This window comes from Gadus chalcogrammus, chromosome 8 (genome assembly GCF_026213295.1).
Source record: "Gadus chalcogrammus isolate NIFS_2021 chromosome 8, NIFS_Gcha_1.0, whole genome shotgun sequence".
In the NCBI taxonomy this organism is placed as follows: domain Eukaryota; kingdom Metazoa; phylum Chordata; class Actinopteri; order Gadiformes; family Gadidae; genus Gadus; species Gadus chalcogrammus.
Genome location: NC_079419.1, coordinates 22,401,225 through 22,452,644, shown reverse-complemented (window position 1 = coordinate 22,452,644; position 51,420 = coordinate 22,401,225). Strand labels below are relative to the sequence as shown.

The following is a 51,420-nucleotide window of genomic DNA, read 5'->3' as shown; positions in this document are numbered from 1 at the left end:
CTGTCTTTGGCTAGGCAGAACCTCCGTCTTCATCACAACAAAGTTTTGAACATTGTAATCATGCCATAGTATGTCTTGGACATGACCACACAGAACTAAATTGTAAGCATCCAGAGACTTGTACGCTTTTATCTTCTCCCGGGTATATACACTTGGAGTTTCGATTAGGTAATTCTAAATCTCTGGCCACTGGATGCTAGGCCATTTCGTTTCATCATTTAACCATTGACAAGGTGCTATGGCAAACGGATCTGGAAGACGTATCCCACTGCCCACTAACGTCAATTTGGCTAAATAACAGTGTTTATCACTGGGTGACAGGCTATTGAAATATGTCGAAAACATTTTACTAATCAGATCTAATCAATATTAACTATAATCTTTTAAAAATCTACCTAGGCTACTTGTATTATTATCCGAGTGGTCCTTTTGCCGTTATAAATAAATACCCTTTCGCTGTTTTCTGCCACCACCCTGCACGCGCTTCCGAATGTTTACAAATAAAAAATTGGTCTATATGGTATCAAACTTGAGTTGTACATGTTTTGTCCACCAGAGGGCAGTGTATCAGTCAACGTCTAGGCACGGCAGGCAACGATGTTTTCAGAACCTTTATTTATTTAAGGTCAAACACAAACCTTAAATATGCATCAAAATAAAGATAAATAAGCAATCAAAGTCAAATAAGCCAGTTAGGCTAAACTGAAAAGACAAAATAAAGGTAGGCCAAAAAAAACAACAACATCCTACCAGCCATTAACGAACGGCCCATTGCCAAATTGTATCGCTCACATAAACTGCAGCCAGCCTGATCTTTATTTGGCTGCAGACTTTTTTAAGTTATTCGCCAAAAAAACCAGGTGATTCACATGTTCTGGCTCTAGGGAAGAGCGTTGCTTTGAGACGATGTTCCCCGCGGTGGAAAACACTCGTTCCGACCTCACGGATGTCCTGCATATTGCCAGGTAGCCGGGCGAGATGGGGGTACTTGGGGCTTCTCTCCTTCCACCAGTACAGGGGGTTGCTGTCAGACGGGGGTGGGGGCTCATTGTTGTAGGCAAAAAATTCTCTTTGGATCACATCTTCACTCGGTCTAACTGTTAAAAATAAATTAATTTGCTACGTTTTATACTGCACTTTATTTTTTTCAATGCAGGGCTATACATGGCGAGTTTGAGTTGTTATGAAAGGCACTCGATAATTGAAACGTTTTGTATTATTTCTTATTGAATATCATAATTATTACCTGCTCCGGCCGAATTTTGGCAGTAAACAACGCCAGAGAGGTCCCCCATCGCACTGAGCATTCTTTTCCTTGCGCTGCTGGGCGCCGTAGTGGTGGCATTCTCCTCTTGGCCTTCCACGCCTGTCTCCTCGCTGAGGTCTGCAAGCTCCCTCTGAACCTTATCTCGCACTGCCTGCCGCGATTCTTGTTCCAAACGAACCAGCCGGTGGAAACGGGGGTCGAGGTAGCTGGCTGTGTTCAGTAGCAAGAATGCATCTTTGTTGGGGCCATATCGCGCCTTCAGATCAGTTGACAACATGGTTTTCATCTGTCTTAGTCCTGCCGGGACCTCGGTGGAGGGCTTTAGTTGTGTCAGAAGCACATACTGCAGGGGAAGGACCGCTGATGCTGTTGGGTAGTCTTCTGTTGACAGCGCCTGGGTGGCTACTTTGAACGGCTGCAGCACGTCTTTCACCTGCCGGACAAACACATATTTAATTACAAACTCATTCTAGCGCCACTAACATTAGATAGCTAGCTGCTAGCTATTAAGCGCAGCTATGTGCCACTTGACGTTACACAAAACACAAACTTAGCTTAGCCAGCGTTAACTTGGCTTATACATGTTATTCCATTTGCAAACAGTAATGTTAACATTAGGAATATAATATTATTAGACCACCCAACATAATTAGCCAACGTTACTGACCTTTTCCATCAGCGTCCACTCCACACTGCTGAGCTCCAGACGGCTGAGTTTCTTCTCCATTATCACTGCTGCAACAGGGGCTTGTTGATCAGCTGCCCGACAGATCATGTCGTATGTACTGTTCCAGCGAGTGGCGCAGTCGTTGATCAGCTGGACTGGTTTGAGACTAAGGAGCTTCTGCTTGGCCTCCAGGAGGTAGCTGTCTGTAGGGGAGTGCTTGAAATGCTGAGCGGCAGCCTTCAGGCCTTTGACTGCTGTTGCAACGGAAGGCTCTGAAAGCCCCTTTCTCGCTGCCAGGTTAATTGTGTGAGCCATGCACAGGATATCCGTGATCCTCAAGTACCGCTCTACAGCATTGACATAGTTGGTCGCATTATAGCACAGACTCCTGCGCCACTTGAAATTCTTGTAGATTACTGTCGATGCATGTAGAGACATTCACTGCTATGTGAAGCTCAGACGTGTCGAGGACGACATTTCTCATCTCCTAGTCCTCATCGATGAAATGGGCTGTGACCGTAACATTGGACTCGGTAGCCAAAGAACTCCACCCATCAGTGGTCAGTCCGAGTTTTTCTCCACGCAGCATTCCCCTAATGCCATCTTTGGTTGTTTCGTACAGCTTCGTTATTACACAACTGATGGTCCGGAAGCAGGGGATCTTGAATCTTGGCTCTAGCTCGTGGATCAAAAATTGAAACCCGCACCCATATATCGCGTTAATGGGCCTCATATCTACGCAAATGAACCTTGTCAGCAAATCTGTTGTTTACTTTAACAGACATAGGGAAGGCCTCGTGAAGGTGACAGCACGGTGTCGATTCTGGCCTGTCTTGGCCCGAATCCCTTCACCTTCACCCCCTCCACCTCCAGCCGTGGTATGAGAGTTTGGTCCTACATATTACTTTATCCTTCATTGTTATTTTCCCCTGTGTATTTGCGAACCCATAGTAGCGCCACACGTTGCTTTTCAAATTGTCAGGAGTGTAAATGTCGATCTCCTTCTCGGGGGCTGTTGTCGATGTTGACGCGGCCATTGTTATGCAAAATTGGCAAAAAAATTGCGCAAACCCAGATGACCAATGATAGCCTTGCTAATGAGCTCACAACACAACATCACCGGGCCTGAAAAAGCCGCGGAATCTGAATTGTAAACAACCTTCAAATAAGACATTTACAAAAAATAATGCCCGTAACAGGTTTGAATATTAAGGGCTGCCTAATATTATTTAGAATATTTCTTTTTATATTTGAATTATATTCGTATTACGAAGTTCGTGGTCAAAGCCTTAACATGTATGTAGACACTCCCACTTGTGATGACAACAAGTGACAGGGCAGGGCAGATTTTGCAACGGCTGGTAATTAATCACAGTCAAACCTGGCTGTAAAATAGGTGCCCTTTAAACTCATATAGGAGCAACACAAGACACGTGCTGGCCCTCTCAATTGTGCCATGTTTCTGGTTCATTCTCGCCGTCAGTAAACAGATGGATCAGATAAAAGAGGGACAAGCGGAGGATGTTCACAATTGTAAAACCATTGTCCGCCACCGTCTACGTTCATCATTGGTTCTAATAGAGAACGAGTTGGAATGTTATTATGTTATGTAATTATTTACTATATTGTCATTGACTGTCACACAAAACTTCCAATATTACTTCTGTGCTTGAAAAACGACTCTACAATGCCATCTAGCCCTTCGGCATTCAAAGAGCATATTCACAGATGAATGCTGATGAAGTACTGGCACAGAGACCAAAGACATGGGTCATAGGATATTCTACCTCTAACCCCATCATTAAACATCTAAACAAAAATGTTTCTTAGAAAATAAACCCTTCGAAATATTCTATTCAATTTGTAAGTAAAGTTTTATTTACTGTATAGCACCTTTCAAAACTGATTTAGATCCTTTGTTTAATGGTCGTCTTGGGCTAGATATGACCCACATAAACACGTGGTTTATTCTAACAGAGACTGCGTTCTGGAGGTGGTTCATGAAGCATCTCCCGAACACAGTTAAACAAACTGTTTATATTTTGGGAGTGGACAGAATGGTAAATAAGCCACGCCTACATGTTCTAGTTTACCCAGGTAAACCTTTTGTCTGTCTTGGTTTTAGCGGAAATGGCAAACTGGCCATGTTTGTAGTCTTTAACTTATCTACTAAATCATAAAAACCTTACATGGTGTTGTCCATTATGTGGTGAAGAAACAATTCATAACTGTTGTTGGCTTGAAACATGTCATCAGAAATAGCATAGACATAATTTACATCATTCGCCCCTTTGAGGCTGAAAGACTCACATAATGTAATGTAAACAAAATGCATATAAATTGCTATAGGACGGCAAATGACAATGACAGAATTTCATGTAAAAAAAAAAGAAAGACAAAAAGACATTTGACAAATATTGATTATTTGATTGGTGGCTGTCATCCTGGTAGCTGGATCAGCTCCTCTAAATGGCCATGGAGTTCTCTTTGCTTCACCATGACCAAGACTGAGCACACCCTATAGTTGAACCCCCCGCGCTCCATGGACTTGACTTGGTGGCTCTGATAGGAGGGATTCGCTGTGTCCACGTCGTCCTCAAGGTCACAGTCCTGTGAGTTTTCATACAAAATTGGCACAGCATCAGGTTTGGGGGAATATAAATGACATCTGAATTGCATCAGCAAGTCTTACGAAGAAAATAATAGGGATTCAAGGTCATTGTTGGTTATATATGTGTTATAGTCTGCTAGCTTTGATGGTGTTAACGGGGTGACTCTGGATCGGAGACCAGGGTCAGTGAAACGTTGGTGGGAGGAGGGTCTTCAGAGGCTGCAATTTCCTGGAGGTGTTGCTTGATATCTGTCTGGGACCGGTGTGGTGGGTTCGGTGTAACCACACTGTTTTGCCTCGTACTTTTAGGGCTTAGCTTGCATGAGAGCGAGATTTGCCTTGGTTGCTGGGGGTCGGTTTTCTTCCGCTACAATCAGGGATCATTGGATGGTAGGTAGAAGGGCAGCTTTTTTAGCAGCTGCATCAGCCGCAATGTTGCCATGAGTGTTTGTCAATTCTTTCTTGTGGGGTGTTCCAGACCTTTGTAAGGCCATCATTACTGCTGCTCCTCCGGGGAAGATGCTGGGTCTGTGCGTGGCGCCCGGGCCTGTATGCCTCTTGGGGTCGTTCTTCTTCACATCTGCGTCCAACCTTCAAGAAGGGAAGGCTCCACGGTTACAGTGTCAACACCTCAGCATTAGGCAATGGGTCGCCACAGCCGATCCTCCCCCGTCGTATTCTCCGGGTCTATCAGGTCCTTGCACACGACATCTTCAGACGCACACGCAAAGAATGCATGGAACACTTTTTTGATCCGACCTTCCACGACGAAACGGTAGCGTTTTGAATATTGGTTTATTAGCTAAATTAGACGTGGAATATCAAAAATCCAAAGAAATCCAAAATTAGACATCGGATCGAGTCCAAATTTTGGTGCTAATCCAAAATTGGTGCATGTTGGTGCTAATCTTAATGTCGTTCGATAAAAATTTCGGAAAATTTCGCCATTAGGGGGCGCAATAAACGAGGAAATTGTATATCTTCTACAAAATTTCGCCGCGAAAACGCTACTCTGACTTCTCGCTACTCCTACCACAGTCAAATCCTTTGTATCCACAGGTTCAGGGTAGCGTTTTGAACACATGCTTCGCGCTGTGCCGGCGAAACGCACATTTCTTGTTGCGTTGTGCCGGCGAAATGCACACTTCTTGGACCCCTGCATAACTGCTTACAGTTCTAGTTATCGTTGCTATTAAATAAAAATGTCTCTTTCTACGCGAATGGCTCTTGAAATGGATATCTCTGCTAGAAGGCGTCGTCGTCGGTCATCTCGTAGAGCGACTTACCGGCAGGTTATGTTGTATATATGTGGACATTTGGTAAGTCATTTTTTTGGAATAATAATAATACATTTACAGTTATTTGTTACTCCGTGAAAAAGACGATTGAAGTTAATTTTTCCTTTTTTATTGAACACACACACACACACACACACACACACACACACACACACACACACACACACACACACACACACACACACACACACACACACACACACACACACACACACACACACACACACACACACACACACACACACAAATAAAAAGCCGCTGTTGGTGGTGTCGGGTCAGCCATCTCTTCTTCGTTTGTTACCAGACTCCGGTTGCATTGTGGGATAGCGTAGTGTGGTCCGTGGTTAACTTTGGCGGTAGTATGCATTCGGAAGCGACTTCCGTACTACAGAATGCATACCGAGTATTCGGACGTGCTAGATTTTTCGCATACTACAAAATGCATACTATATAGTATGCAAGTACGAGTATTCGGATGCAGCCTAAATATTACAAAGACACAACTTTTGTCATTTAATTACAAACCTTCAGAAGAAATAAAACATAGGCATGATTTAAGATGGGATATGGAAGAAATAAAATATTTAGGGGTAATCATTACAAAAAATTTGGTAGGTATATACAATTAGGTATATACAATTTAGAGATTATTATAATAAAGAAATTAAGATGGAAATTTCTCACGAAATAAACCCAGTTATAAAGAATATGATCAATTCATATAAACCAAATAGTAAAAGTTTAAAAGTAATCTCCATGTTTTATGACAGTATTATGGAATGTATGGGCAACTCAACATTGTATCTAAAATTAAGGTGGGAAAAAGAATTAAACGTAGAAATTTCATCAGATGTATAGTACGATATGTGTGAAACTCAACATACTTCCACAAGTTCACAACAACTGAGGGTTTTCAACTGGAAAAATTTGGTGCGGTTTTTTATTACACCTAAAATCAGTAGTAAAGCATTTTCAACACCCCAGCCATGTTGGAGACAGTGTGGCTGCTTAGAAGCACACCACACACATATTTTTTGGAGTTGTGAAAAACTGTGGTCATTTTGGAAAGATGTACATTTAGTCTTAATTAATGTGCTTGGATATAAGATCCTTTGTCATGCACTGTCTTGTACTTTGGTCACATTTCACTGATTACTCTACAGAGGGACAGATACTTGGTAAAAGTTCTCCTTACAGCAGCAAGGAAAACCATAACTAGAAGCTGGTATAAGCCTGATTCACCTAAACAGCAACAATGGTTTGATGTCATTCAGGAAATAAGGACAATGGAACGACTGACTTGTGTGTTAGGTTTGAGGTTAGATTTGTATGCTAAGAGATGGCAGAAGTGGATACTTTACTTAGACAACAATAAGGACACTGGCTCAAAGTGTGTTTGCATTTAAAGGTAAGGCAGCTACTTGAGCTGCGCTTATCTTTACATAGGTACAGGGGCGGATGGTGTATGGGGGCGATTTTTTTTCTAACAAATTCTATCGCAGCAAAAGTAGTTTTCAGTGTTCTAGACATATTACCTGTCATTGTCCAATCAGAATCGTCAGATTCAAATCGCGTTTCAAATGGTCCCGCCTCTCTCTGGGCGAATTCATTGACGTGGAAAAATCGCCCAAGGATTCTCTGTTGACTGTCATGTTAAAACTTTTTTTTCAGAAAATGAGCCTTCAATGCATTTTCATTGGGGATTTGGGACTCACCCTAACATGCTTGGGTCATCCGTAACTGGGCAAAGAGCGCGAAGGGATATCTTCGATCAAATCACTTGCTAATTTCAACATGGCTGCTGATGTGTGCAATTCCGTTGCGTCTCTGAAAGAAGTTTCGTTTAGTCGACGATCCAATTTAGATAAATTGGCATTAAAACAATCAGGACCTCCAAGACCAAAATTAATAAAAAAGCGGTCGCATGCTGACATTCTGTACCAGAAGCTCCAGAAGAAGGACATTGATGCAGTTTTCATCAAATGGGCCCTCGAGAGCTTCACAAGCAGTGTGCAGACCATTAGGTAAGATAACAATTATTTTATTTGATCCTTCTCAAAGCAAAGCTTTGTTATGAGAACATATGCATGAAAGGAGACTGTATTTGTGTTCTTTTTTATAATATATTGCCAGTGGTGTAATCTAGCATGCTTTACTCTGTGCTGGACATCCTGGTTAGGCGAGGCGCAATGGATAGCTTAAAAAACAGTGTTTAACACTAACATTATGCATCCCTGCCCCTTTTAAGTGGGTATACTCAGCATGCCTTCAGTGTGTCTTGAACAACCACAAATAAAAGGTTGCCCATATTATATTGATAGTTGATCGTATTTGTCTAAATCCATACTTGACTGTATAGATTTATGAGTGAAGTTACCAACACAATAGATAAAAAACATAGTGTTTAACATTAACATTATGCATTCCTGCCCATTTTAAGTGGGTATGCTGACATCTTTTTACTGGATAAAGTGTGAACATGTGCATCACGTAGACTACAGTACTGTACACAGCCTAACAAACACATTATTGGTTTGTTAGCATTCAGAGACTCTGACCAGCTGCAAGAGCCATCAGGAACCGACAGACCAAGGAAGGCTTTGACAGAAGAGGCGAAGCAGAGGCTGTCTGAAGAGGTCTGGGACACCATCCTGGCTCACACCAAAGCGAGGTTCTCTTTCACTGGCCACCTTGTGAGTGCTACCTTAGTACAAGGAAATATGTTTGAAAGGTACTGCCATTCATTTCCTGCTGATGCTCTGAATGCCACTGTGAAGGCATATCCCACGCTGAACAAGGCAAAGCTCAAGACGGAACTGTCTGATCTATGAGAATCCTGAATCAAGTGTGCAGCTTCAGTGTGCATATTGTTTGTAGTTCTCTGAAAACCTATGGCGGCATCATGCCTTTTGTGTGTATATTGTATATAGTTCTCTGCAAACCTATGGTGGCATCATGCCTTCAGTGTGCAGATTGTATAATAGTTCTCTGCAAACCTATGGTGGCATCATGCCTTCAGTATGCATATTGTATGTAGTTCTCTGCAAACCAATGGTGGCATCATGCCTTCAGTGTGCATATTGTATGAGGTTCTCTGCAAACCTATGGTGGCATCATGCCTTCAGTGTGTCTTGAACAACCACACAAAAAAAGTTGCACATATTATATTGATATTTTATCTATTTGTCTAAATGCATACTTGACTGTAGATAGATTTATGAGTGAAGTTACCAACACAGTAGATTGGCCGTAACATACTCACCCATTTTAGAATCACTCACTCACTCACTCACTCACTCACTCACTCACTCACTCACTCACTCACTCACTCACTCACTCACTCACTCACTCACTCACTCACTCACTCACTCACTCACTCACTCACTCACTCACTCACTCACTCACTCACTCACTCACTCTCACTCACAGAGACAGAGAGAGAATGTGTATAATTCCCAATTATTATTGATGTAATTGCACTTTTAATCTTGCTTAATTCTACAAGGAAAATAAATTAAGTTTAAACTTGGTTCCCGGCTCCATTTGTCTTTGTAAGGAAATGTTCTATTTTGTCTTTATTATTTTTAGAGCTGTCAAGCGATTAAAATATTTAATCGTGATTAATCGCATTAATGTCATAGTTAACTCACGATTAATCGCGATTAATCGCAAATTATTTTTATATGCTAAATATCCCTTGATTTTTTTGTCCTATAATTCCTCTCACTTTAATTCTCTTATCAACATGGTGAAGTGCATCGGCTTGCCTTGTGCAAATGATTTTTTATTGATAACAACATTGGCATATACTGATCAAAACAGGACGATACAAAAAAAGAGCCTATAGTGCAATTAAATGACTGCTTTGAACAAATGTCATTTGAACATAGCAGTCAGGCTACTGCTTCTTTGTTTTGAGCCAAAGAAAATTTTTTATTTTTTATTTTTTTAAATAAAATAATTGCGTTAATCGTGCGATGCAATTTTTAACGCCGTTAAAATTGGTTTGCGTTAACGCCTTTAATAGCGCGTTTAACTGACAGCTCTAATTATTTTGTCAGAATGCACCAGAATGCTTCATTTGTTTGGGAAAATCACAAAAAAAAATTCGGGGGGAGGATGCCCCCAGACCCCCCACAGGGGTTTGGTTTACAAACATTCAGCCCCCCCTAAAATAAAATTCACCAGCCGCCACTGCATAGGTATGTATTTCATCTTTTTGTCTACATCACGTTTTCCCACAGGCTCTGTTTTTCTTTGTTTTTGTTTTAATTGTTTGTTTACTGTTGAATGTTTTGTTTTATCTGCACTGAATTAACATATGTAAGTTAATCTACTATGTGTAGATGTGATGTGCTAAAAACTAAATAAAATACAGAAAATGCAGACTCAAATAATTTCTCTTCCATCACTTTGGCGCCCCCTCTGGTGCGCCGCCCCTATAAGCTGCATATAGTGCATACCCATTTTTTGCGCCACTGAGGAGGTGGGTCTAATCGACATATGGAGAAACCTTTTCCCTAACAGGAGAGATTATACACACTACTCTGCCCCACACTCCTCGTATTAAAGAATAGATTATTTTATAACATTTGGAAAAGATTAGGATGTCATGAATGAGTGTGGAATTGGGACGATAGATCTACGATAGATCATGCACCTATCTACTTATATGTTGACTTAAACCTGGAACCAAAGAATACCACGTGGAAATGTAATTCAAGTCTGCTCAATGATTCTAAATTTAAGGAACAAATTAAGAGAGAAATAAGCCTCTACTTAGAGTCTAATGATAATGATGAGGTCACACCTCCCATTCTATGGGATGCCTTAAAGACTGTATTAAGAGGGAGAATTATAGCTTTTTCATCATACAAGAAGAAAATGTGGAATGAAAAAAATGAAGAATTGAAAAACAAATTGAAGGAACTAGAAAGAAAACATAAATTACATTCTGAGCAAAAGATATTGGAGGATATAAAAAGAATTAGGAACGAAATCAATGATTTAGCTACACAAGCAATTAAAAAAATCTAATGTTCTTTAAACAGAGATACTATGAAAGTGGATCTAAATCTATGAAGATATTGGCCTGGAAATTGCAGAAAAAAATTGCAGAAAATACAATTCATAGAATTAGAAATCCGAGAACAAAAAGAATACAAAATAAATTAAGTGAAATTCAGGAAGCTTTCGAGGTGTTTTACAGAACCTTATACTCTAATGTCCCAGGAGGAAATATTGCCCAAATTGACAATTTTCTAAATTCTTTAGATTTTCCCACATTAAACGAAGAACAAAATGGAATAATGACTGCTGATATAACACAAGGGGAATTAAAAAATGCGATTAGTAGACTTAAATCAAATAAATCGCCAGGATCAGACGGCTATACAGCAGAGTGGTATAAGGAATTAAAAAATGAATTAACACCTTTTATACTTCCCACACTGAACTGGGCTTTAAAAAAAGGCGCAAACGCCACCCAGCTGGAAGGAGGCAATCATATCGGCTATACCAAAAGAAGGTAAGGATAAGACGGATTGTGGGTCATATCGACCAATATCTGTTCTTAACGTGGACTACAGATTATTTACCTCGATTATGGCAAGACGATTAGAAGAGTTCCTACCGACATTGATCCAAAATGACCAGACAGGTTTTTTGTACAGCAACGCCAAACGCAAGACAATATAAGAAAGAAATTACACATCATAGATTATATACAAAAAAATAAGATTGAGGCAATAGTAATAAGTGTTGACGCTGAAAAAGCATTTGATTCAGTTAATTGGGTTTTTCTTTACAGAGTGTTACACAGGTTTGGCCTTCATGATACAATTATAAAAACGATACAAGCATTGTATAACAATCCTACGGCCAGAATTAAAGTCAACGGATATCTATCTAACAGTTTTACCCTCGAAAGAGGCACCAGACAGGGCTGTGCATGGTCACCTTTACTTTTCGCTCTATATTTAGAACCACTGGTTCAACATTTTAGACAAAACAAAGATATAAGGGGAATTTCTATCAAAGAGACTTTGGCCTGTTATGCGGATGATATTTTGTGTTTTTTGGGGCAGCCGACAAACACTTTACCTAAATTGATGGAATAATTTGAACAATATGGTAAATTGTCGGGATACAAGGTTAACATAAGTAAGACCCAATTACTTTCATATAATTACAGCCCACCTGAAGAAATTAAGGAGAAATACCCATTGATATGGCAAACAAAATCCATCAGTTATTTGGGGATTAATATACCCATAGATCTTACAAAATTATTAGAATGTAAGTACCTACCAGTACAGAAAAAGATTAAGGAAGATATAGCAAGATGGAACCTAATCCCTTTCTTTGGCCTATCTTCAAGAATTGAATCTATTAAAATGAGTATATTACCTCGATTATTGTACCTTCTTCAGACCCTACCAATTGAGATCAATCAAAGCCAATTCAACGAGTGGGAAAAAATGCTGTCAAGATATATATGGCAAAGCAAAAGACCAAGGGTCCGTCTCAAAACTCTACAACTGACAAAAGACAAAGGGGGATGGGGTCTGCCCTCTCTCAGAGACTATTACCTGGCAACACAGATAGGAACTATTATATATTGGTGCAACCCAAAATATAATGCTTAATGGAAATCTATTGAGGAGAAAATGTGTTCCACCCCAATACAAGCAATTATAGCAGACAATAATCTACAAAATTACCTTAACAGTATTGAGAATCCATGGGTGAAATGAACTCTAAAAATGTGGAAAATTATCACAAAAAGAATATAAATTAGGAGGAGATATTATGTTTCTTAAATGGTGTGCATATGACTCAGACTTCATTCCTAACCAACTGGACAGTAGATTTAAGGACTGGAAACTTAAGGGATTAACAGCTTTATGTAAGGTAATGAAAGGAGGAACGATGCTCAGTTTTGATTCACTCAAAAAGAAATACCTTTTGGAAAAAAAGGATTTCTATCGGTATCTGCAAATGCGACATTATATTAATATGAAGATGAAAAATGTGTTGGAGATAAATGTTAACTTGATAGAAATGTTTAGGAAAGCATATAACTCTGATGTAAATGGGGGAATAATTTCATGTGTGTACAAAATGCTGTCAAATCTTAAAACACATTCAACTTTATACATTAGGCAAAAATGGGAACAAGAAGGTGGGGTGAATGTATCTGAAGAGGAATGGACAATAATGTGGAGGTTTCATTGGGAATGTACCAGCTCACATAAATGGAGGGAATATAACTGGAAGAACTTGATTAGATACTTTATAACACACTCTCAGAAATCACACTATGATGGAACACCTCCTATATGTTGGAGGAACTGCGGTAACCAGCACGCAAACCACTTCCACATTTTTTGGGACTGCCCGATTATCGCAGACTACTGGAAGGGGATACACAATGCCCTACAAGACATTTTCAAAGATGTTCTGCCCTTAGAAATCAAGACCATGTACTTTGGGAATTTACCCATGGCCTGGTTGAAAAAGGACAAATACTTATTGAACATTTTGTTGGTTGCAGCTAAAAAGTCTTTAACCAGGAAGTGGTTATCACAGGAGAGCCCAACTCTCAATGGATGGATGGACATCACAATGGACATTTACAAGATGGAAAAGATCACTGCATTTGTCAATCATAAATCAGAGCAATTTACCTCACACTTTAAAAAGTGGATTCACTTTGTAACGCCCCAAAGGCCTGATTTTGTTTTCACAGAACATTAGTCAATTTACAAACAGACTACTCCCTAACTGTTCTACTGTTCTTTTTACTTGTATTTGTTTTATGTATTGTGTCGGTATGTGTGTACTTTTAAGATTAAAAAAGATAAAAAAGTAAAGTAAGTAATTAAGTAAAAAGAGACATTTTTAATTTAATAGCAACGATGAGAAGACGGAAAACGGGTAACTTATCAAGTTACCCGTTTTGGCGGTGTTCGGAAGCGTTCAGAGGCGTTCTACGCATAGCTGTAGACCGTACACTACACAGTCAAGTGTGGTACGGTCAAGTAGTAGACACTGAACAGAAATAGTATGTACTAAGTATTCGGATTCAGCCAAAGACTTTGGATATTCAGCGCATCATCGACATCTTTGCCTCAAATCACAAAAACCGGCGTATTGTACTCATTTTAATATTGTTTATGGAAACTTTGCTGACGTTTTCCGTGTTGTCTGTTCCTTCCTTGCTGCTGTCTTGTTGCTTAATTAGCATATTACATTTGTTGGAGATGTGTTTTGACTCTTGGCTGTTGTGTGGTAGTACTGTGTTGTGTTGAATTGGGTGATCTGTGTGTCAAAGTTTGCCTTATTGGCCCAATGTGATCTTATATTGGTCTCATCGCCTTCTATATCTGCCGAATATTCAGTCGGATATACCTGCTGTGCTGTTAACGTAACTACAGTATTAACGTAACTAGCGTCTCTGTCTCTCTGTGTGTGTGTGTGTGTGTGTGTGTGTGTGTGTGTGTGTGTGTGTGTGTGTGTGTGTGTGTGTGTGTGTGTGTGTGTGTGTGTGTGTGTGTGTGTGTGAGCGTGCGTGCGTGCATGCGTGTTTCTAGCTGTGGGAGGGTGTTGTTATTGAATATATATTAACATTGAAATTCTGGCATTGATTTGAGCCCCATCGCTGTATGGGTTAGCCCCACCATAGCTGAACCACAAAAAATACTCTGGCCCCGCCACTGGTCATGATGATCATCAGATACCTGATAGTCTTTGATCAGCTCCTCTCCACTCTCTCCAAGATGCTCAACTAAGCAACGGATGATAATGTCCCTTCTGCCATCGACATGATGCTATTAAACACAAAAATAAAATTTATTGCAGAGAACACATAAGATAACATATGTAACATACATACATAACGGCACATACAGATGTAAACAGAAAGTTACCCCTGAGGAATGTAAGCCTGCAACGGCATTCTAACGTTGTGAAGTGTGCAACTTAACATGAATTTCCTAACGATGTGTGTTGAGACAAGAGTCAATGTCCAGTGCATGTCATAATCTGTGGGTCCAGAAACTCTGCCCAATGAGGGAAGTTTTCTGCCTATCACTGGACCTGCAAATGAATTTTTTTCGCAACATTACCACCTATCACAAAATGAACCAGGCAAGGACAGGAATTCCCACACACAAGAGTAATATTTTTGGAAATTATTGTATTGGAGTCTATAGGCAGTAGGAAGGGATTTCGCTGGACTCACAGAGTCACTTTGATATTCTGTAAATCTCTGCTTTTGAGCACATATTAAGGGAGAGATGACAGGTTTGTGTACGCCTGTGGAGAAAATCATGTGCATAAATTGTTAATTGTGACCACAGTGACAGGATAAGGAGAACAGTTTCAGGCCAACACAGACACCGATTAGATTAAATAAAAGAGTGATACATTGTCAGTGTGTATGACCTCATCATTAGATTATGTAATTAAAATAATTAGAAATTTAATCTCATTCAGTGAGTCCAACATTGGTTTTATTTTGTTCCCTGCAGTCCCGCCCTTATTCCGAAATATCTCCAGGAGTTTGGTGGTGTACCTGTCGAATCTGGACAAAAAAGGTTCGCTACAGATGCATCGTGGTTATTAGTTTAAACTCCTCTTTGATCTGAAATGAGATAAAAACACAAAATCATGTTAAAGATGACTCATGAGATCACACATACACTTAGTTGCTGCTTGAACAAGAACTTGATTTACCTGATTTTCACAGAACAGAGAAGGCCATCTCTACAAGAGGTCTTGGATTGCGGGGCAATCCTTGGCAACCTTTGTTCTTCTTATAGCGAAGGACTTCTCCATTTTCTCATTAATTGCCCTCTCATTGTTCTTCTTTTTTATTTCCTTCAGCAAACCTAATCCCTCCTTCTCTAAGGTTTCTCAGTCTCACCAAATGGCAGTGGTGGCAGATAGTTGACTTCAGTTTTTTTGGCCTTTTAAAGCCTGTGAACCCCCTTCACTGGAGCATCGTCTCTTCAGTGTGTTCATCTCAAGCTCTGAAATGGGTAATTGGCAACCTCTTAACTTTGCCCTGTAGTTGCCCATCTTATACTTTATCCTCTGTTGCCAACCATATAGGCAATTAAAAAGACCCTGGCTCTTTGAGGCATGGGTATTTTTCTACCAAGGCTTCAGTAACATCTAAAATCTGGACACCAGTTGGATATGCTGTGAAGCCAAATATAATCTCTGCAAGCTTCTCAAGAATGCTACTAGTTACTCTTGGGTTGTTCAAAAGTGTGCCATCATTTTCATAAGCTTGCTTTCCTGCTTCCAGTGCAAGGTCTACATCAGGGATGGGCAACTGGCGGCCCGTGGGCCGCCCGCATCCTCACTCAGTCAGGCCCGCACATAATAAAAAAAATAAATATATATGAATAATAATAATTGATCGAGTTACAGAAAACTCGGTTAAGAAAGATGAGAAGAATTCATAGAATTCGAAGGCAAACCCATGCGTCTAGTTTGCTTAGAAGCGATATCAGTCATTAAAGATATCCACCTAAGTCGCCACTACAACTACTACAACTGCTTGTTGGGTTTGAGTTCATTGAGTTGTTGCACTTAATGTTGGACCACTGTTTTTCAGTTTTTTTACTTCATTGAATAATGATGTATGTGAGCCCTTTGCACTGATAAAAATACTGACCATTCATGTGGCTTTTTTAGCATGGAAAACATGAAATGAATGTATGTTGGTTTGATTAACATACCATACATAGGTTATGATTCTGGATGATTTTTTAGGTAGTGGCCATCCCCAAAATGCACCAGAATACAGGAAATCATATCTACCAAATTCAAAATTGTGTAGCTTCTCTCAGCTCACGTTTAGTTGAAGTGTGCAGTCATGTGGCCCTCCGATGGTTATGATGAAAAATGTGGCCCTCTTTATCATGAAAGTTGCCCATCCCTGGTCTACATCATAAGAAAAGACTGGTATTTCAAACTTAAATGGCCAGGGCTTAGACATGTAGGATGGTCCACTCTCATCTGGGGAGGAAAGCAGGATTGTGTCGCATCCAGATGAGGAGGAGTTTGATAGTGTAGATAGTGGAACTGGAGATTCGACTTCTGACATGTCCAAAGGAGTGAGACTCAAGATCACTGGTTCAGTTTTTACTACTTTGAGGTTAGCTTTATCTTGTACATTCTCAATCGAGGTCAAAGTGAAGAACTGACCGTCGAAATCCATGTCCTGGTACATAACATTGAATGGTCCTGAAATATTAAATGTCTCTCGAAGAACATCAGTGAGATCCTGTAGTGTGCTTTGGATCCCTGCAGGTAAGATTAGTTTGCAGACCTCATCCTCCCCAAAAATTATCCGCAGTTTCGCGGATAACAGAAAGAAGCTGCAACAACAGAGAAGAGAAATACACTGACATTTATTCACAAGCTTCTCTACTAAAAGGATAGGCAAATGTGGTGCTTCAAAATTGTCATTGGCGTCTTCCTGCAAGGGTGTATGGAGCCAAAAGATAATAATCTTTAAGCTCTCTATGCTCAAGTAAGTGCACACTCCCTGTGTTCTCCAGCTCATAACTCCTCAGGTGTTCATTGTACCTTGTATTTTCTTGTCTCACAAAAAAAGTCAGTTTGTTACAAATCACCATTATCTGCAACACTTCAGAAAAGTCAGGCAGTCCTGCAGTGGAACCACAACACAACAACATTCCCACTGCATAGTTGGTGCCTAAACTGCACACATTATTGGCAACATGCACAGCCGTAACAGCAGGGAATCTGGATATCACCAGGTCTTTTAGATCATCCTCAAGCACATCTAAAGAGACCTCTGTTGTTTTTGTGACTGCAAGTGATGGTTTGACAGCATGTGATGGGTGGTATGCAACCATGAGCTGGTGCTTATTTGCAAGGGACAGCAAGATATTCCTGAAACAACCAGTGTGTCTGACCACCTTCTTGAAAAAGCTGTGTTTGGCCTCGAATCTCATTGTCCAGAGGGCAGCTAGGCGGCCAAATTCCCGACTGAGCTGAGGATAGTGCATGGGAATGAGTTTATGTTGAAGGGAAAACATCAAGGAATCTGCTTCGGTGTTCTGAAATGATGCTGTGAAGATAGCAAATGCTTTCTTCTGTATGGACTGGAGACACGACAAGGTCCACAATGTCTTTCAGTGTCATCAGCATCTGCCATACAGGCTCTTGTTCGGGTACTTTTAAACATATAACCAGAGGCAAAAGACGTAATAAGCACCAATTTTCATGTGCGTGCCCCCTACTGATTTTCATGTCGAAAATGAGAGAGGAATGAGATGAGGGCGATTTGTTTTATCACTCCACTTGAAAAAAAAATGTTTTTTCTTGATCAAGTTATCAAATGCCAAAGCCAGTTCCTTTGAAACAATGCCCTCCAGCAGATCATGTAAAACATCTGGAGGGTAACCAGATGTCACATGAAAATGTTCAAGTTTTTCTGACAATGCACACTGTTTTTTTACACCATAACAAGGAGTGTGATCTGGACCAGACACAGCTGTCTGTACATGCAGTGTATGCTGATCTTTGGTTCTTTGATGAAAAGACCCAGATCTCACTTCATCAGACTTAAACTTGGATCGCTCCCAAACCCAAAACCGGCAGACGTATGACCCTGCAAAGCTTTCGACAAATCCTGCCACAGAGTGCGCCCCAAAATTATCTGCCACCACACTGACCACAGTCCCTTTAATGGCCTTCCCTAACGCTGGAACAAAAATACCATCTTTCACCAAGCTTTGGATATCGGTTAACAGTGGCTCTAAAACTCGCTGGAATCCAAACTGCTTGGTGTCTTCAGCCTTACACAGAATTGCAAGGTAGATTGATGTCAATGTGGAACGTAACTGCACTGGAATGTTTACCAACACCAAATAGACAGCTGTGACTTTGTGCTTCTTTCGAGAGGTCCCAAGAGGATTACATGGACCTGTCATCAATGTACAGGATGAGACTCACTCGATCCATCACGAAATGTCTTGTACTTAAAGTCATTTTCAGATTTGTTTTCACCTTCAAATGTGTTTTCTTGAAAATACTTACTTAGGACCTGCACCAAGGATGGCAATATTGGGACATACTGGAAGGTTTTGCCCTCTTTTTTATGAAGTATGTGTTCTTCTGGTTCAACAACTGAAAAATGCTTCTTCATGAATTCTCTTCTCCTGTATGAAGTTGTGAAAGGGCCACCTGTCCCCAACGCAGTACTTATAGGGTTTGTCTCACAAATATTTTTCACTAAATCTGAGATAATGGCTGGATCCAGATCACAATTATGGCTTTTCAAGGTGGACACCACCACATCTCTTAAAAGTGGACCAGATGCAGAGGTGGATATAAACTAATCTAAATCTACTTTCATCAATGCATTTGTTTGGGACATTGAACATGCTTTCCAACTTCAAAAAGAGATGGCCAAATTTCTCTTTTATATCTTGAGACAACTCCTGTGGTTCCCCATCCCGAAGCTCTAAGCTCTCTTCCACACAGGTCTCATCCTGAGCAAACATGGGTTCATAAGGTTGGCTTTTTAATATTTCAGTTTTAAAATCCTCAAGGGTGTGTGACTGGTGTTTTCTGTGTCTATGTGTAGCAAAGGTGGAATACATATTTGTATTGAAGTTGCAGTTTTTGAAGACACATGCAACTGCTTCAAACTTCCTTTAGTGAATGCCAAGATGCTCAAAATAATGCTTCTCTGAATCACAAAAAACGCAGAGTTACGTATGTAACTCCGGTTCTATGAATCCTGGATGACCGCCAGAGGCGGTGCATTAAGCACTGGATTTATCCGTCTCGCGCATGCGCAGTTCGAGTACCTATACCAACAAGGTCACATGTGACCCTCGAGACACCGGATTGGCTATATAGCACGGTGTCGACAGAGGATCTGTTCCCAGAATCTTCTCGCGAACCACGAGACTTCTGAGTGACCTGTAACTCTGGCGGTCATCCAGGATTCATAGAACCGGAGTTACATACGTAACTCTGCGTTCTATTTCATCCTTACTGACCGCCAGAGGCGGTGCATTAAGCACTGGATGGCCAATACCAACAATGTCACGAAGAATCAAGGTGCTCACCTACTGACCAGAGGCAGCAGAGCTTGGTATCAGGGCCACGCCCATTGGATGGGGAGTGGCAACGTTGACCCGGTAGAACCTGGAGAATGTGCTAGGCGACGCCCATGACGCCGCGGCACAGATGGTCCCCAGGGGCACCCCTCTCAGGGCAGCCCATGATGTGGAGACGCTCCTGGTTGAGTGACACCTCACCCTGGATGGCGGGGGGCGGCCACTGGCCCCGTAGGCGTGCGTTATGGTCTCCACAATCCAGTGGGACAGCCTCTGCTTTGTTAATGCACGACCCCTGTTAGGGCCATCATGGCAAACAAAAAGCTGCTCCGACTGGCGAATACCGGCGGTAGCAGAAATATAAGCCCTAAGGGCCCGCACCGGGCACAGCAGCTCAGACCCACCCTCCCCAGAAGGGGGGTCAAAGCGTGCTAACTGGATGGGCTGGTTAAGGTGATTGCGTGGCAGGATCTTTGGCAGGAACGCAACATTCGGCCATAGAGTGACACCCGAGCCATCAGAGTTCCACCTCAGGCATGTATCACTCACTGATAGGGCATGCAACTCCCCGACCCGCTTGGCAGATGTTATGGCGAGTAAAAAGGCAGCCTTCATGGACAGCCACTTCAACCCCCCTTGACCCAAAGGCTCGAAGGGAGGAGATGACAAGGCTTCCAGCACCAGCGGCAGGTCCCATGCTGGAGACCGCATGGCTGTAGGGGGACGCAGCCTCAAAGCCCCTCTTAGAAAGAGGGACACTAATCTGTGGCACCCTACCTTGGCGCCGTCAACCCTATCATGTAGGGAGGAGATGGCAGCGACATAGACCCTCAAGGTGGAGTGCGACCGGCCACTATCCAGGAGGGACTGCAGAAATTCCAGCACCGTGGTCACAGCGCAGTGCACTGGATCCACGGCCCTAGCCGCACACCAGTTGGAGAACAGCTTCCACCTGTTTCCGTACTGCAACCTGGTCGATGGTGCCCTGGCACTCATGACCGTACCCCTGACAGCCGCAGTGCACTCCCTCAGCAGTGGGTCGGGCCCTGCAGTGGCCAAGCCCAGAGCTGTAGGCGAGAGGGGTCGGGATGCCAGATCTGACCCCCCAGCTGGGACAGGAGATCCCTCCTGTCGGGGAGGCGCCATGGCGAGCTGCAGCAGAGCCTGAGCAGCAGTGGATACCAGAGCCTCCCCGGCCAAAAGGGGGCCACCAGAAGGAGCCGGTGGCCCTGCAAAAGGACCCTCTGGAGTGTCGGCAGAACCAGAGGCAATGGTGGGTAGGCATAAAGAGGCCTGTCCGGCCAATCGTGCGCCAGCGCGTCCTGCCCTAAAGGGCTGGACGCTTCTGCCCAGGAGAACCAGAGGGGGCAATGCGCCGACTCCTCCGAGGCAAAGAGGTCCACCTCTGCCCTGCCGAAGAGGCCCCACATTGACTCCACCACCTCGGGGTGAAGCCTTCCGTCGGGAGAGGAAGTCTGCCGCCCGATTCTGGGCCCCCGGCAAATAGACTGCCCGTAGGCTGGCCAGACGGGGAGAAGCCCAAGTCCACAGGCTCTGGGATACCCGGAGAAGCCGTGATGACCTGGTGCCCCCCTGGTGGTTCACCTGCGAAACCGTGGCCATGTTGTCCGACCGGACCAGGACAGGCCGGCCTATCAAATGGGGCAGAAAGCTGGCTAGTGCCAGCTGCACAGCCCGGAGTTCCAGCACATTGATGTGTTGTGCCACGTCCCGGCCAGACCACCGTCCCTGCGCAGTCCTGCCCTGCCACACTGCGCCCCATCCCGAGAGGCAGGTGTCGGTTGTCACCAACTCCCAGCGCGCCGGGATTGCGCCCATGGGCACGCCTGCCTCCAGATACACTCTCTTTCTCCATGGAGCCAGAGAGACAAGACACTGCAGGGTCACCTTGACCCTCCTCTGCCTGTGCCACTTGGCATCTAGGTGCAGGCTGTTCAGCCACATTTGGAGTGGGCGCAGGGACAGTAAGCCCAGAGGCACCACAGCTGAAGCAGCTGCCAGCTTGCCCAGAAGCTGAAGAAAATGAATAAAAAGCAGCCTCCTGCCGGCTCTGAAGAGGGGAAGGAGGCGGAGGATGTCGTTAAAGGTAGGCCTTCATGGCGACCGATTCCAGGACCAACCCCAGATAGGTAACCCGTTGGGAAGGGTCCAGGCAACTCTTTGATAGGTTCACCGTCAAGCCCAGCCGGGCGACGTGCGACAGCAGGCGGGCCGTGTCCTGGGACACCTGGGACCTGGAGGGCGCACAGACCAGCCAGTCGTCCAGATACGGCAGGACCTTCATGCCCTGCGTCTGCAGGGGTGCGAGGGCTGCCGCCACAACCCTGGTGAAAACCCTCGGGGAGAGGGAAAGCCCGAAGGGAAGTACCCTGAATTGGTAATGCCTGCCCCGATAGGCAAACCTCAGGAACCGCCTGTGGTGTGCCGCAACCGGCACATGAAAATAGGCGTCCTTTAGGTCTATGGTCGTGAACCACTCCCCCCTGGCAACTACCCTCAGGGTGTCCGCCGAGGTAAAATTTTTAAAAACGTGTTCAGGCCCCTTAGGTCTAGAATGGGCCTGAATCCGCCGTCTTTCTTGGTTACCAGAAAGTACGCAGAGTAGAACCCCCCGGGTTGTAACTGAGGGTCCACTGGCTCGATCGCACCCTTGGCCAGGAGGGCGGATAGCTCCTGGGTCAGAGCTGCGGCCTTTGTCGGGTCGCGGACGACTGTCATCCTGACCCGGCCGAAGGCCTGGGGCCGGCGTCGGAACTGTAATTCGTACCCCCGGGTTAAGGTGGAAACCACCCAGGGGTCTATAGTACAGGCAGCCCAGTAGCTGATCTGCTGCTGGGAAAAACAGCCGACGACCGGCCCCGTGGTCCTAGCGCCTGGCCCCCCGGCCTCTGTTGGCTCTGGAGGGGTACCGGTGAGGCTCCGCGGCCCGAGGCTGCCCGGGCGATGGGCGGGCGGGGGCGCGAAAGCTATCAGCGGGCTGCTGGGCGGGCCACCGAGACCTGCGTAGGCCCTCATCTCTCGCTGGGTAAGAGCGTGGTGGCTGGTAGCGGCCCCGGGGGGCAGCCGGGGGGGCTCTAGGCCTGCCAGGAGCGGACACACTCCTGTGAAGACCCGACAACTGCAGGTTGGTTTGCCTAGCTTGGGCAGCTCGCTCCAGCGTCTCCAGGGCAGCTGACCCAAACAGCTCCCCTGGTACCACTGGCACGGCTCTAAGGGCCGTCCTGCACGCCTCCGTCAGGGGCGACTGAGCCAACCAAACCTGGCGGCAAATCTGGACCAGGGTGGACATAACACGCCCTAATTCCCTGGACATGAGGGCAAAGGCCTGTAGGGACGCGTCGCTCAGGTCCTGCGTAGACGGCTCAACTGCAGCTTGTTGCAGTGAGGTCGAGAGCGCCAGCATTAGGTGGGAGAGGGAGTTGCCAATCCGCCCCATACGTGCTGCTGCGTCATAGGCCTTTGAAAGCAGGTCGTCTGTGACCCTGCACTGGGGCCGAGGACACCTGGCATCCGGCCGCAAGGCCTGATCGGGGGTTAAAATGAGGGAGGCAATGGCGGGCTCAACGGGTGGCATGCGACCCAAACCATACTGCGCTGGATCCCGCATGGCAGCCAAGGCCCGAGCACTGGAAGAAGGACGGGGGAGAGCCTTGGCATCCTTCCAGCAGAGGTGTAGCTCCTTTAAATACTCCTCCGAAGGAGGGACAGAGAAAGGGGCTGTGGCAGGGCTGCGCCTGAAAAAGGCGCTAGGCTGAGCCAAGTCTGCCTGAGGAGCATCGAGCCCCAGGCGAGCCAGGGCCATACGGATGACGGCCCCGATGGGGTTGCCCTCTGTGCTGTGCCCAGAGCTCTGAGCAGAGGAGCGGGAGGCCTCCCCAAAAGCGCTTGAGGCTTCCTCCCCCGTGACACCCTCACTGAAGAGGTTGGCTGATGCCGCCAGCGACAGGACATCGTCCGTCCCCGGCACATCCCCCAAGGAAGGGTCAGGCCGGCTATCAGCCACAGCGCCACCTGCCCCAGGTTGAAGGGTCAGGAGGAGTTCCTGTATCCTCTCCATGTCGGACGACAAGCGATCCACCTTGGATGCTAGCTCGTCCCTAGCCCTTTTCCTGGGGGGGGGGCCTGCTCTACCCCGACGCCAAGAACGGACGGGCTGAGCCGGAGGAAGTGGCGCTGTTGGTTGTTCCACCACTGCGAGCCTAGCCAGCCTGAGTGCCAAGGGCATGGAGCCGCAGTTCATACAGGCCCTCTCTGTAAGGCCCTCCCTCAAATGCTCGAAGCCGAGGCAAGAGGGGCAGCGATCATGGCCATCGTCAGGCTCAAGGAGGGCCACACAGGCGCCACACACATGAGCCATCAGCAGAACACTGGGAGAGGGAGCACTGCCTTCACCAGTAAACTACTAATTCAAGAAAAACCAAAAAAAGTATTACCGGGAGAGGACGCGAGAGCGCAGTCTTCACCAGCAAGTGACTGAAAATAATTACGCACTCAAATATACAGCAGTGTTCCCGGGAGAGGACGCGAGAGCGCTGCCTTCACCGGCAAGTGACTGAAAAGAAACACAAGTGTTACAGGGAGAGGGCGCGAGAGCGCTGCCTTCACCGGTAAGTGACTGAAAAGAAAACCCCAACAGTGTTACAGGGAGAGGGCGCGAGAGCGCTGCCTTCACCGGTAAGTGACGGAAAGAAATACGCAACAGTGTTACAGGGAGAGGGCGCGAGAACGCTGCCTTCACCGGTAAGTGACTGACTGGAAAAACTTTTACCAAATAAATTTGGTAACCCAGAACACAGCCGAGCTGTTTCTATAAGGGAGCTATCAGTAGCGAAATTAATCCCAGTAGTGAAAATAATCCCAGCAGTGTTGCCGGGAGAGGACGCGAGAGCGCTGCCTTCACCGGTAAGTGACTGAACGATTATATATATATTCTTCTAACAGAAGTGTTACTAAACAAAAACTTGGAAGCTTCTACTCAAGGGAAGCCTTTCAGCGCTATACAGACAAACAGCCCCTGGAGGACGAGTTCACCCGTTGCTCCGACCCTTGGTCGCGAGGCTGCACACAGTCTGGAGCGCGATCCTTTTCAAAAAGCGAATACGCTATCCGCAAGCGGTACAACTACATGCGTCTTTGCGAGAAGATGAAAGGAACAGATCCTCTGTCGACACCGGGCTATATAGCCAATCCGGTGTCTCGAGGGTCACATGTGACCTTGTTGGTATAGGTACTCGAACTGCGCATGCGCGAGACGGATAAATCCAGTGCTTAATGCACCGCCTCTGGCGGTCAGTAAGGATGAAATAGAACCATAATGACCTTGCTTTTATCGAATCGATTGTATCCTTTTCTTTGGTTTCATGGTTTGGAAGTCTATCAAGAACAGGCACTCTCTTAATCAGGTGGTGAAATGGTCCGGTAAGCTAATTGGTGAATCTCAGCCTAACCCGGCCTCCCTGTACACTAGACAGGTACAGCGGATAACCGACTCCATTTTAAATGACCGCTTGCACCCTTTGCACGAGTTTCAGCTACTCCCTTCTGGAAAAGGTTTTTAGTCCCAAGGTTTAAAACCAAGCATTTTAATAACAGCTTTGTTCCAGCTGCAATCACGCTGAAGAAAACAGCGTGATTTTTTATTTTTTATTTATTATGTTTATTTATTTATTAATTTTTTCCACAATTTCTTCTTCTTTTTTTTTAAACGATTTATGATGACTATATGCTCTGTAAGGTGACCTTGGGTGTCTTGAAAGGCGCCTCTAAATTAAATGTATTATTATTATTATTATTATTATTAAGAACAAGCTATAGAAACTGCTTAATTTGCACAGCATTAATTTTGTATGCGTTATTTATTTAGTAGATTTTTTAGATCAATTTATAAATTGATGTCCCATTTGTGTTTGTGTGTATGTGTTGTCCTGTGTGACGGAAGCCCACTTTTAAACTGCAACACAAGTTTGCATACGGGTACAAATAAAGTAACCTGATGCCTGGCGTATTATATAGGACAATAATTGGTTCTGTGCTGTAAAATCGATACTTAATTTGAAGAAGAGGCAGATTTAAGCAAAAGGTTTTTATTTGTAAAATATATACATGTACAAAACTGCAAACTGGTCAAGTTGAATCTGCATTTATGTTTGAATGTTCAAGTGGCGCATCACACCCTCTCTGACTTCCCTACCCTCCTCTTCTGCCCCCTGTGCAAGTGGCACCATAGGCTCTCCTGCCACAGCTGCAGGCATGTCCAGTTCCGTCTGGTAGTCCTCTGCATGTTTCTCACAAAGGTTGTGGAGGGCACAGCAAGCCACAATCATCGTTTTGGCCAGTTCGATGCTGCTATCATTCCTTTTCAGAAGGCAACGCCACCTCCCCTTAAGTCTTCCAAATGCATTCTCCACCACAACACGTGCCCTGCAGACTCTTTTATTGTACAAATGTTGTTCTACACTCAACCGGCCGGTCTGAGGGAAATGCTTTGAGGAGCCAGTTCTGCAACGGATAGGCAGAGTCCCCTATAATATAATGACCCACATTTACCCCGGCAATGTTCCTGGTACAGGCTGGGAAAAGGCTTCCACGCTCCACTAATTCCCACATTGTGGACGTTCTCAAAACCCGAGCGTCATGCATACTCCCAGGCATTCCTGCACACACGCTCCAAAACAGTCCTTTTCCATCCACAACACCTTGAAGGATGATGGAATGCCAGCCTTTTCTATTGAATTAGTCAACATGGCACTCCTGTGGGGCTATAATGGGTATGTGTGAACCATCAATGGAACCAACACACTGCGGAAGGCCCCACTTCTGTTCAATGTAGGCTGCCATTTCTTGGAGTTTCTCCTGGTCAGGAAAACAGATCATTTCTGGAGCCAACAGCTTGCAGGCAGCATTGCAGAACTGTTGCACACATCGACAAACAGTCGTTGTGCTCACACCGAAAAGATTGCCAATGCTCCTGTATTCACCGTTGGTTGCCAGCTTCCACAGTGCGATGGCAACCATTTTCTTTAGGGGGACACACAGGCGAAAGTATGTGTCCTGCCTCTGCAGCGCTGGACGCATCTTGTTGCAGAGGTACATGAATGTTTCTTCTGACATCCTGAAGTTATCCAACCACTGTCTGTTGGTGAATTTTGGAACAATCGATTCCCACCAGGTACTGGCTCGGCTGAAAGACCAAACTGTTGGCCTGCGGCTGTGAATGTGCAACTGCTGAAGCATCTGAAAGACACAAATAGCAAACATGATTTAATACACAAATGTATTGCTTGTGTTGCAGAGGTGTATTGAAACTATAAGTAATAACTAATGAAATGACTTATAAGGAGGTGGGGTTAGCGAAGTTAGTTTGAGGCAGTTGAGCTTCACTTTTCTATCCATGTAACTTTATACCTGTACTCAAAAACAATTCAGTTGGAAATATTCTACTCTTTACTCGCTCATTCATTTGATTGCTAAAGCTACTTGGACAAATGCGATTTATTTACACGACAATATGGAGTTTATAATATATGGTATCGCTCCTGGTTTAAGAGAAACGTTTTGCAATTCAATGAAGGTTAGGCTGTTGTAGAGAATCTATTACTGACCAACAAGACGATAAGTTTGTTAGCAACAGCACGTTTGATGAAGTACATTGTTACACGCGTGAATAACTTTTTTCTTACCCGTATGCGTCGTCGCCTTTGTCTGGTCAATAGGCGGCTTTTATCGGTTGCATCCTGAATCAGCTCCAAAAAAATCTTATTTTTTTCGGCTGCTCTTGTCCTTGTCCTTGTCCTTTCAGCCTCCAAACTTTCGTCAAACAAAGCTTGCATTCGGAAGTTGATTAACTGCCATGTGAAAAGAATAAAGGCCAGGAACTGTTGCTGGACGACTTCCATGGTAGCTCTTGGTTTAATGTGTCGCGTTCAACTTTTACATTGGTTTTATTGAGCAGGCTACACTGTGGCGCGCTGCTATGATGTCACGATGTTTACCTGGCTGCCGTGGCGATCGACATCCGGCCTACCACAAAAGGGTACTGTCGGCAGTGGAAACGCGACCTCGGAACTGAGCTGGGCTATACCGCCCCCTCCCTACCGCACCTTTGCGATCCGATCCGTTCCGCACCCTGCACTTGAAATGTGGGAGTAGATACGAATAACATTTCTATTAATGCCGAAAATTGGCTCCAAATTTATTTTATTAAAGGATCCCCATTAGCTTATGCCATAGCAGTTTGCTAATCTTCCTGGGGTCCACATAAAATCCACATGACAAGTAATACTATTAAGTGTATTAAAATACAGTTCATACATACACAACTATAATAACAGTATACATAATACATCACAAAAGTTCAGTAATTATTAATACAGTATAATGAATAACTAAAACAGTACAGTTTAAACTAGAATACTTGATAGTAATCCTAGACAACATGAATGAAAGCATACATTGTTCCTACAAAAAGCAGCATCCATATAACCACTAAGAAAAGTGCACCTTTATTCTCCTTTTGAAGGATATTTTGCTTTTTTCTTGACGGATATCTTGAGGCAATTCATTCCAAATTTTACTTGCTCTGTAAAGCACTGTTCTTTTCCGAAAATTGGTTTTTGGATGAGCTTGCACAATATCACCATTGCTAGCCTTTCTTGTATTGTATTTATGCACAGTATTACAAAGAACAATTTGCTCTTTCCAGAACTCAGGTCTGTGTGTCCGCAATGTGTTGCCAAGAAATGTCACTGTGCTTGAGGCAAGCCTATTTCAACACTAAGCCATGATAAACTAGACTGCATCTTACGAACGCTAGTTCTTGACGAGCAACCAAGAACAAGCCTAGCAGCCCTGTTCTGGGCAACTTGTAGTTTTAATAATACTGTTTTTGTGGCTGAGGCCCATACCACTGAACAGTAGTCCAGGTGGGATAGTATTAAAGATCAACACACTTGTTCAAGAATATGAGATGGTACATATGGTTCACATCGTCTAGTCATATTAATGCCAACACCCATTTTTCTAATGACGTTATCAATCTGTTTTGACCATGTCAGATGGTTATCAATGACCATGCCAAGTAATTGTACCTTCTCCACTTGTTCAATTGGTACTTTGTCCACATACAAGTCTAATTTTGGCCTAGCAGACAACCTGTGTCTAGACCCAAAAATAATGCCCTTTGTTTTAGATATGTTTAAGACCAGCTTGTTTGATGTAATCCAATCATGCACAGTTTCTAGTTATTGTGATAAAACTTGATTGAGTTCATTATGAGTGTTGGCTACATAATACATTGTAGAATCATCAGCATACATCACAATACTAGCATTTTTTACAGCGGAAGACAAGTCATTAGTGAAAATAGAAAAGAGGAGAGGTCCCAGACAACTTCCTTGAGGCACACCACAAGTTAAATGGCTGCTACTCTGAGATAAGCTGCCATTGTAATAGACTCTGTGTTTGTTATGAACCACACTTTGGGTCACACCCCGGACCGAGTAACACAAACTGAAAGTCAGGACTTACGTTGAAAACAGACGTTTTATTTTGTAGACGCTGCCTTGTACATGGCGGGACGGTTATTAAATCAACGAAAGGAAAGATAATAAAACAGAAAGAAAACCCTAACTAACCCTAACTCTGGGGGACCCAACTTGTCCTACTCAGAAAGTAAAATGGAATGTGAATTAGTCGGGACCTATATCTACTCTGCTCCAACCTAACCTAAAACGTGAAAACAACCATCTCCAACCAACAACGTATAAAGTGAAGTAAAAAGCAATAATGTTCCCACATGGGAAAAGGACGGCACTGGACCGCAAATTACTAACACAAGAGAAACTAGTTCACACATGAACGATCGGTGACTTCCTTGTATCGCGACGGAGAAAAACAGTAAGCGTGCGGGACCAGGAACGAATCCCCCCCCTTGCAGTCTGGGCTGGGCGGTCTTTATAGGCGACGTCAGGCCGCGGCGGGAAAGACCAGCCTATAGGAGGAAAGGAATGCAGAACAGCGCAGCTGCGCAAAATCTCACATTTGTCCGTATAGGAACGTAACAGTGTTCTAGAAGAGAGATAGCTCTTAATCAAGGTAACGGCAGTGGGTGTAAACCCATAAGAGATAAGTTTTTTAATCAACAGCTCATGATCGATAACATCGAAAGCAGCGCTAAAGTCTAGCATAACTGCAGCCACTACCTTTGAGTCGTCAATTTCCCTTAACCAATCATCGGTCATCTGTGTTAGGGCAGTGCTAGTTGAATGTCCCTGCCTGTATGCATGTTGGTATTTGGTGGTTAGACCGTTTGAGGTGAAATATTCCTGAATCTGAACATAAAGAATCTTTTCCATAACTTTACTCAGTACAGGAAGAATGCTTATAGGACGACTGTTGGGTCCACTGAAAGTTGATCTACTATCCTTGGGCAATGGTATTATTTTACCCTCTTTCCATCGTCCCGGACATTTTCCAGTTAGCAAGCATCTATTCAATATATGGCAAATAGGCCCAGAAATGTGATTGGCAGCTACCTTCAGTATCTTACTGTCTAGATTGTCAGTGCCCGCCGAAACATAAGCAGGGAGGGACTCCAACATCCTTCTGACATTTTCAGTGGTAACACATTGAGATTTGAAAGTACATTTCTTATCCTTCATTGGCCCCCTAGGCCCGTATGGAAAACCTTCCGAAACAATCGGGGGTCCCAATAAAACAAAATACGGAAAACCCTTCTATCTGTAAAAAGCCCAACCGGAATGAAACAAACATCTCTTTTTTTTGGGTCAAAAATGCATGTGGACATCTAGACCATGAATGACAAGCGCCGGCCCGTGCCTCGCCTTAGATCTCTATATAAACCGCGGAAGTCGGCGGACGACCCGGGGAGATCTATGGGAAACGAAACTACACCTAACCCTGCCAGAGCCTTCGGACAAACTGGTCTTTTTTGAGCCTTAGTTGCATTTTGACCCTATACATTTTTACAATATAAACTTTTTGAATCGTCAAATTCTACGAATGAAAAAACAACATTTAATGGAACATCAATATCTCTCTATCTCTCTCTCTCTCATCCCTCACCATCCTACCACCACTCTGCCCTTTGCCGGGTTTGAGAAGGTGAATAGGAGTCAGAAAATGCCTAGATCGGCGGGATAGGATGTCGTGGTAGCAAACCTACTTACTTCTGACATATCTCTCTCTCTCTCCTGATTTACTTAATGGTTGCTAAGTTATACTTTATTTCCAATAGGGAGCGCTCTCGAATAATGTTTGTAGAGTGTGGTGTGGGGAGGGGGGCCTTGACCTTGGTGACCATTTTGTATTTATTTAGAATGATATAGTCACATATTTTAAGCACAAACTGCCCCCACATAGCCACTAGGAAGCAGGATCGAACACACAAGCTGCATAACCCTCACATAGCCACTAGGAAACGGGATCGAACACATAAGCTGCAATTACTACTCCAACCACAGATGGCAGCACCATTAAACAGGCGAGGAGGGAGGAACTATTACGTCACACCCGCCACGCCCACTTGACCCTATAAAGATCGACAGAGAGATTGGAGTGCAGAACTCATAGCCAGACCCGCAGAGAGCCTGGGGGCAGAAGGGTCATAGGCTGAAGTTGGAGGTTGGAAGTTGGAAGTTAGATTTTTTATTTGTCAGTGTCACCATTGAAAATGTAGATTTGGAAGTTGGAAGTGTAACCATTGAACATGTATGGATTTGGAAGTTGGAAGTTATAATTTTTATCAGTGTGACCATTGAACATGTGTGGATTCGGAAGTTGGAATTTGTCAGTATCACCCAGACTCAGCCAGACCTTACACTTTCCAATTTGGATTTTTTGTCAGTGTACCCATTGAACATATGTTGATTTGGAAGTTTGAAGTTGTAATATGTCAGTCTCACCATTGAACATATGTAGATTTTGAAGTTGGAAGTGTGACCATTAAACATGTGTGGATTTGGAAGTTGGAATTTGTCAGTGTCACCATTGAATATGTGTCGATTTGGAAGTATGACCATTGAACATATGTCGAGTTGGAAGTTGGAATTTGTCAGTGTCACCATTGAACATGTGTGGATTTGGAAGTTGGAAGTATGACCATTGAACATGTGTGGATTTGGAAGTTGGAAGTTGGAATTTGTCAGTGTCACCAAGATACAGCCAGACCTTACCCTGCCCAATTTGGAATTTTGGTCAGAGTGTCACCATTGAACATATGTCGATTTGGAAGTTGTAATTTGTCTGTCACCATTGAACATGTGTCGATTTGGAAGTGTGACCATTGAACATGTGTGGATTTGGAAGTTGGAAGTGTGACCATTGAACATGTGTGGATTTGGAAGTTGGAAGTGTGACCATTGAACATGTGTGGAGTTGGAAGTTGGAATTTGTAAGTGTCACCATTGAACATATGTCGAGTTGGAAGTTGTAATTTGTCAGTGTCACCATTGAACATGTGTCGATTTGGAAGTTGGTTAAATTGTTCGTAATTCAAATTTTCACTTCATCAGTAGATAAGCCGGTCAACAATCAAACATTTATTTATTAATACTGTAACATTGGAACATTTAAACATATCAAAAATAGAACATATTAACATAACAACAATGGAACATATCAACAATGGAACACAAGTTAGCCAATATCTGTCAGAACTACCACCATCTTCCTGGCTCCTTGAAACTTTGTGGCGGGCGGCATTGGGCCTGTAATAACCCTGCTTTTTTTCCACCACCGCCCCAGAAAACGATAGCTTCCTCTTCACCACTCGACATTTCAGTGGGCGTCCCACTTCAGGTTCCTCTGAGTCAGATTCCTCCAGTTCCAGGGAGGCCATTTACTCATCAATGGAAGGGTCTCGCTGTGAAGCGGGTGACATGGGTGTGGGCGGGGTCCCAGTGTTGAGGTCCTCATCACAGGGAGGGTCTCGCTGTGCAGCAGGTGTGGGCGGGGTCCCAGTGTTGTGGTCCTCATCACAGGGAGGGTCTCGCTGTGCAGCAGGTGTGGGCGGGGTCCCAGTGTTGAGGTCCTCCTCGCTAGTCGACTCTCGCTGTGCAGTGGGTGACCTTGGTGTGGGCGGGGTCTCCGTGTCATAGCCATCATCATAAGATGGCTCTCGTTCCTCCGCACTGCTCGAGTCCTCTTCCTCTCTGGTGTCAGCGTCCTCCATTAGCGTCTTCATTCTTAGACCCCTCACCTGAAACAGTTCCGTCACGTTCGGGACAGGGCAGTAAAACTGGTCAGCAGTCGCTACGTCGTGGCACATTAAGCTTGCCACCCTGGTGCGCTCCTCCTGTGTCAGGTGTTTCTTTGCCTTGGAAGAGGACATGAAAGTTGGTGTTAAATTTCAGAGGGCTTTGGTGTAAGTTATGTCCACTTTCACACTCAAGCCTGATGGTTGAGAATGCAATGCAAGGTTCCACACTTACCTGACTGCTGACACTGGATCGCACCATGTTAAAGTTGATGCTGCCCTTCATGCCAGCATCAACCCAAGCGCCAAGGAGCAGACGACTCAATTTTGAATGTTGTTGCCCATCATGCCTGTGGATGAGGTAAGGCGAGTCCTTGGATATGTCCATCAGACGTCTCAGCCAACCGTACTCCTCCTCAAAGAGAGCCATCTGGGCATGCCCAAAGCTTCTTTGAGTCTTATGCTCCCCAACCTGAAAGACAAAATAAACATATGGTAGTCACACACAGACACACACACACACACACACACACACACACACACACACACACACACACACACACACACACACACACACACACACACACACACACACACACACACACACACACACACACACGAAAAACAACCATCTGACGTGTAACTCACCCACACTACATATCCAGGGTAGTGTTTTTTAAGTCTAAAAAATGTCTTAAATTTCATGTTCCTCAATTAAGGCCTTAAAAAGTCTTAAATTGCGTTACCCAAGTCTTAATTTTTTAAAGAAGGTCTTAAATTTCCTACAAGGATTAGTTTTCGTTGTGAACCGGACTGTAACGCAAGGGGAAAATGGGGGGCGTTTTGCGTAACGTCAGAGAGCGTCTCATTTATTGGAGTATGCGCAAACAATACTTTGGGTTTTCGCGCCGGCCGGTGGCAATCTCAACAAACAAACAGTCGAGAGGAGACGCCACATCATGGGGAAGTGTCGGTTTAACGCGCAGTGGCTTTCGGATCTGAGGGGAAAAACGGTCTGTCTAGTTACTGGACCAGATGAAATGAGACGGAGAGGTAATAAAGTCTGTCGGCACGAGGACCTTGGATTTATTAAGTAAAGTGGCAACGGTTATACAGAGTCATAAAGCGTGAGAGATCGAATATGTCTAAGTCCCTAATCAGCGCTGATGGTTCGTCCAGAGCTTTGCCTCCGTGGAAGGTCTGCTTCAGAAGAAGATCAAGAGTCCCTGTGTGATAGTTTTATGCTGTATCCTCCTCTCGATGAGGTGTGTGCGGTTCTGTGTGTTTTTGCTTGACCTTGGCTCTCAGGCCCTGGTATATGCATGTGTATCTCGTGTGTTCCTCCTAACGGGGGAGAGCTCCTCAAAGTGTCTCCTGTGTCCTCGAAGTATCTCTTGTGTGATAAATTAATGTGGCTCTCAGGCCCTGGTATATGCATGTGTATCTCTTATGTTCCTCCTAACGGGGGAGAGCTCCTCGAAGTATCTCCTGTGTCCTCGAAGTATCTCTTGTGTGATAAATGAATGTGGCTCTCCCGTTCTTGAGGATGACTGGTGCATTGTCTGAGTGTCTACCATTTGCCTGGATGGGGAAATGGGGCCTTCGGCTCCGGCCTTGAACTGACTATATTATCATGTTTGTGTTATGTGTTCGTTGGGTTAGAGCAAGAGTTGACTATATTGTAATGTGTCTGCCATGTGATGTGCTCATCAGGCTAGGGTAGGAGTTAGCTATATTTGTAATGTACATGTGATGTACTCAGCAGGTTATTTTGCCCAACAGATCCTAGGTACAGTGATTGGGTGAGGCAGGTGCCGGGAACCGACCTCGAAGCTGTATCTGTCGGAAGACTTTCAAGCTAAGCACTTTAGGTCATCTCGCTTTGGAGTCTCAGTCTCACAAGAGCGAAAAACACAAGTCGCATGCCCTTCACAGCCAGCCGCCCATCGCTCAGTTCTGCACCGCGGCATGCACCTGTAAGCGCGAGCAACTTGACCACTGTCGAAAGTCACCAGCACCGAACGAGCCAGACTTCATCGCCTCGAACACTTACAGCAACAGCACAAGGGCCGAGCAGTGGTGTGATACATGTCGGTGGAGCCCCGACACTTCGGGCAGAGGTGATCTGGATTTTGAAATCCATTAGCGACCACCACTCGTATAGCTCGAATGAAGGGATAAGCGAAATCTTCAAGGCTATGTTCTCGGACTCCGAAATAGCTGCAACGTTCACCAGTGGCAAGAACAAGACCTCGTACATTACAAAGTTCGGGCTGGCTCCATTCATTACGAAGGAGTTAGTTAAAGAGGTCAACGAGGCAAGTGGTGGATTCGTCGTCATGTTCGACGAAAGTCTTAACAAGACGACCAAGACGAAGCCATTGGACATCCACCTCCGTTACTGGAGTGGCGACCATGTTGCTTTGAGATATCTTGGCTCTCAGTTTATGGGTCATGGAAAAGCTGTGGACCTACTGAAACATTTTAAAGTAAGTGTTTTCTTTTTATTAAGCTTGGTTAATTAAACTAAATGTGTAATACTGTTGTGTTATACAAATTTTTATTTTAGGTTGTATAGGTTTTATCTGTTATATTCTGGTGAGTTCTAGTTAACATTCTGATAACTACTAACTGGCGGAAACTAACCTCCGTAGTTCAGTCATTTTGGCGCTGTCACGTTAAAATTGTACCGGGGGCGCAAATTTTACCGGCCTACGTCATCAGTTGTTTACATCTTGACAACCTGCCTGGCAACAGACGAAGCGATCGTCTGTTGCCGGGCAGGTTGCAAAAAACATTCGGCTCATGTTTCCAAAAGACGAAATAACATAATACAGATAACGGATCGCTAGATAACACTTGTTTTCACTTTATACTTGTATTGTATTTAATTGTTTAAATCGAATAGCAACAGATGACGCGATCGTCTGTTGCCGGGAAACGGGCGATCGCGTCAAATGACGTAGGACGCGAATGTTCAAGAACCTTCCTACGTCATTTGACGCGATCGCCTGTGTTATCTAGCGATCCGTTATCTGTATTATGTTATTTTGTCTTTTGGAAACATGAGCCGAATGTTTTTTGCAACCTGCCTGGCAACAGACGATCGCGTCGTCTGTTGCCAGCAGGCGCGTAGTTAGACCTGGGCATTCGGGGCTATAGCCCCGGATCTTTTGGGATCAGCCCCGGATCTCTGCCGTAAAAAAATAAAATTAAAATAAAAAAATAAATAATAATATGTATATATATATATATATATATATATATATATATATATATATATATATATATATATATATATATAAATTTTATTTTTTCAAGTCACAACTCAAAACTCACCTGTTCAAACTCGCACACAACGTCTAACTGATCACTGTTTTGTTTGTTTTTTTGTTTTGTTTTGTCTTGTTTTTGTTTTATTTATTTCTTATTGCTTATGTTTATTTATTTATTTATTTATTTATTTTTTCCACAATGTCTTCCACTATATGCTCTGTAAGGTGACCTTGGGTGTTTTGAAAGGCGCCTCTAAATTAAATGTATTATTATTATTATTATTATAGCTGCTTTCATACACGTAAGTACTGGCTGCTCTTCTGAATATATGCTGCATCGTTGCAGCAACATTGAAGACGATCGCGTTGACTTCTGCGGTCTGTTCTGCCTCCATGCTGTCTGCGTCAAACCAAAACAAACCTGAGTGACAGCGGCCGCACTTATCCCGCCTCCTGCAAATGTATGTAATATCCCTCCCCTTGCAATGCCGGCGCTGGCACTGGCCGCGGGAGCAAGATGTTATTCAAACAAAAATGCATCAATCATTGTTTTATTCTTTCATTACACAATTTCTTTCATTCTTATAAATAAAAAAATTATATAAATACATATATAAATCTAGCCAACTTGTCAATCAAAATTAGTCTTGTCTTGTCTCTCTAGTGGTTGTTCATTCTAAAACACTACAATCTTTTGAGAAGCAAATGGTTGCAGCCTCTATAGGCTTACTGTGGCGCTGATGTGAGTACTGTATGCATGCAATACTACTACTCATAGTAATAATCGGAGAGGGTTGAGAAACAGTGGGTTGACAATCCATTCTGGTACCTCATTTTGAAAATCCCCAAAAAAGAAACTTCACATAGGACTGTCTTTCAATTTTTAATGCATTGCTTTGGAGGTTTTCAATCTATCATCCCACTGGTTTGATTTTACCTAAGAGAAAAATGTTTATTTTTTAAAGCATCCACAGCAGCCATAATAATGAGATTATGAGACAATGAGAATGAAGCGGCAACAGTGTGACTGTGCAGAGTGAGAGAGATGGCTTTAATGGATGACCAGGGATTGGTGGTGGTGTTACCCAGGAAGGGCGGCTGTAGTTAACTGCAAGCAACAGAACATGAATAGTGAAGTGGAGGAAGGAGTCGAAATGAGACTTCATTAACAGATTCATGTACAGCTCAGATTTATATGGAGATACGCTTCTTAAACAACTTGCATACAGCATAAGCAAGTAACAGGAACAGTCTTGGAAGATTATTTTTTCATTATTTAAATCTACATCCCGGTTACACGTCGCGCGATAGCGCATATCATTTCATGCAAGCGAGTGTTTACTTCCTGGTTACAGGTCGCGCGATAGCACATATCATCTCATGCGATCTTAAAGAGAACTTGACGTTTAGGAATGCATATTCCGGGAAAACATTAGAACTCTGAATTGCGACTAAATATAAAGCATGTTTTTATCTGTAGGCCTAACATTAAACCTACACTGACAATAAGTAATAACTTAAAAATGAAACATAAAAGCAGACAACTACTTACTTGCCGTTGCCTGGCTGGGGGAGAAAGGTCCGTCGGAGCAGCGATGGCTTCTTGACATCGGGTAGGTGCACGCAGGCTATATAGGCTATTCTAATGTCTTATTTTTGCCCTGGCACTCGGCATAGGCGACCTATGTGTTGGGGGCGCCCTTAATTAATTAATTAATTAATTAATTAATTAATTAATTATGATACCGTAGCACGCAGGAGTCAGGACGGTGCTCCCCCCGGGCTAAAGCCCCGGATGTTTTAAATTGCTAACGACGCGCCTGGTTGCCAGGCAGGTTGTCAAGATGTAAACAACTGATGACGTAGGCCGGAAATTTTTTTCGCCCCCGGTACAATTTTAACGTGACAGCGCCATGCTTCTTGTTAGAGCTGCTGTATGTAGTGACGATTTATTGCCATCTAGCGGCATTGTGGTGTTCCGCTTGACGCAGTTCACATAATTAGAATTGAAATTCTCGAAACTACTATTCAACCTCCACAACATTCTAGTAGGCCTACTTTTACAACACAGTAATGCTTTTTCATTGCTTTTAAAAAAGGCCAAATGCCTTCTGTTCTGAGATATGCACAAAAGCAATCGTGAAAAACATGCCGTTGTCTATGAAAATACATTGTGTCAATTTGTATAATAATAATAAATCTCATCTTTATGATCATCTCCAGGAATGTATCACTGATCTTGATCAGCGGATAATGGTTTCGATTTCAATGGATGGACCAAATGTTAACTGGAAGTTCTTAGAGCTGCTTCAGCGGGAGCTTGGTGAGCAATATGCCGGGAAGCAGCTGGCAGTGGTCGGGACTTGCGGCCTCCATACCCTCCATAATTCTGTCAAAGCAGGGTTCAACGCATGGCAAATGGAAAAGATATTAAGAGCTCTTCACACTATCTTCTTAAATGTGCCAGCAAGAAGGGAGGACTTCATCGCTGTGACGAAATCAAGCACTTTCGCCCTACCCTTTTGTGGGCACCAGTGGGTTGAAAACTTGCCTGTTGCCGAAAGAGCCCTCCAAATATGGCCCAACATTCTCAAATATGTAGCAGCTGTAAGAACCAAAGATGTCAACAATCCAGCCACCTCATCATTCGACACCATCGAAGTGGCAGCAAAAGATCCTTTCGTAATAGCCAAGCTGGAGTTTTTCACCGCAGTATGCCGAACTGTATCACCATTTCTTACGAGATATCAAACTGATGAGCCGGTCCTGCCTTTCATCGCACACGACCTAGCAGAACTATTAAAGGCGAGTGATTTTCTTTGTTCATGTTGTAAATGTGATTTAAATAACTAGTCATATAGTAAAGTTAGGTTAATTATTTGGACTTTTGTTCATCACTGGCTTGGTTTTCATAGCAGTAATCCAGATTACGTATCCATATTGTGACAAATCCAAATGTTTAATCTCTGTAGTAGTATTCCATAAACTTGCGTGTTTTTTGTCGTGCTTCAATTTATTTAGAGCTTGCTGAGGAGATTTGTTAAAATAGACCTTCTCCGAGATGCTACCCCTGCTCAACTAGTCCGTCTTGATGTCACCGAAAAGGAGGCAACGGTGCCTGTGAGGGCCATTGACATTGGCATTGGAGCGGAAAATGCCATTAAGGTATGTTGTATGGGTCAATTTCTTTTTGGGTTCTACAAATCCAGATATAGTCTAAGTTATTATCATTGAAATTTAGCTTTTTAGTCATTTGGTGTTCTCAGTTGGTTAACTGGTTTAGTTATCAGGGGAGATGAGGGACCATTACTTCAGTTTTCCTCATTTTCTTCCCTGTATTAGGAACTTCATAAACAGAGTAAGGCAACTGGAGTGCTTTCTGTTATTGTGTTCAGAAAGGAGTGCATGGAGGGTCTGATCAAAATAGTGAAGAAGCTTCAGGACAAAAGCCCTCTGAAATACCCGACAGTGAGACAGATGAGTTGTCTTGATCCAGCCAAGATGTACACCTCTCCTGAACTCTGTCAGAGCCAGATGAAAGGCCTAGTTAAACAGTTTATCCAGGACAAGCAGTTGGATGGAGGAATTGCTGCCGGTACATAATGTTTCCTTTCATGATTAAAAAAAGATTGTCCTGACATGAACTGAGTCATATTGTTTGAACCTCTTCTTATACTGTGCATGACACTGACATTCTTTTCTCATTCCTCAGTTGACCTAATCATCCAGCAGTTTGCACAGTTTTCATTGGACGTGTGCCTACAATCCTTTGGAGAAGCGGCTGGATGTTTTCCTCCACACTTACGTCAGTCATCCTTACCCCCAGATGTGGGTTTTCATCCAGAAGCTGCTGTTGCTCTCACATGGACAGGCCACGGTTGAAAGGGGCTTCTCAGTGAATAAAGAGGAAATATCTAATATTCAAGAAGACACAATTGTTGCACACAGAATTGTGTGTGATTACGTGACACTGCACGGAGGCGTCTTGAAGGTACCCTTGACACCAGGACTTCTGTCCTCTGTTGTGTCGGCAAGGAGCAGGTATAGAATTTATCTTAACTGAAAAACAAAAAAAGTTATCAGAAGCCCAAGGCTTTAAACGGAAAGCAGTTGAGGAGCAATTGCAAAACTTGAGAAAGAAAAGGGCATCCATTCAGGAAGTGTCTGACAACCTGGCTAGGGATGCAGACAAATTAGCAGAGCAGGCAGAAGGAAAGCAAGGAAGCAAGATGGCTGAACTAATTGCGAAATCGAATGCTTTTAGAAGAAGCCACAGAGACAAACAGGCTGAACTTAAAAATATCGATGTAGATATTGTTGCCAAAGTTGTTGAGCTTAGAAACCTGTAGGTACTGTACTTTTCCCTACAGGTTTCTAAGCAATCTTGTTTTTTCTGTTTAGAGTGTTCATTTATATTGTGCGTTGAAGCAATGCAATTGCTGACATTTTCATTGAGTTTGTTTATATTGTGTGTTGAAAGTTTGACATCTAACCCAAAAATACAGCTACACTTTCACACCATCACTTTGTGTATTGTTTTTTTGAATCTTTTATTATCATTTCTGGGTACATGGTCATAACTAGTTAAGAGACATCAGGCCTCTAGGCCTTGAGTTAGGCCCTCAGTTTGGCTCTTTGGTGAGTGCACACTTATCCTTTGGCACATTCATTAATGTATTGACATGAATTTTCCAAAAAAACATGAATAATATATGCACTGGGGTTTTACGACCGCCTAATGGGTGCGATGTAGGTCTTAATTTTCATTGAAGTGGTCTAAAAAAAGTCTTAAATTTGGGGTGATCAAACTTGGGGAAACCCTGATATCCTTCTCCCTTCTGCCTCCAGGACCTCCTTCTTCTTCAAAGAATTGAACACCACTGGCCGGTGTCCAGTTAGAATGGCAAGGTAGCCAGTAAGGTAGCCCTGGACCAGGCCAAGGTCCAGCGATGTGGCCTTTTTTTCCAGTCGATCTAATAGGAGAGGAAATAGAAACCCTAAATGGGGCACCATCTCTTCATGGTCCTTCAGAGGACTTCTCATTTTCCCTAGTATGTTTCCTTATTGCCTGCTATAAGGAAACATACTGGGGAACATGGTATGTTTCCTTATTGCCTGCTATAAAGGTTGAAGTCAGGGGGTATCGTTCGGATCGTTTTACTGAACTGTGAGCATGTAAAGCTCTTTTAAACTGTAAACAGGGATTCAAGGCTATAAATAAGCTTGTACCAGAACTTGAATTGAACTATATTGAAACCTAAACAAGGCAAACCAAAGGAGAATATGTTTGTGGCGTACTTACTGAGCAATTTGGGGATCTTTCGCTTCGCCTTCTCTAAGAAGCGGTTTTCCACCCCAGCACTCAGCATGTTCTCTGGACACACGAAATGATGGAAAGGAAATACATATTTTGTATTTCTGTAATAACAATAAGTCACATATTGATTCTGACATCTTTAGACTGGCTCCAGTGCCTATTGAGTCCCAGTCCCACAACTCACTCCATATTGAACACACTTCCAATTTCTGACCTCCCTTCCTTTTGGAAGCGGGACAAATGAGGGTATGGTTAAGGAAACCATGGGACCAAAGTAGTTTAGTGAGGCACACGCTTCAAAAACATAGGAGAATTTTGAAGTTGATACGGAAGTTGATTGGAAGCCAGTGGAGTTGTTCTAGGATGGGGGTGATGTGGTGGAAAGAGGGGGTTTGGGAGATGATACGGGCAGCTGAGTTCTGGACCAGTTGGAGCTTATGGAGGGATTTCTGGGGGAGACCAAAGAGGAGAGAGTTACAGTAATCAATACGGGAGGTGACAAGGCTATGTACAAGAATAGAGGTGGTGTGGGGGGTGAGGGAGGGATGGAGGCGATTTATGTTACGAAGATGGAAGTAGGCAGTGCGGGTGGTGATGTTGATATGGGATTTGAAGGAAAGTGAGCCATCAAGGATGACACCCAGACTCTTCACCTGGGGGGAGGGGGAAACTATGGAGCTGTCAAATGAGAGGGAAAAACTGTCAACTTTGAGTAGAGTTGATTTAGTACCAACTAAAAGGATTTCTGTTTTATTGCTGTTAAGTTTAAGGAAGTTTGAGGTGAACCAGGTTTGTACTTCAGAGAGGCAATCTGTTAGGGATGAGGGAGGGAGGATGGAGTTGGGTTTGGTGGAGAGGTAGAGCTGGGTGTCATCCGCGTAGCAGTGAAAAATAATATTAAATTTACGGAAAATAAGGCCAAGGGGAAGGAGGTAAGTAATGAAAAGGAGGGGACCCAGGACAGAGCCCTGGGGGACACCAGAGGAGACAGGGGAGGGTTGGGAACGGAAGGATTTGAGTTGGATGAACTGAGTGCGGTCTGTGAGATAGGAGTGAAACCAATCAAGGGGGGTGCCTGTGATGCCGATGGAGGATAATCTATTGAGGAGGATGGTATGGGAAATTGTATCAAAGGCCGCACTCAGGTCAAGGAGGATGAGGATGGAGATTAAACCAGAATCAGCTGCAATAAGAAGGTCGTTGGTGATTTTCAGAAGGGCCGTTTCAGTGCTATAACGAGGACGGAAACCAGATTGAAACTGTTCATATATACTGTTTTGAGATAGATGGGAATGGAGTTGAGAAGCAACGATTTTCTCAAGTATTTTGGAGACGAAAGGTAGGTTGGAAATGGGACGGAGGTTATTAAAGTTGTTGGGATCTGAACCAGGTTTTTTGAGGATTGGGGAGACAGCAGCAGTTTTGAAGGGTGAGGGAACTGAACCAGTAGTGAGAGAGGAGTGGATGATGGCAGCAAAAAGAGGGAGCAGTGAGGGGAGGCAGGATATGACCAGGGCAGTAGGGAGGGGATCTAACTGGCATGTGGATGGTTTTGATTTAAAGATGAGATCAGAGATAGCAGAGGGATCAGGGAGATGGAAAGAGGAAAATGGCAGACTGTAGGGGAGAGGTTCAGAGGAGGGGGAAGGTGAGGGAGTGGGGCACAAGTGCTGGTGGATTTTTTCAACTTTCTGATTAAAAAACAGAAGGAGGGAGTCACACGTGTCCGAAGAGTACAGATGGGGGGGGGTAGGAGATCTGGGGGTTGAAGGATTTTGTTGAGGAGTGAAAAGAGTGCCTTAGAGTTGCCATGGTTGGAACAGATGAGACTGGAATAGTAAGTAGATTTGGCTGAAGCAATAGAGTCCTCATACTGTAAGATATGATTTTTGTACATGTCATGGTGGACAGTGAGACCAGTCTTAATATGGAGAGTGTGTATCTGCCCCATCTGCACCCCAGTGATTTTGCTTGTTGAGCGATGGAAGAGCTCCACATCCTTAAGGAACCCCTTCACATTACACATCATAATCTTAATGGTCTTCACTTGATAGTTTGCTCTTTTCAGCACAAGTGGCCACCTGCAGAAAGAACAGTTATAAACCGTTGTAAACAAACATTACTTAGCATTGTCTTTGAGTATATATATATTTTAAAATTTTAATCAATGGGGTGTTCCGAAGTAATGTTACTTACTCATGCAACTTCTTCAGGTTAAAGAGGAACCTCATCCCCCTCTTGGCTGGTGCCCCCTTCTGCATGTATGTTCCGTTTTCTCCCCACGGAAGGGGTAACCCGGTGTACAAAGGATATTACTCAGTATTCCACTTTTGTTTGTTTATTTTTCACAAAGGGAAAGCAGGTAATAAATCTGGAAATAAGGAATGCAACATTTCACTTGTCATGTGCATAACACAAACATCACCTGCATTCATCAAAATACAAATATATATAATAATAATAATTCATAATCATTAATGTACACGTTTCAAATGTCAATTATGCGCCATATTCAAATCCTACCGAACAGCCTTTGCAAAGGTGCATCTAGTCTTTCTCCGCAATAGGGAACTACAGTTCCCAGAATGCCCCGCGGCAAACCAGGAAGTACAGCACCCATGTCAAATGCCGGTCCCTGCGATTCATTCAATCAACGTTCAGAAAACTAAATAAAACGAACATGGATGGACAGGGATGGGACAGCGACGTTTACAAGTCCAAATTGCTTTATGTACTTGAAATATATATATATAGTTCTAACTTTGACTATTAGCAAAGTGCTAGGATCTACCGGAGCATAGCGCTATTGCGTTACCTTTAGACAACATAGCAGGCAACATGAATTGACAACATGAAAGCAGACAAGAAAACAAGAACTTAAGGGAGCTTACCAAGTGGCTGCACACCGGGTCAAAGTTATGTACCAATGATACAAATCTTGCGCCACCTTTTTATTGGGTGAACACCGGTCACATGGACCCACAGCACACTGTTCTCTTAAAGAGGCACTACACCATTGGGCTGCCGAGCCTCAGACGTTTATCAATAACTTAACTAAGTAAATAAGAAATAGCAAGACTACACAAATGGCAGACCTCCACAGAAAACACAACAATGTATGTACAAAAACGAAGGGCATGGCTTCGCAGGGTCCTGGCATTTTCCTTGTCCTTTTTCCCTGTCTTGCACCCCAGGGAAGCCCGCTGGTACATCAGCAGTGCATTTCCTGTATGGAAACATGTCCCAGTTAATGTTGAGACCAGAATCCCTGTACTGCAGTCCAAGGGGGGCTTCCAAGAACACACACACTCTTTGCAATAAAAACAAAAAAGATACTAGTAATTACAGAGAGCAGACTTCTTCAGCATGGGCGATTTCGGGGGTATGATTGAATTTCTTTTTTGTGAACCACAGTGCTTTGCAAATCATTTTGCTGTTGTCGTTGTTGTATTTTTATAACGATAAAGTCTATTGTCAATACTTGGTCCGGACCCCTCGGTTTCTTTTACTCTCTCTTGAAATAGTCTAAGTGTTTTATATCTCGGTTAAAATTCACGATACATTGGCGTCACGAACAGGATTGGAAAGAGACAGCCCAACTGCTGGGCTGCTGGAGCACAAAATTATTCTCGGTGAGTTTGGCTTACCACTAATTAAACGGTTGGTTGATCTGTGTTTTCCCCGTCTGAACGCTTGGTGAACGGGTAAAGTTTCTCTTCAGTCAAACGAACCTAAGTTAAAGAGAGAGAGAGAGAGACGGGAGCTCCGGGAGAGATTGACGTGCGCGCGCACATAGGCCATACGCGCTCTGTGGTTCTAAATGACCAAGACGCTTTGTGGCTCCCTATTTTGATACGAGTTGTTATTTGGTGTTTTGGTTAAATAGACCTACTATAAAGTCCTGTGGCTGTATTCTAGAGGATTGAATTAGTGGGAAAGTTCCAATAGAAAAGTACAGGTCCGCAGATCGAGTGAAGTGCCTGTTGGATGTCTGAGAGTATCCCAGAGAGCTGGGTTGGAATTCAATTCATTGAATTCATTTTTATTTGAGAAGGGCTTCCTTGGGATGCCGACTGGTGAATTTTAGATTCTTTGCTTGGACCAGTTGGACTGCAGTTCCTGCTCCATTCGGGGGGAATTTCTAATTCCGGTCTTGGCATCTTGAGAAAACGGGCTTCTCACACTTTTGAATAGATACGTTTCTTGGTTGGATTACGTTTGAGTTGGTATTTTGAGGAGTTTCTTGTTTGTTCGTGATCTGGTCGAGTGTTTATGTGTTCGGCCATCGTTCGAAGCATCGTTTGAATGAGTTCAATGCCCTAAACGTGATTCAATTGAGCTGCAGATGTTGGATCTGGATCTGGAGGTGGGGCCATACTTTAATTCTGATTTTGGTGCTTTTTTGGCAATGGTTCTTGTTTGAAATTCTGGTTGATTCATTATCCATCCGAATGTGTACATGTTTTAATCAAAAGGCCAGTTTCTACGCTCGGTCAACCCTTTTATTTGTAATTAATTACAAACTATTCAGACATTTTTCAATATAATATTAAAAATTTTATGAATCGGTTTATTGTCTGTATTTAAGTCGTGTTAGAATTAAGTTACCTCGGAGATTTTTACGACCAGGTTTATTTTTTTGTTGATTCTGTCGTAAATAAATTAGGCGGACAGAGAATAGTTAATTTGTTTGAAGTAATTGATAATCATAAATAAATTAGACGGATAGAGAACAGTTAATTTGTTGAAGTAATGAATAAATGTGTAAATCTTCTTTGACTTAAACATTATCGCGCTGACTATAACTGCATGTGCACAAGCAAACACAGGGGACGAGCAGGAGCCTGCAAAGCAGGGTTAAAAATAGAAGCGACGAGCGCCGGGGAAGAGTTCACATTTGTAGCTTAGAGATAATAAAAAATGTAAACTAACTAGTAGAGTAAACTCAAATAAATTGTATTAATAAATAGTGTATTTCGAAATAAATAAATAAAATAAATAAAGTAATAAAATAATAATTTAAAAAGGCACCAACAGCGGTAGAAGTTTTGAGTAGAGACAATCCACTCCTCAGAAATGAGATAAAACGAATTTCTGAGAAGTGGGAGAAGCGGACAGCTAAATCAGGCACAATATGTCCCGCGGGAGGGACTTTTGATCCAATAATGTTTAGGGACATGGAGGTAGTAATAAGGAACTACAAACCTAACAGAAGTGGTAAAAAGACCTTAGAGAAGAGAGACAGGGAAAAGTTAGTGCTAGCTTTGTTCGAAGAGGAGGGAGAGAGGTGGCTTGCATTACAACGAGTGGCCAGAAAAATAATCACAAAGAAAGAAGAGGCTCAACCTTTGCCTCTGAAGCTTGAGCCACCGCCGTACAAACCAACTTACATGTATCCACTGGTAACAGGCAACGTAGAATTTAAAGGGGAAGTCACACTAGATGAAGGAGATAATAAATGTAACACACGGGGGAGGAGGGGTGCACCCATACACATGGACTGCTATGAGGGGATTAGGAAAGCAAGAGAAGAGTGTAGCAATGCTGACACTAGTGAGAGTGAGAGTGAAAACGGGAATGGAGAAGGATGACATTGAGCATGTTGGCGAAGGGCCATCACAACCATATGTAAAACACATTACTAAGAATGCTAAGAGGAAATTAAAGAAGCGGAACGAAAGACAGAAAGAGAGGTCTAGTGGGAAACAAGGGGCAGAGGAGCCTGGCTGCAGTACATCATTACTAAGCCCCACACCATTCGAGTTAGATGAGAAAATAAGGAGATCACAAAGGGGTAAAAAGGCACCCGACACCCTCCCAGGAATTTATCCTATTTTAGTCAAAGGACAACAGGTCCACTATCAACAGTTGGGTTCACAGGACTTGGAGGGAGTCATTTGAGCAATTCCAGCGTTATGGACGTGACATTTGAACTTAAAATGACAACTGTAATGACCTAGTAGATTTTTTCTCTTTCAATATTTAAAGAGGTGATGCATATTTTCAGGGCTTCTTATCTTGGAGAATTGATAGAAAAAAAGTTTTCCCATATAAGGTTTAAGGTTTAAGAAAATGCCAAAAAAGAACTGCGTTATGGATGTGACGAAAAATTACAGCGCTTTTTGGGTGATTATACATTTTCATTAATTTCTGTGAATATTTAAGACTAATTTCAAAATGAAGATATCCATATGATAAAGGGGTCCACATTGAACATAAAAACTGCTGTGTTTTAAAAAATATATATTTCATGTGGAGTATAAGAAGGAAACAGCGTTATGGATGTTACGTAATTCCGTTATGGATGTGACGCGTCTGAAATACACATGGCATCTGTGTGGGAAATCAACAATTTAACCATCATAGCCCTCCATACCAAAAATTCCTCAGAATATCAGTTAAAATCTTTAAGTTCCTAAATAAGATTTGCAAGATGGCTGCAAAACAGCATGGATTTCAGTGTAAACGTCTGTCTGTTACATAATCCCAGTTCATTTTAGATTCTGTGTTACAATTATAATAAACATTGACAATGACATGAGGTAAGATCAATAAATAAATAATTTATTCACACCTTTGTTTGTCAAAAGTATTGTAGACAATGAAGAAATGTAGGATCTTTCTTCCCCCTTACTCCGCCTGCACAGCCTCATTGAAGTGGTGCCTGCCTCTGTTGTCCACCAAAGGATTGAGGCGCCTAATAATTTGGTTCCTCACCACCCATGACTTGTCCTCCTTTGTTGGCATGATGTAGACAAAGCCCAGCTCATCATTTTTTCTCAAAAACGGAACTTCCACTCCGTGTTGGTCGTAGTCTGTGACAAGGCCTACATATTCCCTCCTGGACTTCTTGCCCTCGTAGGTCACAAGGACACAATCACCCGTTTTGATGTTAAGTGATTGCTCAGATGGATTGGCTTCAGGCTCATCATCACTTGATTCCTCCACATCATCATCAGGGCTCTGGACCAGTGTATGTTTGGCTGATTCTGTCGCTGAGGAGTATGGCTTGTATTTAACTTGGCCCCATGACACTGGAACAACAGAATGCACGTTCAGTGTACCTGGAAGAGGTGCTACCAGCTCCCAGTACTTGTCGATCTTATGTGACACACAGAACTCTATAATATCATCCTTACAGATGAGAAAGACCTCCATCTTAGGGCAGACCCTTCTAGCAGTCTGAGCAAATGTACCTGCATTTATCAGCACAACCTGTCTGCTAAGCACTGCAGAGCCAACAGCCCTCTTCACTGTTCCCCCCACTCCATCCACCGCACCTTTGCCATGGCTGGTGGCAAAATAATGCCATTCAGTGCTCACATTTGGAAATATTTCCTTCAAATTAGGGGACAGGAAAAACCTAACAAATCTGTTCTTAAACTGTGATGCTGCCCCATCACTGAAAATGTGCAGCTCCCTCATTGCTGGGTGTCTCTCTTGAAGGTCCTTCACAATGCCTGTGAGGAAGGTTGTGACTGCCTTTTTGTCATGATGGAGCTCATCACTGACCACAACGTAGGATTGAGCCTCCCCTTTAACCCAGGCTACAGCCGTGAAGACTGTAATCTGGCTTTGATTCCAGTGTGCAGACTGGATTTCATCTTGGTAGCTCACTGAGTAATTCTCTGCAAATTCTACCTGGAGTACTACACATCCTTCATCACCCTCCCTCATCTTCCCCTGAAAAAATCTGCTCTGTTGTTGTTTAATTAAAGAATGGCGGGTGAACTTGGGGGCAGCTTCAAGCAGCTTTTGTAAAACATCCCTGAAAAGTCCAACCTTTTGCGTCTTAACCTGCACCCCCTCAACAGACTCCCAGGTATACCAGCTGGTGTTGATGTCTTTTTCCTCATCAGGGATGCTGGAGATCAGCTGTTGAAATTTACATCCATCCCCACATTCATCACATTCATTCAGCATGCACTCAGCTCTCTCACTACTACACACAACTGCATCAATGTAGTTACCCACACTTCTGAATGCCTGCCTTGGTACATGCTTATAGGCACAGTTGGTCCAAAGTGTAACATTTTCATGATACATACAGAGGCAAACATTTCGAGGAGTGTCTGCTCTTGGGAGTATGAATGGTGGGCGCAACTCTGCAAATTTGGACTTCCCCACTATATCCTCCGGGTGCTCTTCCTTGAATAAACGATAGGCCTCCATTATGGACATGGCCATGTGACGTTTTTGAATTTTAGTTTTCTGCCCCCCTCTCTGATGATGACGGCATCCCTTTTTCCTGGTGCCTGCCTGGATATGTCATCTCTGCTGTAGAATGACACAACAGCTGAGGTCATCTCAGATGATAGGGCTGATTTTCTCCTCTTCTTTTCTTGACCCGAAAGTTCAACTTCACTGACAGTCTCTGGATGACAGCAGACTTCTTCCTTGGACTTGATGGTAGTGCTTTGATGACTTTTTTTTACAGCTTTTCCCAAAGACTGCCTGGATTTAAAGACAGGTGACCGCTGTGTTGGACTGGGCAGAGAATGTTTGAGATGTAGACGCCTGCGTCGTTGTCGCTCCCTTGCTTGCTCCCGTTCCCTCCGTGCCTCTACTTTTGTTTGTGTCACTTTCTTCTTTAATCTCTCAAGCTTCTTCCTCTCTCGTTCATGCTGTTTAAAGCTCTCATAATTTCTCTTCCTCTCACGATAGGCCTTCTGCCTCTCAGCAGCTGTCTTAGCCATTTCCTACAATTTAAATGAAAATATAGTCATTATAACTACATTTAGGGTAATGAACAAGTATTTCAATTTACCGCCATTTCTATTGTTTAACGCTTCTGTCCTGAGTGTCCATTCCTAATCTGATTAGCTGGGTACCTTACAAACTCTCACTGATCATTTCCTATATTCTTCCATGAATAAATTTTTAGAGGCTACCTGTTAGACCACTGAAATCTATTTTGTTATCTTACAAGGACCAACTAGGCTGTTTTTGTTGACACAGTATAGAATACTAGGGCTGCAACTAACGATTATTTTAATAATCGATTAATCTGTCGATTATTTTTTTGATTAATCGATTAATCGGATAAAAAAAAATTGGAATTGCCGCATCTTTATTCAAAAACTGAACATTACTTCAAATTCACAGTGCAGACTGAAATGTAAAAACACCAGGTTATTGCTCCAACGTCCCGGAACTATTAAAAGTAATATTAAATAATAAAAAGATTAAAAAAACATAACTGGGATAACATAAAAAGAAACATACAATGTATGATATACTTTTATATGTATATAAGGGATGTCCATGGTTAACCGGTCAAACCTATTGATACCATTTTCGAGACTCCTTGAAATATAACTTGTAATATTGCTTTAATTGCTGATAAGATGATGATAGTTCAAGATAGGACATTAAACAGGTCATAATTAATTATATCTTTACTATCTATTTTATATTACTGGGAAAACAAGTCTTCTCCAAAATCTCATTTTTTTTTACTGCTGCATTTGAACGCATCAATCGTATTTCTGAGCCGACCTGAACACATCACATTTGACACTGTTTGTGACCATCTCTATATCTACTATCTCTATATCCTGCCGATTTTAACATGGATTTAAAAACGGCATTACTATTTTTAACTGACGGGACTTTCTACACCGTCCGGTTGTGTGAT

The 51,420-nt window shown here is 43.4% G+C and overlaps 1 protein-coding gene across 3 annotated transcripts; it reads left to right on the top strand.

Moving 5' to 3' along the window:
• The first annotated feature begins 31,209 nt into the window (after positions 1–31,209).
• Positions 31,210–42,699, top strand: LOC130387051 (uncharacterized). Of its 3 annotated transcripts, XM_056595987.1 has the most exons (5): positions 31,210–35,680; positions 38,690–39,271; positions 39,488–39,631; positions 39,809–40,061; positions 40,179–42,699. In XM_056595987.1, the coding sequence occupies exons 1-5, from the start codon at positions 35,114–35,116 to the stop codon at positions 40,346–40,348; spliced, it is 1,716 nt and encodes a 571-aa protein (XP_056451962.1). In that variant the 5' UTR covers positions 31,210–35,113; the 3' UTR covers positions 40,349–42,699. The 3 variants fall into 3 exon arrangements, with proteins under 3 accessions (XP_056451962.1, XP_056451964.1, XP_056451963.1); XM_056595989.1 differs by lacking the exon at positions 39,809–40,061 and having other exon boundaries at positions 40,179–42,698; XM_056595988.1 differs by having other exon boundaries at positions 39,862–42,698.
• The last annotated feature ends 8,721 nt before the right edge of the window (positions 42,700–51,420 follow it).

Bases quoted from the DNA above. Each gene is read 5' to 3' on its own strand.
- LOC130387051 (XM_056595987.1), top strand. From the start codon at position 35,114: ATGCCCTTCACAGCCAGCCGCCCATCGCTCAGTTCTGCACCGCGGCAT. The intron at 39,272-39,487 runs GCGAGTGATTTT...CAATTTATTTAG, and splicing joins ACCTAGCAGAACTATTAAAG to AGCTTGCTGAGGAGATTTGT. The intron at 39,632-39,808 runs GTATGTTGTATG...TCCCTGTATTAG, and splicing joins GAGCGGAAAATGCCATTAAG to GAACTTCATAAACAGAGTAA.